The following is a 72,089-nucleotide window of genomic DNA, read 5'->3' on the forward strand; positions in this document are numbered from 1 at the left end:
CAAAATGCCAGCCTGTGGTCCACTTATACCCCTCTCCACACATACCTTGATCAAAACCTAGTCTCCCTCGCAGGAACTTTATTTATCATTTCTCCCCCCCCCCCTCCCCTCCCACTGCTATCAATTGATTCTCCCTCAAGACATCGATCTCACCTATCATCACCCTTGTAATTAACACCTATAACTATCTATTTAGAATCATAGTAACATAGTAACATAGTAACATAGTACATAAGGCCGAAAAAAGACATTTGTCCATCCAGTTCGGCCTGTCATCCTGCAAGTTGATCCAGAGGAAGGCAAAAACCCTGTGAGGTAGAAGCCAATTTTCTCCACTTTAGGGGAATAAAAAATTCCTTCCCGACTCCAATCAGGCAATCAGAATAACTCCCTGGATCAACGACCCCTCTCTAGTAGCTATAGCCTGTAATATTATTACACTCCAGAAATACATCCAGGCCCCTCTTGAATTCCTTTATTGTACTCACCATCACCACCTCCTCAGGCAGAGAGTTCCATAGTCTCACTGCTCTTACCGTAAAGAATCCTTTTCTATGTTTGTGTACAAACCTTCTTTCCTCCAAACGCAGAGGATGTCCCCTCGTCACAGTCACAGTCCTGGGGATAAATACATGATGGGATAGATCTCTGTACTGCCCCCTGATATATTTATACATAGTAATTAGATCTCCCCTCAGTCGTCTTTTTTCTAACGTGAATAACCCTAATTTTGATAATCTTTCAGGGTACTGTAGTTGCCCCATTCCAGTTATTACTTTAGTTGCCCTCCTCTGGACCCTCTCCAGCTCTGCTATGTCTGCCTTGTTCACAGGAGCCCAGAACTGTACACAGTACTCCATGTGTGGTCTGACTAGTGATTTGTAAAGTAGTAGGAATATGTTCTCATCACGGGCATCTATGCCCCTTTTGATGCAACCCATTATCTTATTGGCCTTGGCAGCAGCTGCCTGACACTGTTTTTTGCAGCTTAGTTTGCTGTTTATTAAAATTCCTAGATCCTTTTCCATGTCAGTGTTACCGAGTGTTTTACCATTTAGTATGTATGGGTGACTTGCATTATTCCTTCCCATGTGCATAACTTTACATTTGTCAGTGTTAAACCTCATCTGCCTGCAGTGTCCCAGGGGGTCAGTAGTGTAACTTCAGATACGCTGGGCTTTGTGGTGCAGGGCAACCCACTAACCTGGGACTCACTGTCGTCTTCAATCGGGTCAACACTGGAACAGGCAGGTGATGAATGTCGTGACGCCAGTGCCAATTGAACGGTGGCACACCGTGTAGTGATAGGTGGAATAATTGAGCAATCCTTATATTTGAATAACAGGATAACTTTACTGAACGAATTTGAAGATGGATGAACAGTCAGTAAGTACAGTTCCAGAATTATTCCACACGTTACAATACAGTCATAGCAGTGGTTCAGGCTATTACTCACAGTCGCAAAAGGCTATCTTCAAGACAGGCCTCCTAGGATCAGGGATTTCCTCTTACTCTAAATGCAGCAATACACTTCAGGCAACTATTCTCTCTGCAGGGGTACACTTACTTCCCCCCCTGCTTTGGTTCCTGGCTGTAAGCAATACTCTCAAGGTCCAGACACCCAAATCACGGTGATAACCCTTGAGCAAAGGTTTTGTAGAGGTTTCCTTCTCTCCTGGTGACAGGCTCTATATTTAGAGTACCTCAGGTATACTTGACCTGGAAAACTGAGTGGGAATGATCCTCCACACCAGTGGTGCAATTTCTGCACTAGTTACTGAGTCCTGAATCTCTCAGAACTAACTCTGAACTAGAAACTTCCAACTGACTCCCTAGGCTAGGCCCTGGCCTATTTATACTAAACTGGGGGCTCCCTCTGCTGGCTGGAATATGAATTGCCTGCTACAGGCCTAACTTTCTTAAAGGGAGATACACATTATAATATAGCAGTGTCGGGTAACCTACCCGTATGCTGCACACCCCCAGACTTTAACGTGAGTAAGGCCTCGTACTCACACACACACCTTTCTGAACCGGCATAAAATGTTACATAATTTAAGCATTACATTATAAATATGGTAAATAATTATTTCACACAGAAGATATAACATTTGTAACTTAATGAACAGACGACGCAAGGGAAAGGGGCGTCTTCTTGCTTCTTAGACACGGCCGCTGACCTGGCACAGCGGACTTAAGGTGAACCAGGTTAGTCCATAGTAACACATGTCAAGAATAAGATTTTTTTTCAAAGTCTTTGTACGTGCAACAAATATGTTAGAGAATGCAAAGATATATCACTTTTTCAAATATAAAAGTTCAACATCAGTCCATTTTTCTTGGCTGAAGTATAATAAAGGAACTACACAGGGGTTTCCTGCGGGTGTATAACAGGCAAGGACTCACGTGGAGGAGTCCATTCTTGCGCACAAACGTCAAGCAAGCTATTTCCAGTAGTAACTGTTCGGGAGGAGACACCACCAGCATAATCAAAGTCCCCTAAACGGACTGGCGGACGTCCCCTGTTCATCCGGGTAGACCTTCTCAACACAGGGGTCTCCTCCTCCCTTACATCGAGGTAGAAGAGAGAGAAGCAACAGGAGGGTCTCCATCAGTGAGACCCTGGTCAGGAACAACAGGAACAACAAGATCCCCTATAAGGGGAACTGGATCCGGGGCATTTTGAACCGGCTCTTCTGGAGGTGAAGGCACAGTAGGTGCCGGAGCGGGCACCAACAAATTCAACCATGGTGTCAGGAGCCAATGCATGGGTTCAGTGTCATACATTAGATTACTGACAGCCTGCATAGGATCCTCGGGCTGTATTGATGGCTCTGACACAGGTGATTCAGATTTAGAACTCTCAGCACTGGGTTCTCGCGTCAGGCAGAGCTTTAACCGGTTCCTGTGCACAATTTGGGATCCCCTGCCTTCTCGGGTAATCTCATAAGTGTGGGTCCCAGCATTTGGGATTGCAGTGACAACATAAGGAATCGGCTCCCATTTACGGTCCAGTTTACTTGTACGGCGGTTATTTTTCAACCACACCACAGCTCCTATTGTCAAGGGTTCTGCATGGGCTGCTTGATCATAGTCTCTCTGCTGTCGGTCTCTAGCATAACCCATACGTTCCTGAACAATGGCTTTGGCCGTATTCAATCGCCTTTGGTGCTCAGCAACCCAGTCGGTGTTAGGTAATGGGTTGATGCAATCAGGTACGTGTATGTCCAAGGAGTGATCAGCAGGCAACGTTCCTTGGCGCCCAAACATCAAATAAAAAGGGGTATATCCCGTGGAACAATGAATGGTATGGTTGTACGTGTACATGAGCTGTGGCAACAGACTGGGCCAATCTCCTCTGGTTTCAGGAGGCACGGCCCTCAGAATCTCTATAAAAGTCTGATTCATTTTTTCACACAGCCCGTTACCTTGAGGATGGTAGGCCGTTGTCCGGATCTTCTTGCAGTTGTGTAAGCGGCACAGTTCATGGAACAGATGGGACTCAAAAGCAGGTCCTTGATCGGTGAGGATCTTTTCTGGACATCCGTAGGGCAGGAGGAAGTGTTTCCAGAACAGTTCGGCTGTAGTCTTGGCCGTCTGGTCTCTCACAGGCACCGCTACAACAAACTTAGTGAAGTGGTCAATAATAGTCATGGCATAAGCATACCCTGAATGACTAGGCTCCAACTTCACATGGTCAATGGCGACAAGTTCAAGAGGACGGGTACTTACAATGGGTCGCAGTGGTGCCCTCTGGTCGTGGTGCTCACTTCGTTTTAAGGCACAGGCTATACACTCCCGACACCACCTCTCAATGTCTTCTCTCATGCCCACCCAATAAAACCGCTGGCGGATATTAGCCTCAGTCTTTTGGACCCCAAAATGACCGGATTGATTGTGGTACATCTCCAACACCATACCTGCATCTCGTCGGGGTATGAGAATCTGATGCACTCTTTCGTTGGATACTGGGTCTAGGCTTCTCCGTAGCAATGAGCCCTTTTGTATGAAGAGCTGATGGCGCTGTCTCCACAGTTTGATGAGCTCTGGATCTGCACTCTTACGTCTAATTCTCTCAGGGGCTCTGCCACTAGTAATAAAATCCGACAACTCACCCAGCACTCTACTTTCAGACTGTAATTTCACCCACCTTTCCTCTTTGGGCTCAGGCTTACTGGAGGGTGAAGGGGCTGCGGCTCTGTCATTGGTAGCTCGAGCCTGATCCTGTTGAGCAAACTTGTTATAGAAGGCCGGCATTTCTACATCTTCCCAAGCATCCCGCCCATCATCAGGAGCTGTCTCTGTGGAAAGCCTAGATAAAGCATCAGCATTGTCGTTAGTACGTCCAGCACGGTATTTTACAGAGAAATCATAGTTGGCGAGGCGAGAGGCCCATCTCTACTCCAAGGCCCCCAATTTAGCTGTATTTAGATGCGCCAGAGGGTTATTGTCGGTGAATGCAATGAACGGGGTGGCGGCTAGATAATCTTTGAATTTCTCCGTCACTGCCCACACTAATGCCAGGAACTCTAGTTTGAAGGAACTATAATTCTGATCATTTTTCTCAGCCCCTTTCAGGGAGCGGCTTGCATAAGCTATCACTCTCTCTTTTCCCTCTTGGATCTGAGCCAACACAGCTCCCAGGCCTCGTTTGCTAGCATCGGTATAAAGATGGAAGGGTTTGCTGTAGTCTGGATAACCTAACACAGGAGGCTCGGTCAGTTTCTTTTTTAACATTTGGAACGCTATCTCCCTTTCCTCATTCCACTCGATGGGCACAGGAGTTCTAGGACTTTTCTTGGGTTGCCCCCTCAGGAGTTCCTGGATAGGATCAGCTATTTGAGCAAAATGGGGGATAAAACGCCTATAGTAGCCTGCAAAGCTAAGGAAACTCCTCACCTCTTTGACGGTAGTGGGGACCGGCCAATTACGGACAGCCGCTAGCTTATCCGGGTCAGGCTGCACGCCCTCTGCGCTCACCACATGCCCCAGGTATTTTACTGCAGGTTTGAGCAAGTGACACTTGGATGGCTTTACTTTCAAGCCATATTTGATAAGTATTTCAAATACTTCTGCTAAATGTTTCAGATGGTCCTCATATGTTTTTGAGTATACAATGACATCATCTAGATACAGCAGCACTGTTTCAAAGTTTTTGTGGCCCAAACACCGCTCCATTAGTCTCTGGAAAGTCCCTGGGGCATTACATAGCCCGAACGGCATACAATTGAATTCAAACAGGCCCATGGGAGTGGTGAAAGCAGTCTTTTCCCTATCCTCGGGGGCCATGGGTACCTGCCAGTAGCCACTGGTCAAGTCCAATGTGGAGAAATAAGCAAAGGAGCCCAGAGCAGTTAGTGACTCCTCAATGCGGGGCAGTGGGTATGCATCTTTGTGGGTTATTTGGTTAATTTTTCTATAATCCACACAGAAACGGATACCACCATCCTTTTTCTTTACAAGGACCAGGGGTGCAGCCCACGGGCTACGGCTGTCCCGGATTACATTAGAGTCTATCATCTCTTGAATCATTTCTTTTACAGTCTGATATGAAGTCGGCGGTAAGGGTCTGTATCTCTCCTTGATAGGAGGATGAGAGCCAGTAGGTATGGTGTGTTGTATGGCACTAACCTCTCCATAATCAGTAGCATGTTTACTGAAGGTCTGGTGGTGCTCTTTGACAAGCTGTAGGATCCCCTCTTGTTGATGTTGGGGGGTAGTCTCGTCCCCGACATGGAGCTCTTCTCACCAGGGCACTTGTGGCTGGGTCACCGGCGGACGTCCGCTGACTGCAGCTGGCGGCTTTTCTGTCACTGGAAGACGAATGATGTCTTGGAAGGACACCTGGGAAAGCTGGGCAACAGGGCAATGCTTAGTAAGCGCAACAGGATGATCACTCAGGTTAATCAGACGGACAGGTACTTTACCTTGGGAGACGTTCACCAGGCACTTGGCAGCTCTCACATAAGGGTAGTTCTCCATCTGGATTGGTTCCACCAGGGCTGGATAATCTTGGCCTTGGACTCCCAGGATAGCACGACACCATAAAAGAGTTTGAGAATTAGGAGGCAAAGTCACAGGCTTATTATCACGGATCCTGGCAGTACAAATTTCTCCTTTCCCATTAGCAAACCTCTGCTGAGCACTTAACACGGTAATGGTCTTCTGAATCACCCTCTTGGATGCAGAGGAAGCAGTGGGCAAAGTCTGGTGTAATGCGGCAAGTATTTCAGAATAACAGTTTTTGAAGACATTGGTGCCTAGAATGACAGGATGTCCTCCTCTGTCGCCGGCCTGTACTACTATCACCCCCTGTTGAGGCAAGGTTACCTCTCCCACCTGCAGGGTGGGTTCCCAGTATCCATGAATCTTTACCGGTTTGCCATTGCTGGCGATAATCTCCACCCAGGATTCAGGCGGCTGGGTTAACTGGTTGGTGTCCCAGAATTTTTCAAATGTGGGCAGCTGAATGGTAGTGACCTGGGACCCAGTATCTAATAGGGCTTCAAAGGGGACCCCGTTGATCTCTATATTGATTTTAGGATGGGATCCTACATACCGGGGCATCCAACTTGGATCCTTTGGACCTAATGTTCTAACTCCCGAGGAGCGGTCCTCAGCCTCGAGGGTAGCCCGTTTAACTGCCAGCACGTGGATTCTGTGTGTCCCACCTTTTTACAGTATTTACACACGGGCCGTTTGCGATCTTTGGAACGATCTCTATTACGCCTCCCAGGATCCCTGGGGTGAGTCTCTTGGTATGGAGGTGAGAATGGCTTAGGAGGTGACAGGAACTCTTCCTCTGACATTAGGGGTTTTTCCCATTCTTCTATCTTTCTGCACACTCTCTCTAGACTTTTAGTGAGATGGTTTACCTGTTCCGTCAGCATAGCAATAGTATCGGTAGCTGAAGCTTGAACAGCTTGACCGGCCTCAGCCTGGTTAGTGATAAGCAGTTTTGGCCTGCAGGCTGGTGACTCAGGTGGGGTGCTCAACTCCGTAGATACTGTTGACCCCAGAATTCTTATAGCCAGCTCTTTAAAATCCAGAAAGGTACTGCTAGGGTGCTGGGCTGACAGCATTTTTAATTGAGTCCTTATTTGCTCACTAGACACCCCTGTGATAAATTGTTCCCTCAGGGTCTGGTCCTGATTATCAGCCTCCTTGGGATCTATCTGGATTACAGCCCCTAAAGCCTCCTAAAGTGATAGAGCATAGTCACGGAGGGACTCACCGGACTTCTGTTTCTTGCCAAAGAAGTGCATCTTTATCTCTGAGGCAGTCCTTGTTTCAAAAGTGGCCCTGAGGCGGGTGAATATTTGCTCTAGAATACTCCGCTCAGCAGCAGGCCAGGATAATACCTCTCTGCGGGCAGCTCCCTCCAGTTGCGCTAGCAGGATTTCCATCTGCTGTTCGGCATTTATGGTGTACAGTTTGAATAATGCCAGCAACTTCTCTTTAAAGTCTCTTAAGGTATGGGCCTCCCCTTTATAGCGGGGAAACCATGGGGCCCCAAAATAGTACGGCATAGTAAAGGGCATCATGCTGGGGACTATAGGATGGTTGGAAGCCGCAAGCTCCCCTGGAGCCGGCTGCTCGGGAACTCCCGGCTCGGACATGTTAGTTTATTAAGATGTGGCCGCTGGCGACTAAAGGGGCCGGTACAATCCCCTTCCCTCCGGTTACAAGTCCTTACCGGTATCGCCGGGGTTGCGCAGGCCAAGTCCCGCGAGACTCCGGACGTCCTGTGTACGCGGTGACGTTGCTGACGTAGACAAAGCAGAGCCGCGGCGGTGCGATGATGAAGAGGGGCGGGGTTCTCTGCGTCTTTGAAGGGATCCGCCCACGAAGGTCCTCAGCAGCGCGGGAAACTTTACTCCATGCGGCCGGCGGCCATCTTGGTCACCATTCCCTGACAGCAAGCAGGGGCGTTGAAAAGTTAATAAATTGTAATCCACAAACACGATTTTCTCTCCCTGGGGGTAGCGCAACACAGCACAGCGCCTCCAATTCCTCCCAGGCACAATTGTAATCCACAGACTTGGAAATAAAAGGTACAGTCCTTGCAATACGGTGGTGGAATAGTTAAAGCACACAGTTCACACTTCTCTGCACTCCAGAAGCATGCGATCCTGTTCGTGACGCCAAAAAGAGCGATGCAGTGTCCCAGGGGGTCAGTAGTGTAACTTCAGATACGCTGGGCTTTGTGGTGCAGGGCAACCCACTAACCTGGGACTCACTGTCGTCTTCAATCGGGTCAACACTGGAACAGGCAGGTGATGAATGTCGTGACGCCAGTGCCAATTGAACGGTGGCACATCGTGTAGTGATAGGTGGAATAATTGAGCAATCCTTATATTTGAATAACAGGATAACTTTACTGAACGAATTTGAAGATGGATGAACAGTCAGTAAGTACAGTTCCAGAATTATTCCACACGTTACAATACAGTCACAGCAGTGGTTCAGGCTATTACTCAGTCACAAAAGACTATCTTCAAGACAGGCCTCCTAGGATCAGGGATTTCCTCTTACTCTAAATGCAGCAATACACTTCAGGCAACTATTCTCTCTGCAGGGGTACTGTCACTACCAGAGCTTTGGGACGTTCTCACAGCTCTGTTTCTCCACCCGTGTGATGATGTCACTACTAGAGCTGGGAGGAGTTCTCACTACTCTGTTTACTTTTGGTTTCTTTCACCACAGCTGTCCTTCATGTGTTTGATTTTCCTCTCTTTATATCACCCCTCCTCCTATGATAGGATGTGGATTATAGTTCTCACTTCAGTTGTAGCTCTTGCTTTAGTTTCTTCACTTGTAGCTATCAGTTCACTGGACCTGTGTTCTGCTGCAGCTAGCACTCCGGATATTGCCAGCCTGTCCTTGGATCCGTCTTCTCTGCGGCTGCAACACCGTCAGCTAAGTGTGCAGACATTGTTGTGTTCCTGTTTATTTTCTGACTGGATCTGAGGTGGCCACGGTTCCCTCCATATACTGAGTAGGGCACTGGTGGCCGTGCCCCTTCCACTATTGTAGGGGTTACAGTGGTCATTAGTCTTAGGCACGTGGGCATGCCTCTTTCCGCCATTTGGATCCGGGCATGTGCTTTAGCAGAATAGGGAGAGCGTTGAGGGTCGGACAGGGGTCACCCGTTATCCTCCCTAGTTCTGGGTCCAGTCAGTAGCTCTGTACTGTGTATTACTATTGTTGCCCACATACAGCCGTGACATTATAATCCACCAAAACCGTCCTTTTTTGACATGGATCCGCTTTCTGGCCTGGTTGACCGCATGCAGGGTCTTTCTTTGGAAGTAGCGGATCTCCGTCAATCTATGACTCAGCTTCAAGCATTGGGCCCTGCTCCGGCTCATGGAGTCTGTTGCGAGCCAAAGGTCTCACTTCCGGAGACGTTCTCCGGGGGCAGTGAGAATTTTGTTCGTTTCAGAGAGGCATGCAAACTCCATTTTTGCTTGTGTCCTCACTCTTCTGGTAATCAAGAGCAGAGGGTGAGGATTGTCATCTCCCTGCTCAGTGGTAATGCTCAGACTTGGGCTTTTTCGCTGCCATCAGGGGATCCCTCCCTTCGATCCGTGGAGGGATTTTTTGTGGCCCTGGGGCAGATTTATGATGACCCGGATCGTGTTGCTCTGGCCGAATCTAACCTACGTGTTTTATGCCAGAACAAACGGTCTGCGGAGCTTTATTGTTCTGAATTTCGGAGATGGGCAGCTGATTCGGGTTGGAATGATGCTGCACTCCGGAGTCAGTTCTGTCATGGTCTCTCGGAGAGATTAAAAGATGCGTTTGCTTTCCATGAGAGACCAACGTCCTTAGAGTCTGCCATGTCATTGGCGGTACGCCTTGACAGGCGTCTAAGAGAAAGAAATGAGACCTCTCTGTCCAGCCATTGTCAGTCTAGGGGCAGTGGTGCGGACTCATTCAGTGTGCAGGGGCCTCATCCTGTCTCGCTCCCCTCTGAGGAGGAGCCCATGCAGCTAGCTCGACTTGCCCCTGATAAAAGAGGATTTAGTCCTCAGAGTATGGTCTGTTTTTGTTGTGGGGGCATAGGTCATTTGGCAAATGTTTGTCCATCTAGGAGATTCTTGAACCGTACTAAGAGCGATAATAAGAGAAAAATCTCAAAAGGTAAATCATCAAGTTCTGCTTCAACTGCTACTTTGGGCAAAGTTGATGTAGGATTTGATGCTTTTCCTCTGACCTGCAGTTCCCGTTTTCTCCTGTCTGCCAGGGTGGCGCTAGAGAGCAAAGTCATTTCTTGTGAGATTTTTGTCGATAGTGGAGCGGCCGTCAATCTTATTGACACTCAATTTGTAGCCATGCATGGTTTTCAGGTTTGCACATTAGATAAAGATCTACCTGTTTTTGCTATTGACTCTGCTCCACTCTCACAGAGATCTCTGAAAGGCATTGTTCACAATATCCGGCTAGCTGTAGGTGACACTCATGTGGAGGATATATCTTGTTTTGTCCTTAACGGATTGCCGTCTCCTCTAGTTTTGGGGTTACCCTGGCTCACTAGACATAACCCCACTATTGATTGGCAAGGAAGGCAAATAAATGAGTGGAGTGACTTTTGTAGAGAGAATTGTCTCACAGCGACTTTTGCAGAGGTGTCTACTAAAACGGTGCCATCATTTCTCTCTGATTTCTCGGACGTGTTTTCCGAGAGCGGTGTTCAGGAGCTACCTCCTCACCGGGAGTTTGACTGTCCCATTAACCTCATTCCCGGCGCCAAGCTGCCAAAAGCACGCCTCTACAATCTCTCACAACCGGAAAGAATCGCTATGCGAACTTACATCTCCGAGAGTCTCGAAAAGGGGCATATTCGTCCCTCAAAGTCACCTGTGGCCGCGGGTTTTTTTTTTGTTAAAAAGAAAGATGGCTCTCTGAGACCTTGCCTAGATTTTAGGGAGCTGAACCGTATCACGATTCGCGATCCCTATCCCCTTCCTCTGATCCCGGACCTCTTCAATCAAATTGTTGGGGCCAAGGTGTTTTCCAAATTGGATTTGAGAGGCGCGTACAACCTGGTCAGGGTCAGAGAGGGGGATGAATGGAAAACGGCCTTTAATACCCCTGACGGGCATTTCGAGAATCTCGTTATGCCTTTCGGCCTGATGAATGCTCCGGCCGTCTTTCAGCATTTTGTTAATAGTATTTTCTATCATTTAATGGGGAAATTTGTATTGGTGTATCTTGATGATATTTTGATTTTTTCCCCTGATGTTCAGACCCATCAGGATCATCTTTTTCAGGTTCTGCAGATTCTGCGGGAAAATAAATTGTACGCCAAGCTGGAGAAATGTCTTTTTATGGTATCGGAGATTCAATTTCTGGGTTTTCTCCTCTCTGCTTCTGGTTTTCGCATGGATCCCGAGAAGGTCCGTGCTGTACTTGAGTGGGAGCTTCCTGAGAATCAGAAGGCATTGATGCGCTTTCTGGGTTTTGCGAACTATTACAGAAAGTTCATTTTGAATTATTCCTCTGTTGTCAAACCCCTCACTGACATGACAAAAAAGGGGGCGGATTTTTCCTCTTGGTCGGAGGAGGCGCTTGCAGCCTTTTCTAAGATTAAAGAGAATTTTGCGTCTGCTCCCGTCTTGGTGCATCCCGATGTTTCCTTACCTTTTATTGTTGAGGTGGATGCTTCCGAGGTGGGTGTGGGTGCGATTTTGTCCCAGGGCCCTTCCCCTGCCAAGTGGCGACCCTGTGCCTTTTTCTCTAAAAAACTCTCCCCGGCAGAGAGAAACTATGATGTGGGTGATAGGGAGTTGTTGGCCATCAAGTTGGCTTTCGAGGAATGGCGCCATTGGTTGGAGGGGGCCAGGCACCCTATCACCGTTTTTACCGACCATAAGAATCTGGCATACTTGGAGTCGGCCAGGCGTATGAATCCGAGACAGGCCAGATGGTCTCTGTTCTTCTCCAGATTCAATTTTGTTGTTACATTCCGACCTGGGATAAAAAATGTGAAGGCTGATGCTCTCTCTCGCTGTTTTCCGGGAGGAGGAAACTCCGAGGACCCGGGTCCCATTTTGGCGGAGGGGGTAGTTGTTTCTGCTCTATATTCCGATTTGGAGGCCGAGGTCCAGGCTGCCCAGACTGAGACACCTGCCCGTTGTCCTTCTGGGAAGTTGTTCGTGCCTCCTGAGCTACGTCACAAACTCTTTAAGGAGCATCATGATACGGTTCTTGCTGGTCACCCCGGGAGTAGAGCCACGGTGGATCTCATTGCTCGGAGATTTTGGTGGCCGGCTCTTCGTAAGTCGGTGGAGGGTTTTGTGGCTGCTTGTGAGACGTGCGCTCGCGCTAAGGTCCCTCGTTCACGGCCTTCAGGTTCCCTTCTCCCGTTACCCATTCCTTCCCGTCCTTGGACACACCTGTCCATGGACTTTATCACGGATCTTCCTCGTTCCTCGGGGAAGTCGGTGATCCTGGTGGTGGTGGACCGTTTTAGCAAGATGGCTCATTTCGTACCTTTCCCTGGTTTACCTAATGCTAAAACGTTGGCGCAAGCTTTTGTCGACCATATTGTTAAATTGCACGGCATTCCCTCTGATATTGTTTCCGATAGAGGCACGCAGTTTGTGTCCAGGTTCTGGAAGGCTTTCTGTTCTCGCCTGGGGGTTCGGCTGTCCTTCTCTTCTGCTTTTCATCCGCAGTCGAATGGTCAGACTGAGCGCCTCAATCAGAATCTAGAGACATATTTGCGCTGTTTTGTTTCAGAGAACCAGGAGGATTGGTGTTCATTTCTCCCTCTTGCTGAGTTTGCTCTGAACAACCGTCGTCAGGAATCTTCTGATAAGTCACCATTCTTTGGTGCATATGGGTTCCATCCACAGTTTGGGACATTCTCGGGAGGGGCTCTTTCTGGTTTACCTGAGGAGGAGAGATTTTCCTCGTCTTTGTCTACCATTTGGCAAAAGATTCAGAGTAATCTTAAAAAGATGAGTGAGAGGTATAAGCGCGTGGCTGATAAGAGACGTGTGCCTGGTCCGGACCTGAATGTGGGTGATCTGGTGTGGTTGTCTACTAGAAACATTAAGTTGAAGGTTCCCTCCTAGAAATTGGGTCCCAAGTTTATTGGGCCTTATAAAATCTTGTCAGTCATCAATCCTGTTGCCTTCCGTCTTGATCTTCCACGGGTTTGGAAGATACATAATGTATTTCACAGATCTCTCTTAAAACCATATGTCCAGCCCACGGTACCCTCCTCTTTGCCTCCTCCTCCGATTTTGGTTGATGGCAATCTGGAGTTTGAGGTTTCCAGAATTGTGGACTCTCGCATGGTCCGCGGTTCTCTTCAGTACCTCGTTCATTGGAAGGGTTATGGTCCTGAGGAGAGGATGTGGGTTCCGGTGTCGGACATTAAAGCCACTCGCCTCATCAGGGCATTTCATAGGGCTCATCCTGAGAAGGTGGGTCCTGGGTGTCCGGAGTCCACCCGTAGAGGGGGGGGTACTGTCACTACCAGAGCTTTGGGACGTTCTCACAGCTCTGTTTCTCCACCCGTGTGATGATGTCACTACTAGAGCTGGGAGGAGTTCTCACTACTCTGTTTACTTTTGGTTTCTTTCACCACAGCTGTCCTTCATGTGTTTGATTTTCCTCTCTTTATATCACCCCTCCTCCTATGATAGGATGTGGATTATAGTTCTCACTTCAGTTGTAGCTCTTGCTTTAGTTTCTTCACTTGTAGCTATCAGTTCACTGGACCTGTGTTCTGCTGCAGCTAGCACTCCGGATATTGCCAGCCTGTCCTTGGATCCGTCTTCTCTGCGGCTGCAACACCGTCAGCTAAGTGTGCAGACATTGTTGTGTTCCTGTTTATTTTCTGACTGGATCTGAGGTGGCCACGGTTCCCTCCATATACTGAGTAGGGCACTGGTGGCCGTGCCCCTTCCACTATTGTAGGGGTTACAGTGGTCATTAGTCTTAGGCACGTGGGCATGCCTCTTTCCGCCATTTGGATCCGGGCATGTGCTTTAGCAGAATAGGGAGAGCGTTGAGGGTCGGACAGGGGTCACCCGTTATCCTCCCTAGTTCTGGGTCCAGTCAGTAGCTCTGTACTGTGTATTACTATTGTTGCCCACATACAGCCGTGACAGGTACACTTACTTCCCCCCCTGCTTTGGTTCCTGGCTGTAGGCAATACTCTCAAGGTCCAGACACCCAAATCACGGTGATAACCCTTGAGCAAAGGTTTTGTAGAGGTTTCCTTCTCTCCTGGTGACAGGCTCTATATTTAGAGTACCTCAGGTATACTTGACCTGGAAAACTGAGTGGGAATGATCCTCCACACCAGTGGTGCAATTTCTGCACTAGTTACTGAGTCCTGAATCTCTCAGAACTAACTCTGAACTAGAAACTTCCAACTGACTCCCTAAGCTAGGCCCTGGCCTGTTTATACTAAACTGGGGGCTCCCTCTGCTGGCTGGAATATGAATTGCCTGCTACAGGCCTAACTTTCTTAAAGGGAGATACACATTATAATATAGCAGTGTCGGGTAACCTACCCGTATGCTGCATGCCCCTTATCTGCCCAAGCCTCCAATCTATCCAGATCCCTCTGTAGTAGTATACAGTCCTCTTCAGTGTTAATTACTTTACACAGTTTAGTGTCATCTGTGAAAATTGATATTTTACTATGCAAGCCTTCTACAAGATCATTAATAAATATATTGAAGAGAATAGGGCCCAATACTGACCCCTGAGGTACTCCACTAGTGACAGTGACCCAATCTGAGTATCTACCGTTGATAACCACCCTCTGTTTTCTATCATTGAGCCAGTTACTTACCCACTTACAGACGTTTTCTCCGAGTCCGAGCATTCTCATTTTATATACTAACCTTTTATGCGATACAGTGTCAAATGCTTTGGAGAAGTCCAGATACACGACATCCATTGATTCGCCGCTGTCAAGTCTAGAACTTACCTCCTCATAGAAACTGATTAAATTAGTTTGACATGACCGATGGAAAATATAATTGGCAATTGCCATCTTTGGATCCAGTCCCGTACACGCTGATCTCAGCTCCGCTCTGTTATCAGCGCTACTTGTTTCCGATCCCCGTTCCTGTCCAGCCCTCTCCCTTCCACCACTTCGTGCACCGTTCGTAACCCCGCCCCTCCACGGACGCTCCTCCAATGAGCATAGTTAGGCCCTCCCACATACTCCTTTTAACCTGTAGCAGTGCGCGCGCTGCACAGGTCAGCGTCTTCCTCGTGTCACTTGGATTCAGCCGCAGCGTCCGCTCTGCTGATCCGACCCAGGTAAGACATACCCCGGCATCGGAGTCCCTCCTCATCAACCAGCAGCAACATCCCCAAGCCCCATTATGGATTTACTCACTCACCATATTCTATTTAAAAGCATATGATATACCACCAGCCACTGATTGCTGGCTCATATGCTCACCTCTAAGGATATTTTGTATATGTCCATTTATTTACATCCCTCTAGTCCCTTGCCCAGTTGGTAACAACACCTATATATATGTTTATTTTCTCTTTTTCTCTTTTCCTAATGAAGAAATACAATTTTTGGTGTCTTTCTCAGCTGAGATAACAGTATATTATATAGTATGGCCTCTTCTAGGGTTTGTGTCCATTTCTGGTACAACATAGTGGTTTTTACCCCAGCAGATGATAATTTTATAGCATTGACCTTTTAGGTCACAATCCTCTATGTATATGCGGTATTGGTTATTCTATTAATTTTATATATATGTATTTTCTTTGGCTTTTTTATGTCACAATTCTCCATGTATATGCGATATTCGTTATCCTATGAATTTTATATGTATTTTTATATATATATATATATATATATATAGTTTTTTATTAATTTTTTCTCATATATATGCATTTTTTTTTTCATTATTATCTATTAATTTTTATTTTTATCTTTATATCTATTTATATATATATATGTATTTATATTCATATATATTTTCATATAATTTTCTATATTTATTATTATACAATTGTATTACACATCTCTTTATATGGATAGGAACACATGTATTGTGTTTTTCCACATGTGTGTCCATTTTTCTTTTTATTAATCCTCCTTTCAGATTTGATAAAGGGGTTTCAAGTACCCCGAAACGCGTTGTCTATGAATAAAATGGAAAATTGCTGAAACCTAAATATTGCTTATGACCGGTTGTGTTAGTGCGCCCTCTAAGGTCCACACGCTCGACGTAAAGTTCAGCGTTTCTTCTCTTCTACACACACCCCAACACAGTTCACCAGGATCGCTCAGACAGTAACGTAGTTATCTCCACCACTGGATCAACTCCATACATAACAGTGCTAATTGGTCTTTTAACACTCCCATGGCTTCTCTAAAATTGATCTCGTTTAACGCCAGGGGCCTCAACTCCACTATTAAATGCTCACAAATACTACACGACCTTAGGAAAGCGAGAGCAGACATCATCTTCCTTCAGGAAACCCACTTCCTGAAAGAGAAATCTCCTACTTTCCATAAACACTACTACGACAAATGGTTTTATTCCCATACCCCTAACAAAAACTCTAGAGGAGTCTCAATAACATTTGCATAACACATCTTCTTTGATCTTACAGACTCATATATAGACTCAGAGGGTAGAATAGTAGTCCTCATTGGGAAACTAGAAGGATCCTTAGTCACTTTAGCAAATCTTTACGCGCCAAACACCCAACAGGCTTCCTGGCTTCGCACCTCACTGGCACTCTTAGATAGTCTCAAACAAGGTGATCTAATTGTAGGAGGACACCTTAACGTAGACCTAGAACCCCTCATTGACACTACCTCAGGGAAATCGCCACTCTCATACAAAACCCTTAGAGATATTAAAAAGTCATTACAATTTCTCTCACTAACAGACACACACCGTTTCTTCAACCCTCAGGAAGTCAGGAAGAGACTATACACTATACTCAGCCCCTCACAATTCCTACCATAGAATAAACTATTTTTTCACTTAATATGGTACAATCCTCAACAATTAACTCAAGTATTCACTCAGATCACTCTCCAATAAAACTGATTTCCAAACTGCAGACTCCCATAACCACCAAACCACCTTGGCGTCTCAATGAAACATTACTCTCCATTCCTCATGCTCACACTAAAATAAATGACCGTCTAGACCTCTTCTTCAAACAAAATCGAAGTGACAAGATCTCTGTTCCCATGACATGGGAGGCCCATAAGGCCACGATACGGGGATAATTTATATCCCTAGGCTCATACTATAAAAAGCATAGAGATCCAAAGATCTCAAAATAACAAAAGGAGATTGAGGAACTCGAACAAACCCATAAACAATCTCTTATATCCTCTCATCTCCAACAACTAACACTTGCTCGCTTGCAACTTAGAGACATACTCAACAAAAATTCAGCAAAAATTTACATGTCTGTCAAGCATTCCTTTTATTCTCATGGCGACAAATCATCTTAACTTATGATGTCTCTCATCAAAAGAAGAAAACCCAGAACCCAAATCCTAGAAATTAAAACAAGATCTGGTGAGGTAACATCTGATAGCTCACAAATAGAAAAGGAATTCATAGCCTTTTATACCTCGCGAGTCGCTATACCAACTTAATTCACACACACCAAGAAATGAGACACAGGATAAGTCTAAACATATAGACCAGTTCCTTTCCCATATCACATTACCTACTCTCCCACCCTCAGTTCACACTGATCTGGTCAAGCCTTTTACTCAAGAGGAGGTCCAGTCCACCCTGAAAAGATGCCCTAAATACAAGGCCCCAGGCCCAGACGGCCCTCCATGCGCTTATTACACTTCCTTCTCCACTGTCCTACTCCCACAGCTGACAGACACTTGTAATGCATACCTACGGGGATCCCATATTTCAAAGCAAGCATTAGAAGCATATATCAAACTGATTCACAAAGAAGGGAAAGACCCAAAACAATGCGGTAGCTATAGACCAATCTCGCTACTGAACTTAGATCTTAAGCTATACGCTAGCCTGTTAGCCAACAGGATGAAACCCCAAATCCCACATCTGGTTTCTGCGGAACAAGTGGGCTTCGTAACCGGGAGGGAAGGGAAAGATAACTCAATGAGAGTTCTGTCCTTACTACAACTAGCCACTCACAAAAAGATGCCTCTAATCATGCTGGGGACTGATGCGGAGAAGGCGTTTGATAGGGTGGAGTGGACCTACATGAGACAAGTGCTTATATATTTCAGCTTCCCCCCATCTTTCACAAGTGCAATTTTTGCAATGTACTCATACCCTACGGCAAAACTGCGGATCAACAAATCACTATCAGAATCATTTGAAATTTAAAACGGAACTAGACAGGGATGTCCCTTGTCCCCATCTCTCTTCGTCCTATCCCTTGAACCACTCTTACAATCTATTAGAGAACACCCAGAGATAATTGACTTTCACACAAGTAAGCACACACACAGCACCGCCGCCTACGCAGATGACATCTTAATCTTCATCACAAACCCACTAACCGCATTTCCGGCATCGCAGACACTTCTCCACGAATACGTTTCCCTCTCTAATTTTAAGATAAACGCAACAAAGTCCGAGGCCCTGGGTCTCAACATCAGTAATGACCTAATTTCTGGCCTCAAACAACACTTCCCATATCAGTGGCCACATTCACACATCACATACCTAGGCCTCAAAATTAGTAAAAACTGGAAGGACCTCTACAAACGGAATTATGCTCATCTACCCCAGACATTTCAAATGACTTTTGACTCTTGGTCACTCCCATACCTGTCGTGGATGGGACGTAAAAATCTCATTAAAGCTATACTTCTTCCAAAACTATTGTATCTCTTTCAGGCACTGCCAGTCCCCTTACCAATCTCCTTCTTTACTGAGATCAAAAGAACTACTAACCGTTTTCTTTGGCTGGGTAAAAGACCTTGCCTAAACTATGCATTACTCATGCAACACAAAACAAGAGGGAGATCCCACACGACATTTTAAAAAGTATGGGAAGATTGGATATCCTTCCGAAACACTACACCAGCACTTTCCAACACATCTGAAACACCGAACTGATCCTTACGAACTCATGAGCTGTTCGTCCTGATCCTGGTCATAACACACCCTTCACACCTAATCCTGAACTCTCTCCACTCCCTCTCCCACACACCCCCATCCTCACCCCCCTTCCCGCCCACTCATTATTCTGTGTTCATTATTTTGTTCTAGAATGAGCATTGTTGCATAATAACTTGCCGTGATTGACCATGATCTCTTCTCCATTGCTACAATGTAAACAGTCTCTTATTTTGTTATATAAAAATAATAAAAAGAGAATTGAAAAGAAAAGTAAGTGGCAGCAGAATCATCAGGAGGCCACCGAGTGGCACAATGACAGTCTGAAGGTGGCAGCAGCAGAATCAGGAGGCCACAGAGTGGCAAGGTGACAGAGTGTGGAGGTGGCAGAGGCATCAGGAGACCACAGAGTGACCCGTTGACAGAGTAGGGAGGTGGGTGGCAATACCAGTACCCACTGAGGATGGTGGGTGAACGAAGGAGTACATCAGATGGGTGGCATCAGGCGGGTCGAGGCATCAGAATACTAGCTGAGGCATGTAGCCAGAAGAAACTGGTCTCTTTTGGCAAAGTGTTGGTGTGGCACCATAGATGATCTAGTCTGATGCATCAGGCATTGGTGGGTGGAAATCCTGGCTGATCCACACCTGATTTATCTTGACAAAGGTCAGTCTCTCCACATTTTGGGTGAACAGGCGATTTCTTCATGGGGTAACTTTGGCCCCCGCTGCACTAAACACCCGCTCTGATGTCACACTACTGGCCGGGTAGCCCAGGTTTTACAGGGCAAACTCTGTTAGTTGCGGCCACAAATCCAGTTTGGCTGCCCAGTAGTCCAGCGGATCTTCAATTTGGGGTGGCAGGGTGCTGTCTAACTATGCCACCACCTGCTGGTTCAGGTCCTGCTCTAGGTCTAGCTGCTGCTGGTGAGTAATTTCTTTACTAGACGGGTGAAGAAAGCTGCTTATCAGCGACTCAAGTTGCTACTGAATGAGCTGGAACTGCTTCTACCCCCCACCCTGCCACAGCAGCCATGGCAGAGTAACGTGAGCGAAGAGGGCCCCGCTGGTCAGACCTGCGAGAGGATAGATGATGGCGCAGATAGGCAGCGGCCAAGTGACTGCACAGGATGTCTCTATTGTAGTTCAGTTTGTCCTCCCACTCAGCTGGTGTAAAAAAGGCCCCCATTTTGGACCGGTAGCAAGGGTCCAACAAGGTGGAGAGCCAGAAGTCATCCCTCTTCCGAATGGTGACAATTCGGCTGTCACTACGCAAGCAAGTGAGCATGCATCAGGTCATTTGTGCAAATGACTTGGAGGGACTCCTTGCCTCCATCTCTACTGCATACTGTAATGGTGGGTCTGGGTCCTCTGCCTCGTCTTCCTCATCACCCTGTATCTCCTCTGCCTGCTCCTGCTCCTCCTCTCCTGTCACCTGTGTATAAAAATCACCCATTTTTCTACACACTGCTTGTGCTCCAATGTCATCCACCTCCCACTCCTTGAGTTTAGCCCTCACAGGGCTCATATGGCCATGAGATCTAGCTGCCACGTCTCCAGTCCCCTGACCAGTCAGATTTACCAGCATCTGTTCTATCACATGAAGCAATGAAATGACATTGTTCAATCCCTTAGTCCTGGCGACTGACACATAACGTAGCCTCCTCAAATGGCCTAAGCAAACGACAGGTGTCAGGCATGAGCTGCCACTGGCTGACATCAAAGTTACACAGGGGAGTACTCCTGTCTGCTTGGATCATCAAGAAATAGTTTATGGCCTTTCTCTGTTCGTATAGTTGGTCCAACATATGGAGGGTGGAATTCCAATGGGTGGAAACTTTGCATATCAGCCTATGTTGTAGGATGCCGTTCTGCCGCTGCAGCTCAAGGAGGGTGTGCTTTGTGGTGTACGAGTAGCTGAAGTGCATGCAAAGTTTCCTGGCCATTTTTAAGATGTCTTGCGGATGGGTGAAAGACTTCAGCAACCGCTTGACAACCAGATTTACCACGTGTGCTATGCAGGGCGCATGGCTCAGCCCTCCTTGACGCAGTGCCGACACCATGTTCTTCCCGTTATCGGTCACCATGATGCCGATTTTGAGTTGTCGCAGAGAAAGCCAGGATTTAATTTCTTGATGAAGGACACGGAGCAGTTCCTCCCCTGTGTGACTCTGTTTGCCAAGGCAAATGAGGTGCAGAAGAGCGTGACACCGCCGTGCCCTGCACATGTGGTATGCTGGAGGGGAGTTTTCCTTGCAGTGGAGGGTGAGGACACGGTGGAGGATGAGGAGGCAGAGGCGGACATTGTCGCAGGACCAACGGCGTGAGAATGTGGAGGCAGAAATGGCATCACTTGGCCAGGCAGCAGGAGCCACATTCACCCAGTGGGCCGTAAAGGACATATATTGTCCCTGACCGTAGTTACATCTCCACAAGTCGGTGCTGCCATGCACTTTGGCAGACACCGACAGGCTCAAGGACTGGACTTTTTAATAAAATATAAATAAATTACAAAATTATTTACAAAGAACTTTTCAAGTTACTAGAACTATTAAACTTACTAGAACCCCATCCCGACCAGTCTCCCACCCTAAACCCCGATCAACATTCACACATTAACTCGTTCATACTTACCACAATATTTACATATTTACATGCCTATAATAAAACCATATATACAAAATATTTACAAAAATTATACAACAATATAACACACAAATGAAATATACAGAAACTTAACTTAAATACTAACTACTAAACAGTTCACAAGCCCACACTGCAAACACACAAACTGATCTCCCGCCAAAGTTCAAAGGGTAACCCCGAGCTTTGTCAATCCAAAGTTCATCCCCAGTCGGACTGGGGTCGACCAGTTTGCACACACAAACTTTTATTTATTTATTTTTTCATCTGAAAGGAAAAGAAAAAATATATATACACATCCCTCTCCCACCCCCCCACACCCCTCCACCCAACCTAACTAAACCTCACTACACCCTTTCTACTAGCTCAAAATCAATAATATAATACAATAATACAATATAATACAATATAATACATATAATAAGCATAATATAGTACAACTTTATAATATCCAATATACAAGCCACTTCCCACAACTTCTACGGCCTCATGCACACGACCGTTGTTTTGGTCCTCATCCGAGCCGCAGTTTTTACGGCTCGGATGTGGACCCATTCACTTCAATGGGACCGCAAAAGATACGGACAGCACTCCGTGTGCTGTCCGCATCTGTTGCTCCGTTCTGTAGCCCCGCAAAAAAAAATATAACATGTCCTATTCTTGTCCGTTTTGCGGACAAAAATAGGCATTTCTACAATGGGCTACCCTTTCCGTTCTGCAGATCCGCGGTTTGCGGACCGCAAAAAACTGAACGGTCGCGTGAATGAGGCCTTACTGTGCCTTTTAAATCAGCCCATCACCAGGGGAAGAGTACTATTCAGTCAAGGTACCCCAAAACAGAAGCCCTCCAAATATGAGAGGCCTTGGGGTCCCCCCACCTTTTGTACTCAAGAGAACGCACCTTCACCAAGTCACCCATAATGTTCCTATATATCGTATTCATTGGGAAGATTTTACGACTCGTCGACACTAAGCTCCGTGCGCACCAGATGTGATGCCTGGTTACTTCGCTGACTAGAAATAAAGTGCCGTGGTCTCTTCAACCAAGGTCTTTGAATGCACCATAGGCTCCACTCTACATAAGACAGGGCGGCCAACCTAGGCCAACCGATGGAAGTCCCCACCCTTCTGTATACCTCTATATTAAAGAAACAGTGAAGCAGGAAGTGGTCCATGCTTTCCAGCACGCCCTCACACTCCTCCTGGACACAACCCCTTTCCTCAGAGCTCCTACACTTCACATTGTCACTTACATATAGCTTACCATGAAAGCAGCGCCAAGTCACATCCCAAACCTTCTTAGGGATCCTTTCTGAATTGAGCAAAAGTAAACCACCTTCTAGATCCTGACTTCGGCAATTCTTCAAGGGCAATGGAGCCTGGAAGAGAGAGGACAGGACCCTCCTGTCAAGGGAAATCCTCAACATAGTTTCCACCTCCGTCTTCCCCAGACTCCACTGTTTTATGATCCTCAGAACCGGGGCAGATAAGTCCAGAGATATCCATGTGACGCACGCAGGTCTTTCACACGCCCTCCTGTCTCCCATTCCTGTAAGAAAGTCCTAAACCACTCCCTGCAGGAAATTACCCACAAAGGATCCCTCTCTTTCCAGAGGTTTGCAATATTTATTTTCAAGAAGGTATTTATTAAGAATACCACTGGGTTGACCATATCCAACCTGCCTAGTCTCCTTGTGCAATAAGTCACCTCTCTCCTGACTAGGTTCAGCCTGTTTCCCCACAACATTTGGAAAAAGAGGCTTTAGATCATCGCCCAGAGAGATCCTGGCAGGACACAGACACTGCCCAAGTACAATAGTACAGGGATCAAGTAGGCCTTGCACAAGTAAATCCTTTCCCTAAGGGTCTGCTTTTTCAATTTTTCTGATGATAATCCTCACCCTGGCCGAAATTGATGCCGAGAACTTTTAAGCCCCTTTCACACGGGCAAGAATTCTGTGCAGGTGCAATGCGTGAGGTGAACGCATTGCACTCACACTGAATCCGGACCAATAGCGGTCCACTTCAGACATCACTAACCTCACCTCCTCTTCCGAAGAGGCAAATATAGTGACATCATCCGTGTACGCTAACACCTTCAGAGATGGTCCCTAAGCCGCCAGTTCCAACCCCACCCCCGCCAACGGTCCACGATCTACCCTTCTAATGAAGGGATCAATCGCAAACACGTACAGCAAGGGGCTTAAAGGAGATCCCTGACGGACACCGGAAGCCACCTCAAAAGGACGACACAACCGCCCATTAACCAACGGGAAACTTTCCGCCCTCTTGTACAAAGTCTTCAGACAATATGGGTCTCCAGTTCTCAATACGGGATGGGTCTTTACCCTTTGACAGAATAATCAGGGCTGACTTACCCATTGACTTCAGCAGAGTGCCCGAGGAAAGACACTCATTAAACACCTCGGTCAAGAGAGGAACCAACTGTTCCTTAAAAGTCTTATATCACTCGGATGTTAAGCCTTCCGGACCTTGCGATTTTTTAGGCCTAAGCCCATCAATGGCCAGTCTCACTTCCTCTTCCCTGATAGGTTCTGACAAAACGTCAAGAGAGGGGTCCTTTCCTGCCCTGGGAACAGCCTCAGCCAAGAAAACTGAGAAACTGTCTCTATCTAGTTCCTTCCTACCCAAGAGGCGAGAGTAGAAAGACCTGACGATCACCAGAATCCCTGACTTGGACCTATTCAGGGAGCCCGTACTGTCAACCAGGCCTACCACAAGCTTACTTCTTACTGCCATCTTACAGTTCCTGAAAGGGTCGGGCGAGAGGTACTTCCCGAAATCCCTCTCGGCAACCAAAGAGGCATACCTATCATACTGACACCTCTTAAGTAAGGATTTCACACGAGAGATATCCTCACGGCTACCTCTCGTCGAAACAAGTCTTTCAAGTTTCCTCCTCAGTTCCTGGTACAGATGGTATATGTCCCAACTCCTGAGGTTAGAGAGCTCTCAGAAAAACATTGCCATCCTTTTTTTAAACATCTCCCACCACTCTGACTTACTGTTACAAAGGTCCATCAATGGTTCCTGGCTCTGAAGGAATTCCTCAAAAGATTGTCTTATCTTCGCTTCTTCCAGGAGAGACGAATTCAATTTCCACATACCTCTTCCCATACAGGGAGTCTCTGCAACATTCAAAGAGAAACTAATGAAACAGTGATCAGAGAATTCCACTTCCTCAGATTGTAAAGCTGAAAAAACTGCCTCCCCCTTTAAATAAAACCTGTCAATTCTAGACCTATTATTACATAGAAACATAGAAACATAGAATGTGTCGGCAGATAAGAACCATTTGGCCCATCTAGTCTGCCCAATATACTGAATACTATGGATAGCCCCCGGCCCTATCTTATATGAAGGATGGCCTTATGCCTATCCCATGCATGCTTAAACCCCTTCACTGTATTTGCAGCTACCACTTCTGCAGGAAGGCTATTCCATGCATCCACTACTCTCTCAGTAAAGTAATACTTCCTGATATTACTTTTAAACCTTTGCCCCTCTAATTTAAAACTGTGTCCTCTTGTGGTAGTTTTTCTTCTTTTAAATATGCTCTCTTCCTTTACCGAGTTGATTCCCTTTATGTATTTAAAAGTTTCTATCATATCCCCTCTGTCTCTTCTTTCTTCCAAGCTATACATATTAAGGTCCTTTAACCTTTCCTGGTAAGTTTTATCCTGCAATCCATGTACTAGTTTAGTAGCTCTTCTCTGAACTCTCTCTAGAGTATCTATATCCTTCTGGAGATATGGCCTCCAGTACTGCGCACAATACTCCAAGTGAGGTCTCACCAGTGTTCTGTACAGCGGCATAAGCACTTCACTCTTTCTACTGCTTATACCTCTCCCTATACATCCAAGCATTCTGCTGGCATTTCGTGCTGCTCTATTACATTGTCTTCCCACCTTTAAGTCTTCTGAAATAATTACTCCTAAATCCCTTTCCTCAGATACTGAGGTCAGGACTGTGTCAAATATTCTATATTCTGCCCTTGGGTTTTTACGCCCTAGGTGCATTATCTTGCACTTGTTACCTTGATGAAAGGTGAAATCCACGTGATCTGGTTTATGCTGTAAATGGGCATCCACCAGACGAGCTTCCTCAACTATTCTACTCAAGGCGACGCCAACAGCATCCAGCCCACCTTTGGTGCCTCCCCTGTCACAGACTCTAGTCACATTATTAAAATCTCCTCCAAAGATTATTTGCCGGCTGGTAAAAAGAAAAGGTTTAATACCTAAGAAGACATTTGCAGTCCCACTTACTTTGTGGACCATAGATGTTAATTAATCTTAATTTCTGTCTCCCCATGAGGACATCTAGAATCAGGCACCTTCCTATTTCCAACTCAATAATCCTCCTACATTCCACTCTTTTGGCGGTTTTAAAAAGTACCGCCACCCCGCTATACAGCTCGGCCGCAAGAGACCAGAATGACTGACCAAGTCTCCATTCCCGCTTGACTTTCTCCATCAACACAACACTTGTTGACCAGGTCTCTTGCAAAAATAAAATATCAGCATTGATACAGCTGGAAAAATCAAAGGCCACAAAATGAGATGCATCTGACTTGATGCTAGCAACATTAATACTTGATAGCGTCAACGGTGTAAGTTCCGCCATCATGGATGATCGGGTTGGACAGCTTTCTTCTTTCCGCTCCCACCACCATCAACCTTGTTATCACCAGACCCCTCACTCTCTTTCTGCCTTTTCAAGCATACCGACACATCCATACTACACTGTTTGCCAGAGGAAACAGGCTTAGCCCTGCTTCCAGAGGGTAAAGGGTAGGGCCCGGCAACCTGCGGGGAGGCCTTCACACCTCCGGCACCACGCCCTGCTCCTCCCAAGTTGGAGCAACTGGAGGATCCTCGCTAAGGACCTGATACCGATTGGAGAGATCCACAAGAGGGGCCCCAGTTGATCCTTCCTTTGGCACCTGGTCAAGGGTGGGTGGGACAGATGAATCCCACTGCAGAGAGGGCTTATGACCCTCTCCTTTCTTTTTTCTCCTGCTCCGTTTGTTCCTCTTCCTCTCCAACCACTTCCTATAATCCTCATCCATGCTTTCGCCGTACGAGGATGTGGTCGCAGCGGAGAGGCCAGCCTTCTCAGGCTGGGCTTCAGATATTCCACCATCATCGCTGTACCCTGGGTCACTACAAACGGGATCCTCAGCCAAAAGACCAACCAGAGGATCAACTGAGGGACCAGCTGCCACCTGCTCCCTATCTCTGCGGCGTTGTTCCTGCAGTCAAATCTTGGATGGCCTTAGCTTTTTAACAAGATCCTGTCTGCTTCCACCAGTGCTAGTATCTCCAGCTCCAACACTCGTCCCCTCACCAACCGGCTCAGTTCCAGCAGCAGGCCCCTCCTCAACCACAGACCCAGCCACACGACTAGCGTCCGCCCTAGTTTGAGCCCAGCCCTTAGCCTTATTGACGAAGGCAAGCGGACAACGACTGAAGGGATGACCCAGGTCTCTGCACAGGTTACACCGGATCCGTCTACAAGACGCGGCAAGGTGACCGACGTCCCCACACTACTCGCACTTACGAATGTTGCATTGTGTGCTAAAGTGGGCGGAACTACCACACTTGTGACAAACCTTCGGCTGCCCCTGATAGAAGACCATAATCCTGTCCCTCCCTAAAAAGTCAGAAGAGGGAATATGAGCAACAGAGTTGCCTTGAGCCAACAGCTTTATGCTGAAGGTCCAGGTGCCTGACCAGATACCATTATTGTACAAAAGTTTGGCAGGGAACTGCCCAACCTCGCCATTACGACTGAGCCAGGTCATTATATCCACGCTAGAAAGAGATTTGTTACAAGTTAATACCGTCACTCTCTTAAACATTGTTTGGCGGGTTATAGCCTGGACTAGTGATGAGTGGCAGGGGCGATATTCGAATTTGCAATATTTTCCGTATATTTAGTAGAATATTCATCATATATTTGCGAATTCGAGATACATTTTTGATCGCGAAAAATCGGCAATGTAATATTTGCGTAATGCGCGCAAAATACAGGCGTGGGTCACTATTGCTAAATTTTTCAAGCTGCTAGAAGTTTTCTGAGACTGGAGAAAATGGTTGGCTTGGCAGAACATTACAATACCTTTATATGCAGATAGAGTGCTCCAATATATTCGCGATTGCAAAACTGGCACTTATGATGCAAATATTTTGCCGCAATACGTGCAACTTCACATTTTAACAGGTCTGACTACTTATTAGTGATTGGTGCACTAAGTATTGTTGTGAACTTTTGACATCACAGCACTATGTATGTATGTATGTATGTATGTATGTATGTGGCATACATACAGCACTATGCAAGTAGCATGTATGTATGGACAGCAGAACTTATCAGCAACACTATATCACTGTCTAACCTACACTGACTATCTCCCACTAACTATCTGTATTATATATATATAAGCTAACTAACTATCTAATATAATGACACAGGAAAGCAGAGAGCACAACAATAACACTGCTGTCTCTCTCAGATCTGCAAAACACTAAATACAAGGGCTGCTGAGCAGGTTCTTATAGTACTCCTCCTGAGGAAGCAAACTATACGCGAAACGCGCGTTGAGGAGCGCCATTGCCCTGGTACCTGTCCCTGCTCTGTTGGTATGTAGCCCTATACACCTGCCTTACCTTATATTTTCGGATCTTGTGTCTGCTATTTTGGTATTCATGCACACCGGTGTATTGAGGCAAGCGCACCCTTGCTATAGATTCTCCATGCTCCTGGTATTATATCCTTTGGGATAATAGATTATTTATATATTACATACATGGAGATCTATTTACGTCCGTCCAATGGATGGGGCAGGTAGCAGTGTGATGCAGGATTGTGGTTGTCCCTGCTCATTTATTGTCTTATAATATGTATCATGTATGTCTTTTATGGATATTGAATAAAATTGATTTGTATTTTCTCATACCGGTGTGTCTAGCACTCTTTTTCTTTATTGTGGTCTTATATAGTAAGGGGTAGGCAACTTTTCTATTGGTTGCTAGGGATGTTGCTAAGCTCAGACAAAGACATTGCAGCCTTCTCATTGGCCCACAAGCAAGAATGGAGGTTACTGATGAAAAAAAATCTAGAATGTTTGAAATTACGAATATATATAACTATATTCTAAATATTCACGAATTCTCGAAGTGCCGATATTCTCAATTAATATTTACTATTCGAATATTCGTGCCCAACACTATCCTGGACAGAAAACCCCCGCCAGGCCGGAGTGCTCTTTGGCAGTTCCTACTGAGACCAGAAGAGTTTAAGACCCTCCGGTCTAGCAAAACTGACATCAAACATCTTGGTACCGTAGGGATAAATCAGAGCAAAATGTAATTTGCCACAAAGCACATCCCCAGGAGAAGCTCCACTGCATCTTTGCTCCACTACATGCGGTATTTCTGGTGGATACTCAGACACTGTGTTTCAAAACAGGTAAGGAATTTGTTAGACAGGTTATCACTATTGTCTGATTGCAAATGAGCATAGATGATTATGGTATTAAATTTGTTGTTGAGGGAGGAGCTTTTGTGCGAGTGTGTGTATATATAGCCACATAGTATTAACTTGTCTAATTATAGCTTGCTGCATTTTCCAAGTGCTGCTTTTTATAAGTGCATTGGAGATACTCAGGAGGTAATCTGGAGGTGGATACAATCTAAAAAAGTAAGATTTGTTTGTTTAAAATCTTTCCCCTCTTTAAAATGGCAGACCTGGTTCTCTGCAGGAATTGTTGTGCTTTTATTTCAGGTTCCACTCTTCGGAGTTTTGGATGCTGTCTGATCTGTAGACATCTCTCCATAATGCAGCAGGAAATCGCATTTTTTAAATCTGAGATTTGTAAATTAACCGTTAAACAAACTAAGGCTGAGAACATTGCAATGCCACTGCCACAGAGGCCCCCTAGAAATGGAAGATGGGTTACTGCAGGTTCTGGTAGACTGAGAGTTGTTGATAGAAGACATGTCCCACAGTCTGTGGCTCTCCATAATTCATTTGCAGCACTTTCAGAGTGCAAGAGCAACATGGAGGGTGGCTCAAGCACAGTGGGTGAGAAACAATCATCTCCCATGCCTAAAGTATGCAAGGCTGCAACCAAAGACAAAAAAGGGAAGGTGAGGACTGATAGTAAGCAGCTGTTGGTGGGCGATTCCATCATAAGAGGTGTGAAGTTTGAGGAAAATGATGTTGTGAGATGTCTCCCTGGTGGTACTGCTAGTAGGGATAGATGACGTATCCTTAATATTGTTAAACTAGGTTAATGGACTAGGCTGGCACTCTGTATGTGTGGAGTAATACGGATAAATACAGTAAAATGAATAAAAGAATAAAATACAGTATAAAGTGATCACACAATTTAATTCAAATAGCAATAAAATCACCAAAATACATGGCTAAAAATGAACGCTGCGCGGCAAAATAAGACACTGCAATAACAATCATAAAAATAATCATAGAAAAATGATCCCAAAGAGTCCTTGGAATCAATGGTGTTCGATAATATTCCTATATGTGGGTCTAATAATAGAACAAAAAAATGAAAAAATGCAGATTATATGTCCTTCCTTTCAAATGCTATATGGAGAGGAATGCCGCATTGGATGTGCGGTAGTGGGTTATGTCCGTAATTTAAAAAGGACTTTTGAAAGAAGCAGGTTTCCCAAGATGACTTGTTAATTGATTCTAGTCCAATTCAATATGTGGATAAAGTGCTGTATGCTCTGAGGTAACAATGAGTCTTACCTTGGCCAAGATGGTATTTAAAGTAGATGTAGATACCGCATACCTGATTGTGCACGGTCTTGTGTTGTATGTATAGACGGACGCTGGAGTAGCGTGGTCTGTGGCGTGCTCCTGGCTTAGTCCGCAGCAGAGTATCCTGGAGGCTGGTAACCGGACTGTTCGTATCCCAGGACGCCGCGTCTCACGTGATCTATGACGTGTCTCTAGTCCGTGACTATGTCCAGGTATCGCGAGAACTATGCTCGGCGGTTTCTGTATGAAAAGATTTTCTTACTGGAGCGCTCCAATTTTTGAAGAAAAGATCACAGACTTTGTATCATCTGTATCATCTGTAGAAAGGCCTTTAGACGAAATGGGAGCTATCAGCTGGTTACGCCAAACGCGTTTCGGGGACCTCTTCCCCTTCTTCAGTGGCAGCTGATCTCCCAATCTTAGGTTAGCTTTATATAGGTCCATCAGAGAGATCCAAAAAACGGCCTGGATTCAAAATTCCAAATGAATGTCCAGTTGTTTGTGGGAAATTTTATATGCGATTTCAATGCGTTATTTCCACTACTTTTGCGTTTTTTTGATATATCATACATGGTGTTTGCTCTAATTCACCCAATAGGAAATAAATATTGCAGCTCATTTATTTTAATAGAAATACACAGATAATGACTAAAACAATGGATATGTACAATAAAACTTCATATTAAAATATATAAATAAATAAAACATGTTTATAGATACACTTATTTGATGCAATGCATAATGGTAAGATATTATATGATGGTAAAAGTGTTGCAGGATGATAAAATGTTGTATGATGATAAAAGGATGCATGTCCGATTCCAAGAGAGAGACTCAGTGCTGGTAAACAGCCTAACATGAGGCTCTCTGTCGGAAAGCGGACATGCAGCCCATGTCTTATAAAAAGCCAAAAATTTCTAAATCAGCATTTAAGCCCATCGGAATCAGGCTCCCAAAGTCAAATATCATTCGTGATTCGGCCCTGGACATCTTGTCTATATGTTTGCCTCCTCGCCAATGTGTATCAATTTTTTGTAATGCCATGAAGAGCATGCCCTTTGGGTCTTTGTTGTGAACTTCTTTGAAATGTTTTGATAATGAGTGTTTCATGTATCCATTCCTAATATTGCGTAGATGTTCGCTTATTCTTATTTTCAGGCATCGTTTTGTTCTACCAATGTACTGTTTTCCACACGGACATTGGATTAGATAAACTACACTGGAGGTATCACAACTCAGAAAACTCTTGATGGTCATAGAGAAATTATTTTGGAATGATTTAATTTCAGTGGTTCTTTTAGGAAATTTTGTTATTTTACATCCTTGACATTTACCGCATCTGTAAAATCCCTTAAGGCTCATCCAATTTCCAATAAACAAAGGTTTGTTAGGGTTATATTTTATTGAAGGTGCAATTTTCAAACCTAGGTTTTGTGCTCGTGTATAAGTGATCTGTGCTTTTGTCGGTAATAGTGGACCGATTATCTTGTCTTGTGTTAATAAGTGCCAGTATTTATTAATAATTCGTTCAATATTCTAATGTTGAGTGGAAAAAGGTAGTATAATCCTAAAGAAGGTTTCTCTAGATATTTTGTTTACCTTCTGGGATGCTGTTTCCAAAATATGTGTGGGATATTTTTTCTCTATAAATTTGTTTTTTAATAATTCGGCTTCCTTCTGGTATTGTAATTCTTCAGTACAATTTCTTTTTAACGGCGAAATTGTCTAAAGGGAACATTTATCAACCATTGGGGCAAATGGCAACTTGAATATAATATGTAACCATTTTTCGCAGTTGTTTTCTGAAAGGTACGACATATGTATTTGCTTTCCTTTTTAGTTATATTCAAATCTAGGAATTCAGTTTCTAATTGGTTTATATTTGCTGTAAAGTTCAAATTATAGATATTATTATTTAATTCTGAAATAAAGGAGTGTAAACTAGTTTCGTTACCCCTCCAGATCAAGATGACGTCGTCAATATATCTACGCCAGAGCACCAGGCTGCCCCCTATGTTGGGATCAACAAATAGATCTTCCCAATATGCCAAAAATAAATTTGCATAGCTGGGGGCAAACCTGGTGCCCATGGCGGTCCCCATGATCTGGAGGTAATAATTATTTTCAAAAAAGAAATAATTATGTTCTAATATGTGTCTTACTCCTTCCGTAATAAAATCTAATTGTTCCTGTTTAAAATTTTCTTTTTCTAATTGAAATTAAAGAGCATGGATGCCTTGATCGTGATTGATCACTGTATACAGTGATTTTATATCTAGAGTGGCTAAAATCCAATCATCTTCAACTTTTAGTTTCTCCAATATTTCAATAACTTCTGTCGTGTCCTTCAGATATGATTTTGTTTTTTTAACTAGAGGTTGTAACACGAATCTATATATTTGAGAGGTTTGCAGTTAGGGATCCAATGCCAGATATTATGGACGACCTGGTGGACAAATGGCGTTCTTATGAACTTTTGGTAGGCAATATAATACCGGAAGTCTACCAGGTGTTCCCATAATGAAGTTGAATTCTGTCTTATTCAGGATTTCTGAATGTAATCCTTTCGTACTGTATTCTAACAATTTTTCTTTAAACGAAGCAGTTGGGTCTCCCTTAAGTATCTTATAAGTGTCTGCATCGGATAGATGTCTTAGACATTCTCTATTGTAGTCCTGGGTATTCAGAATCACTATAACGCCCCCCTTGTCTGCAGGGCGTATGGTGATTTATTTTTTGTCTTGAAGTTCCCTTATTGCTAAAGCTTCTTTCCTTGATAGGTTGTTGTTATATATTTGTTTTTCTTTTAGCTTCCTTAAATCCATCTCAACACATTTTTGAAATCCTGCCATTTCTGGACCTATTTCGCTTCTAGGAAATTTTTTTGACTTGTTTTTAAGATTGGTGTGCGGGAATTTTTCGATTGTGTGTATTTGTGGAACCAAAGGATTTTTAAAAAAATATTTTTTTAGACAAATGTTTTTTATAAATTTTTGTATACCAATGTAGGTATCGAATTTGTTCAATTTCGCAGATGGGGCAAATTTAAGCCCTTTATTTAGAAGTGAAATTTGTGTTTGTGTGAGATCTACATCACTTAAATTAATGATGTTATCATTGTTATCTAGTAGTCTCTTCTGTAATCTTTGTGTCTTCTTCCGTCCTCTACGTGTTTTCTTTGGTCTCTTTGATCCAAGTGATGTTGTTGATGTGTCGGTGTTGTGAACTGTTGTTCTGCGTATCTCGGTGCTCGGGGGTATCTTTGTTGGTGATAATTCTCTAAGTGTGGGTTGTGATGTCTCAGGTTGTAAGGGTGTTTTGGGGGGGGGAGGGGGAGTTTTCTTGTGTGTCGGAGATACCGATCTTTTGTGTCTTATTCGTGTTGAATGGTGGGGTGGAGTCCGGTCTAAAAAAGCTTGTTCTGTGAAATTTTCAAATCGGTTTCTCACTGGTATATTGTATCTTTGTCTTTTCAATGGGGATTACTTCTGCAGTGCTTTCAATATCTGTTATTATATCTCAACCTTAATATTGTTAGGCTAGAAAAGCAGGAAAGGGAGGTGGATGTTATTGTCCATCTTGGAACAAATGATCTGGCTTGCAATGAGGTTTCAAAGGTGAAGGAAGCTTTTCACACACTGGGAAATGATATACAAATGATATACGGGAGGTTGCATCAACTGTTTCATTCTCTGCAGTTTTTCCTGTGCATAACCTTCAGCATGACAGGAAGATGTGCATTAAGGATTTCAATGTATGGCTTGGTGAATGGTGTCTGAACCAGGGGTTTGGCTTTCTGTCTCATGTTAGCTCTCGTTGGAATGGAAAAGAACTGTACAAGAAAGATGGTTTGCATCTTTCTCTCAAGAGAATGAAGTATTTGCTAAGGAGCATTTAAACTTGAAAGCGGGGCAAAAGAGTGATAATCCAGCAGTCCGACTGCCCCCCGGAACAATGCCAGAAGATGCCAGTAGCACATAGGTTAAGAAATGACAAGCTGAGAGTATTGTCTACAAATGCTCACAGTTTAGGGAATAAGATCAATGAACTTGAGGCTATAATGGCATCTGAGAATATAGATTTAGTGGCTGTTACTGAGACATGGTTCAATGGGAGTAATGACTGGGATATAACAATACCAGGGTTCTCTCTATATAGGAAAGACAGAGAAGGCACGAAGGGGGAGGGGTGGCCCTGTATGTGAAAGATAGCTTAAAATCCAATTAAATACAAATACCAATTTAGAGTCAGTTTGGGTTGCCTTGCAGCTTGATAATCATAAGGTAACTAGTGTAGGTGTGATATATAGACCACCTAGCCAAGTCAAAGAATTAGATGATCTACTAGTTGAGGAAATAGCTAAAATGACATTGAAGGGGGAAGTTATCATTATGGGAGACTTTAATCTTCCTGATGTAAACTGGAAAACTAGCTAGTTCTGCCAGGAGTACAGATATTCTAATATCCCTACTGGGATTATCTCTACAGCAAGTAGTTGAGGAGCCAACCCGGAAGGAGGCCATTTTAGATTTAGTATTTCCAAATGGGACTTTGGTATCTGATATTACTGTAGGGGAAAGCTTGGGATCTAGTGATCACCAGTCAGTGTGGTTTACTATAAGTACAGTGACTGAGTCACGCCACACAAAAACAAAAGTTTTAGATTTTAGAAAAACAGACTTTTCTAAAATTAGATTAGTAGTATACAAGTCCCTATCAGATTGGAACAGTTTCAATGGAGTCAAGGAGAAATGGGACTACTTAAAAGTGGCACTATTGAAGGCAACAGAAAATTACATTAGGCTTGTCAGTAAAAGAAAAAAAAGGAAGAGACTACTGTGATACTCAGCAAAAGTGGTCAAAATCATTAAAAAAAACGAGGATGACAGGCAAATTTATAAGATTAGGCAGAAGGAGGCCAAACAAGTTATAAGAGCTTCTAAAGCACAGGCAGAAGAGAAATTAGCTCAGTCAGTGAAAAAAGGCGATAAGACATTCTTCAGATACATAAATGAAAAAAGGAAACTAAAACAAGGAATTACCAAATTAAAAACAAAAGAAGGAAGGTATATGAAAGAAGATAAAGAACTAGCTGACTGCCTCAATGAATACTTCTGTTCAGTTTTACAAAAGAAAAATTAAGGAAAAGGACCTCAGTTACGAAGGAAGACTAATGAATCTTTTGATGCATGTGTCTTTACAGAGGAAGAGGTTCAGCTGTCTAAAATTAATACAAATAAGTCACAGGGGCCTGATGGGATACACCCAAATCTATTAAAAGAGCTCAGCAGTGAACTAGCAAAACCATTAACAGATTTATTTAACCAATCACTGGTAACAGGAGTCGTCCCAGAAGATTGGAAATTAGCAAATGTTGTGCCCATTCACAAGAGTTTACTTCAGGGAGATCATGCCAAACTAATCTTATTGATTTTTTTGATTGGGTGACTAAAATAATAGATGGCGGAGGTGCAGTAGACATCGCTTATCTAGACTTTAGTAAGGCTTTTGATACTGTCCCACATAGAAGGCTTATCAATAAATTGCAGTCTTTGGGCTTGGACTCCGATATTGTTGAATGGATTAGGCAGTGGCTGAGGGACAGACAACAGAGGGTTGTAGTCAATGTAGTATATTCAGACCATGGTCTTGTTACCAGTGGGGTACGTCAGGGATCTGTTCTGGGACCCATATTGTTTAATATCTTTATCAGCGAAATTGCAGAAGGCCTCGATGGTAAGGTGTGTCTTTTTGCTGATGACACAAAGATTTGTAACAGGGTTGATGTTCCTAGAGTGATACACCAAATGGAAAAGGATTTAGGAAAACTAGAGGAATGGTCAAAAATCGGGCAACTAAAATTTTATGTTGATAAGTGCAAGATAATGCACCTTGGGCGTAAAAACCCAAGAGCAGAATATACAATCAGTGATACAGTCCTAACCTCAGTATCTGAGTAAAGGGATTTAGGGGTCATTATTTCAGAAGACTTAAAGGTAGGCAGACAATGTCATAGAGCAGCAGGAAATGCTAGCAGAATGCTTGGGTGTATAGGGAGAGGCATTACCAGTAGAAAGAGGGAGGTGCTCATGTCGCTCTACAGAGCAATAGTGAGACCTCATTTGGAGTATTGTGCGCAGTACTGGAGACCATATCTCCAGAAGGATATTGATACTTTGGAGAGAGTTCAGAGAAGAGCTACTAAACTGGTACATGGATTGCAGGATAAAACTTACCAGGAAAGATTAAAGGACCTTAACATGTATAGCTTGGAAGAAAGACGAGACAGAGGGGATATGATAGAAACTTTTAAATACATAAAGGGAATCAACAAGGTAAAAGAGGAGAGAATATTTAAAAGAAGAAAAACTGCTACAAGAGAACATAGTTTTAAATTAGAGGGGCAAAGGTTTAAAAGTAATATCAGGAAGTATTACTTTACTGAGAGAGTAGTGGATGCATGGAATAGCCTTCCTGCAGAAGTGGTAGCTGCAAATACAGTGAAGGAGTTTAAGCATGCATGGGATAGGCATAAGGCCATCCTTCATATAAGATAGGGCCAGCGGATATTCATATTATTCAGTATATTGGGCAGACAAGATGGGCCAAATGGTTCTTATCTGCCGACACATTCTATGTTTCTATGTTTCCTTCTTAGAAGGTGCTGCTTCCTCACTCCTCCAATAGAGATGGGCCACATGCCTACGGTCCCTCCCAGCTGTAGGGAGAGTCCAGACAGTCTCTCCCCTTTTCACCTCTCGGAAAGGCCCAAAGATCATGTCTTTCCGTCCAAAAAGACAAGTCAACCAGTTCTCCCTCTACTTGTATGGAAGTCTCCTTCCCTTTCCTCAAGGCCTCCAAAAGACGCCGTTGCAAATCACTCTTACTTGATTCCCCGGGCAAAGGGTCACTCGCAGCCACACTCGCATAAGACCTTACATATGATTTGGCATATTCCTCCACCTTCCCTACAACCTCTCTCTTCCTCTATCTCTTCATCCACATCCATATCTGCAGCATATGCCGCTATCAGATCCTCATCGATAATCTCATTCACCTCCTCGCCATTTGCCCTACCTATAATCTCATTCATCTCCTCATTTGCATCCTCAACACCATTTGCATCATCAGTTACGTTATCAATTACAACACCATTTGTATCTCCATCCACACCCTCATTTGTATTTGTATTCCTTCTCTTGTCTTCATTTGCATTGCCATTTACATTCCCTTTTCCATTAAAAAAAATCATTCTCTCCTCAATTTATAGTTGCATCCCTCACTCCCCCCAGACTGGCCGGGTTCCCAATAGAGTCCATTGTATCACTAGGGGTAAGGTTAGAAGAGCCACCAACAGAGACTGCAGGAGCCCCCGCATTCCCCACCCCCTCCTCCACCTCCATGTTCCGCTCAGTCTCTACTAAATTTGATGGTCTAATGTCAACTTTAGTGGTTTTAGTAGTCTTAACAGTTTTGACAGTTTTTAATGGTCTCACAACTGTTTTTGCCTTGTCCGCAACAGATTTAACCTTGTCCGCCTCACTGTTTGGTATTTCAACCATAACGCTTCTTGCATCTCCCTTTCCACTACATGAAAAGAGGACTCCATCCGTCACCTCCTTTAGGTCAATCTTCCGCACTGTTTGTCCTGATTCCACTACAGGAACTGGGCTAGGCTCGGCAGTGGGTTCAGACAGTACATATCTCAAAACCTCCTCCTTAATGGTTTTCTTCTTTTTCTTCCTTTTTACCACCTCACCCTCAGGGACCTCCCTCATCTCCAAAATACAACTTGCCCACTGGATATTCCAGCTGCCTGATTTCCGCCATCAACTTGCCCCCAGGCATGCCTTCACCCCAGAGGACAACATAAGTAGATCCGAGGGGTCCCCCTGCCCACCTGGCAATGAGTCCACCTCTGATTCATTTGCCGTCTGCATCACTTTCCCCTAGCTCCCAGTCTGCAGCCCTGGCAGACTAGAACCAGACATGTTCTCAAAACGCAAGTCATTTTTAAACTTTTCAACAAATGGACCTCTATTTTTTTTATGGAGGATTTTCTCTCCTCCAAGACTGCAATCTCTTCCTCCAGCTTCTCCAGCCTGGAGGACAGCATTGCATTTTTACCTCTTGGCAGCATACTGTCCCGTGCCTTCAAATTGCTATATTCCATTTTCAGCTTTTTAAGTCTTTTTTAACTTCCTCATACATATTTGAGAAATACACCCATTACCCCCCAATTAAATAATCTTCTGGCCCCTCTGGGAGATATATCAGAGAAAACACTGCTACTAGTACTAGAGACAATGTTACCACTACTGGGCCGAGGCATAGAAACATTATGAGTATAGTTGAGCGGACACCTGGATGTTCAGGTTCAATGGGTTCGGACGAACTTCACAAAAAAGTTTGAGTTCGGGAACTTGACCCCGAACCCCATTGAAGCCAATGGGGACCCGAACTTTTGAGCACTTAAATGGCTCTAAAAATGTAATGGAAAGGGGTAGAGCGCTACAAATGGCAGCAAAATGTGGTTTAGAGCTTGGCAAGTGCTCTGCAAACAAATGTGGATAGGGAAATGACTTTAAATAACATAAAATACATAAAAAAAAATAATTATAATCTTTATCTAGGAGGACGATGTCCATGGAGGAGGTTGAGGAGACAGTGGATGTGGTGGTGTAGGTGAAAGTGGCGGTGGAGAAGGAGGTAGACTACGCATTTTTTTTTTAAATTAAGGTACACCCCAAAACATTAGGAAATATAGCCTGTGATAACCCCCTCCAGTAGTGCTAAATACACATTCAGACAATACACTGGCTGCAGGGCAGGCCAGCACCTCCAAGGCGTAAAGGGAAAGCTCAGGCCATGTGCCCAGTTTGGAGACCCAGAAGTTGAAGGGGGCAGACCCGTCATTCAGTACGTGTAGGCGTGTGAACACCACTGAAGAAGGGACCGTAGTCCTGAAACGCGTTTGGTGTAATTCCCCCATGAAAGACTAGGAAGACTCTTACTACCAAATATTGCTGGTCTATTAATACAGCACAAAGGAATTTTCTGCAATTGAAAACATGGAGAGCCATCCTTACCTCTTAACACAAATTTACCTGCACGTAAGAAGGCATCGGTCATATTGTGAACCGGCACCGGAACACAGACGGAGGTCAGAGTGCGGTGCTAGCCAGCGTGGGAGAGAAAAGCGGTGAGGATGCCAAATCGTGAGTTTTAACAATCGCACCAAGGTGCAATACTTCTCATGAAATAATAGAGATCACATGATATTCTGGTAAAGACTGTACTCAAAACTATATGAGAATAAGACCAGCAATTAGAGCCTCATTTACCAAGTTTCTGTGAAGGGGGACGCCGCTCACTCATACGAATAATCTCCACTACACCAATAACTATACGAATTATAATTGTATATATGGCCATATACGAACATTGGTTCACTTTCAAACTTTGAAGACTGTTTTTATGTACCTTTGGAGGGATCCGAATATAGCACATACGATTTTATGCACCTAGTAACACATTGTATGGTTTGGAAGGACCGTTGTTCCTGACCACTACTGGTTGGTATTATCTCTTTGAACTGCAAATATCTTCGAATTATTTTTAAAATAATTTTTATATAGGACATTTGATTTTATGTATTTAACATAGGACATTTGATTTTTTTTATTTTAATTTCAGCTATACACTGCATGGTTTTCAAAGACCTTTTCTCCTGACCATTGGAGGTTTATCACATAGGATTGCTGCTATCTCTAGTTCCGATTATTTATCATTTCTATTGTTTTTTAACTGTACTATTATTATCATTTATTTTATCTTACTTGTAATAATAAATAGCTTTTAATTGACCCCATTGTCAGTAAATGCCAAGTTGTCATTTTTATATTTTATTTGTGTGCACACATACTGCCCCATCATGTCGCACGTCCCCGTGATGTTCACGATCCAATTGGATATCTGCTCTATCAACTTTTGATGTTCTTTTCTGCGCCTACCATGTTGATCACAGTTAGCGGCGAATCAGGGTTCCACGCCAGAAAGGGAGCCTGAGAAAGGGATACCACATCCAAGGGAGGTCAATAGATGAAATTAAATGTGATCGAGCGGAAATGTGGGAGAAGTTATTAAAAAGGAAGAATCGAAGGAAAGGAGGGGGCGCGCAGCAATTACCAACTCCCGACTCGGGGAGGTAGTGACGATAAATAACAATACAGGACTCTTAAGATGCCCTGTTATTGGAATGAATAATAAAACATTATAGGGAATGTCACTGGGTATTTTGGATTTGGAAACGTTAGACTGCTGCTTTGTTGACTCTAGATAACTTCTGCCTGATCGCACGTCCCCGTGACATCCACGATCCATTTGGATATTTTCTCTATCAACTTACGATGTTCTTTTCTGAGTCTACCATGTTGATTACGGTTATCGGCGAATCAGGGTTCCACGCCGGAGAGGGAGCGTGAGAAAGAAATACCAGATACAAGGGAGGTCAATTGATGAAATTAAATGTTGATAGAGCGGAAAAGTGGAACAAATTATCGAAGTCGAAGCTTACAAGTAAATGAGGGGGTGCGCGTCAATTAAAGAAGAATTTTTGAAATTGAATTCCCTGTCACCTATGCAGGGCAGGGGTTTGTATACGGCAACATTGGTAAAATGTCACCTGACAATGTAACAGACGATTATTTGAAATTTATGTCCCTGTCACCTATGCAGAGCAGATGTTTAATCACGGCAAAAATGGTCAAATGTCACCCAAGAATGTAATAGACAAATTAGTGAAATGTTTTTACTTGTCTACTAGGTATAGCAGGGGTATATCACAGCCAATAATTGGTGAATTTCACCCGAAAATGTGTGAAATGACATTAAATAAAATACGTACAAATTTAAAAAAATTATTTTGATTTATGAGGTGAAGGTCCATATGGAGTAGGAGTTTGACGAGGCATTGGACGTAGCAGTGTAGGTGGAAGCGGCGGTGGAGGAGGACGAGGTGGCTAACACTGGATTTTGGTTTTAAATTATAATATTTGTTTTTATTAGGGTACACTCCAAAAGAGGGGGAAATATCCAAGATACAACAATGAGCAATTGCGCTGTAGTATAACAATGGCTGGGTAAGGCCGGTATACATGTCTATTCTGCACAAGGTACGGACAGGTCCTGTGGGATCCTAGGCGTAAAGGGCAAGCTCAGGCCATGTGCCCAATTTGGAGACCCAGAAGTTGATGGGGGCAGACCCATCATTCAGTACGTGTAGGCGTGTGCACACAAACTGCTCCACCATGTTGCTGAAATGCTGCCTCCTGCTAAGACGTTCCATATCAGCTGGTGGTGCTGGTTGCTGTGGTGTGCTGACAAAGCTGTTCCACATTTCGGCCATGCTAACCCTACCTTCTGAGGTGCTGGTGGTGCCCCAGCTGCATTGGCGACCTCTTCCTTCTCCTTGTACTTCTACTGTGCACCCGCTGTCAGGTGGGAATGCCACCAGCAGCGCGTCTACCAGCGTGCGCTTGTACTCGCGCATCTTACGATCACACTCCAGTGACGGAATTAAGGATGGTACGTTGTACTTGTAACGGGGATCCAGCAGCATGGCCACCCAGTAATCAGCACAAGTTAGAATGTGGGCAACTCTTTGGTCATTGTGGAGACAATGCAGCATGTAATCGCTCATGTGTGCCAGGCTGCCCAGAGGCAACAACAAGATGTCCTCTGTGGGAGGTGTATCGTCTGTGTCCTCTGTATCCCCCCCAGCCACGCACCAGTGATGGCCATGATGGATGTTTGGGTGCCACCCTGCTGTGAACACGGTTCCTTATCATCATCATTCTCCTCCTTCTCATCCTCCACCTCCTCATCCTCCAGAACTGTGCCCTGGCTGGACAATTGTGTACCTGGCGTTTGTGGGTGCAGGAACCCACCCTCAGAGCCACTTGTGAATGACTGGCTGGAAACCCTATGAAATTATCCCTCTTCCTCCTCCTCCTCCTGTGCCACATCCTCTTCCATCATCGCCAGAAGCGTTTTTTCAAGGAGGCATAGAAGTGGGATAGTAGTGCTGAGAATGGCGTTATCAGCACTGGCCATGTTTGTGGAATACTCGAAACAGCGCAACAAGGAACACAGGTCTCGCATGGAGGCCCAGGCATTGGTGGTGAAGTGGTGCTGTTCCTCAGAGCGACTCACCCGTGCGTGCTGCAGCTGAAACTCCACTATCGCCTGCTGCTGCTCGCACAGTCTGGCCAACATGTGCAAGGTAGTGTTCCACCTTATGGGCACATCGCATATGAGGCGGTGAGCGGGAAGGCCGTAGTTACGATGCGGCACTGACAGGCGAGCAGAAGCAGGGTGAGAACGCCGAAAGCGCGCACAGACAGCCCGCACTTTATGCGGCAGCTCTGACATATCGGGGTAATTGGGATGTGCGTCAAACCGGCTAGTCCCAGAGCTGCTACGAGATTTCGCCCATTATCGCACACCACCAGGCCGGGCTTGAGGGTCACTGGCACCAACCACTCATCGGTCTGTTATTCCATGCCTGTCCACAGCTCCTGCGCGGTGTGGGGTTTGTCCCCCAAACAGATACTTTTTATAGCTGCCTGCTGTCGTTTAACCCTGGCTGTGCTGAAGTTGGTGGTGAAGGTGTTACGCTGACTGGATGAGGAGGCGGTAGAGGAAGAGGAAGCGGAGTAGGAGGAGGAAGCAACAGGAGGTAAACTGAAGCACCCTGCAATCCTCGGTTGTGGAAGGACATGTGTCAAACTGCTATCCGCCTCAGGCCCAGCCGCAACTGCATTTACCCAGTGTGCTGTTATGGAAATATAACGTCCCTGACTGTGCTTACTGGTCCACGTATCTGTAGTTAGGTAGACCTTGCCACAGATGGTGTTGCGCAGTGCACACCTGATTTTTGTCCCCCACTTGGTTGTGCAGGGAAGGGATGGCTCGCCTAGAAATGAAGTGGCGGCTGGGCACGATGTACTGTGAGACACCGCCATAAGGCTTTTAAAGCTCTTTGTCTCCACCAGACGGAATGACAGCATTTCAAAGGCCAGTAATTTTAAAATGCTGGCATTCAGGGCCAGGGATCGCTGGTGGGTAGGGGGGTACTTCCTCTTCCACTCCAGTGTTTGGGAGATGGAGAGCTGAACGCTTCAGTGGGACATTGTGGTGATGCTTGGTGACCCAGGTGGTGGCAGATCCGCTGTTTGCGGGGTGGCAGGTGCCACTGTCACTCCAGAGGTGGATGAAGAGGCTGAGACTGCAGCAGAAGAGGAAGCAGGAGGAGCCACAGTCTTTTCTTGGTTTTTGAGGTGTCTACTCCACTGCAGCTCGTGCTTTGCACTTAGATGCCTGGTCATGTGAGTTGTCCTCAGGTTTAGAACATTTATGCCTCACTTCAAGCTCTGATTGCACAGTGTGCAAACCACTCGTGTCTTGTCGTCAGCACATTGTCTGAAGAACTGCCATGCCAGGGAACTCCTTGGAGCTGGCTTTGGTGTGCTCTGTCTCTTGCACACTTTCGAAAGCCACAGCAGTTGGCTGGGGCAGAGCTAGATGGATGGCCCTGGGAAATCCTGCTTGCAGAGTCATCAAAAATCAGAAGAGACTGCTGCATGACTTGGGGCTGAGACTGCTTGGCTAATTTGCAAGGGGGAGATGTGAAAGACTGATGGACATTGGCTGCTGGTGCCAACTCTGATCTTTCAGCAGGAGACTGGGTGGGAGACAATGTAAAGGAACTAGAAGCACTGTCAGCCACCCAATCTACTATCGCCTGTACTTGTTCTGGCCTCACCATTCGTAGAGCCGCATTAGGCCCGACCAAATACAGCTGAAGGTTCTGTCGCCTACTCGCACATGAGGAAGGTGTTTCACTTGTGCGTGTAGCTGGCACAGATCGACCACGTCCTCTCCCTGCAACAGGAGCTCCACCAGCAGCACCACGACCGGGGCTACGTCCTTTATTTGATGCACTCCTCATATTTCTCAAATTTTGTATCTTGCCCAAAATGGGTGTTTTTTTAATAACAGAATAGAACAGCAGTATCTAACGCGTGTATCTCACACTGACATTTGCAGCAAAGGCTGCAAATGTAGTTTTTTGCCCGAAATGGGTGTTTTTTTTTAAACCTAGAATATTATTGCAGTATTTCTAGCTTGTATCTCACACTGACAGATGCAGCAAAGGCTGCAAATTTAGTATTTTGCCCATAATGGGTGTTTTTGTAATAACAGAATAGAACAGCAGTATCTAACGCGTGTAACTCACACTGACAGATGCAGCAAAGGCTGCCCAAAATGGGTGTTTTTTAAACCCAGATTATTATTGCAGTATTTCTAGCTTGTATCTCACACTGACAGATGCAGCAAAGGCTGCAAAATAAATTATTTTGCCCAAAATTGGTGTTTTTTTAAATAACAGAATAGAACAGCAGTATCTAACGTGTGTATCTCACACTGACAGATGCAGCAAAGGCTGCAAATTTAGTTTTTTGCCTAAAATTGCGTTTTTTTTTAACCCAGAATATTATTGCAGTATTTCTAGCTTGTATCTCACACTGACAGATGCAGCCAAGGCTGCAAATTTAGTATTTGGCCCATAATGGGTGTTTTTGTAATAACAGAATAGAACAGCAGTATTTAACGCATGTATCTCGTAGACACCAGTGTCTAACGTGTGTATTTCACACTGACAGATAAAGCATAAGCCCCTGATGTTGGGTACTGCATGTATTGGTGTTTTATTAAACCCAGAATTTTATTGCAGTAATTCTAGCTTGTATGTCACACTAAGAAATGCAGCATATGGCCCAGATGTAGGGTATTGACAAAAATGGGTGTTTTTTTTTAAACGCAGAATATTATTGCAGTATTTCAAGCTTGTATATCACACTGACAGATGCAGCCAAGGCCGCAAATTTAATATTTGGGCCAAAATAGTTGTTTCTTTAATAGAATCGAACACCAGTATTTAACGCGTGTATCTCACTCTAATAGATGCAGCAAAGGCTGCAAATTTTTTTTTTTGCCCAAAATTGGTGTTTTTTTTTAAACCCAGAATATTATTGCAGTGTCTCTAGCTTGTATGTCACACTAAAAAATGCAGCATAGGCCCCAGATGTAGGATGTTGCCAAAAATGTGTGCTTTTTTCAACCCAGAAAATTATTGAAGTAATTTGCAAGCTTGTATTTAACACTGACAAATGCTGCAAAGGCACCAGATTTAGGATATTGCTAAAAATTGGTGTATTTTTAAACCCAAATTATTATTGCAGTATTTCAAGCTTGGAGTTGAATGTCAAAAATTCACATATGCTGTGCTGTTGCACTGAGCTTGCATAAAATGACCGCCGCCGCCCACCTAACTAAAAGACGGATAAAAGTTATTTTTCTGTGTCACTGGTCTCAGGGCAGGGTAAAAAGATTGAGCACTGCACACACAAAATTAAATCCTTGTAGATCGCTGAGTTAACAAGCACTTCAGATTAAAGATTCTTTCCTATTCTCTCCCTCACAGCAGCAGCATCCTATCCCTACACTAATCAGACCAGAGTGACGTGCAGCGCTACGTGACTCCAGCTTATATAGAGGCTGGGTCACATGCTGCACTGGCCAATCACAGCCATGCCATTAGTAGGCATGGCTGTGATGGCTTCAAAGGGCACAAGAGTAAAACGCTTGTTGATTGGCTGCTCTGCAGCCTTTCAAAAAGCGACAATAAATCGTCAAACACCGAACTCGAACCCGAACTTTTACTGAAACATTCTTGTTCGGGTCCAGGTTTCAAAAATCCTAAAGTTCGGTACGAGCCCAAACTTTAGAGTTCGGGTTCGCTCAACCCTAATTATGAGTAATATCACATACTTCGACCCTTGGAACCATTATCTTTGTCTCTGCAGTCTTCCTTTGTCCTGAAGCTTGTCCTGCAGCTTGCACAGCAGGCTGGTTGTCCTCCCAGGACCTCTCTGGACCCCACCTGATACTCCGCTGGGTTCATTCTGGGGATCGTGGCTGCTCCTTGTCGCAGAGCTTGCAGGGCTGTCACCAACTCCTTGCAGCCGCACGCTGCGGGATTCTCTGTATCTTCTCTTGGCCTGTAGGCATTCTATCTCTAGTGTCTAACAGAGTCGAGACTTGAGTCTCCAAGCTCAGGTGCCATTTGCTGGGCTCCACCATGGCTGCCGTGACGTGTTAAGAAACGCCGACCGCGTGGGGTTCCATACAAGGAGAACACGCCACCCCTTGGGGAAAGGGCGGCGCTTCCCCCAGCTCACATTGGTAGCCATCCGGTCCTCTCTCAGAGCTTCAACACACAAGTAGAAACACAGCTCCACCCACTGGCTCACCTTCTGTTCTACATCTGTGTGCAGCGCTGGTACTTTTTTTACAAAGAAATGACGGCTTGTGACTCTCCACAAGCCATCAGTTCTCTGAAAGGTGCAGAGTCCACCACTTGGAAAGGGAGGGACTGCAGCACCAGCAACTTGGCCAGGAGCACATTTAGCTTCTGCGCCATTGGATGAGTGCATACATACTCTTGTCTCTTGGCAATCCCTTCGGTAATCTATTGCTGATGGAATGACTGACAAGTAGTGTCTGGCGAGCATGCTCGGCCGAACACCGCCTGTGCTGGAGCCTGATGCTCGAGTCTCCTCCCCACAAGTTTGTTGGCTGCTACGTGGCCAATAAACATGCAGGTAAGTACTGCCATTCACTGTAATGCCATAGCAAAGGTTGGCTACTGGCATTACAGTGATTGGCTTGCCAGAGCGCGTCATCAGGTGCTATATAGCACCCGATGACACGTGTTCGGGTCAGTATTTTTATGCTCTTGTTCACCCAGATGGAGGCTATCAGGGGATGTAACTTTTATGGGGATATGTGATGTTTTGGAGTGTTTTCTGTGGTTGGAAAAAATAGAAACATAGAATGTGTCGACCCATCTAGTCTGCCCAATATACTGAATACTATGAATAGTCCCTGGCCCTATCTTATATGAAGGATGGCCTTATGCCTATCCCATGCATACTTAAACTCCTTCACTGTATTTGCAACTACCACTTCTGCAAGAAGGCTATTCCATGCATCCACTACTCTCTCAGTAAAGTAATACTTCCTGATATTACTTTTAAACCTTTGCCCCACTAATTTAAAATGATGTCCTCTTGTAGCAGTTTTTCTTCTTTTAAATATTCTCTCCTCTTTTACCTTGTTTATTCCCTTTATGTATTTAAAAGTTTCTATCATATCCCCTCTGTCTCGTCTTTCTTCCAAGCTATACATGTTAAGGTCCTTTAATCTTTCCTGGTAAGTTTTATCCTGCAATCCATGTACCAGTTTAGTAGCTCTTCTCTGAACTCTCTCCAAAGTATCAATATCCTTCTGGAGATATGGTCTCCAGTACTGAGCACAATACTCCAAATGAGGTCTCACTAGTGCAGCATGTAGAGCAGCATGAGCACCTCCCTCTTTCTACTGGTAATTCCTCTCCCTATGCACCCAAGCATTCTGCTAGCATTTCCTGCTGCTCTATGACATTGTCTGCCTACCTTTAAGTCTTCTGAAATAATGACCCCTAAATCCCTTACCTCAGATACTGAGGTTAGGACTGTATCACTGATTTTATATTCTGCTCTTGGGTTTTTACGCCACAGGTGCATTATCTTGCACTTATCAACATAAAATTTTAGTTGCCAGATTTTTGACCATTCCTCTAGTTTTCCTAAATCAATCCTTTTCCATTTAGTGTATCACTCCAGGAACATCATCCCTGTTACAAATCTTTGTGTCATCAGCAAAAAGACACACCTTACCATCGAGGCCTTCTGCAATTTCGGTGATACAGATATTAACCACCTCCGGACCGCTGTACGCACAGACGCGTCCTGGAGGTGGTTGATTCATTCCGAGTGGACGCACCGGCGCGTCCTCTCGCGAGACGCGAGATTTCCTGTGAACGCGCGCACACAGGCGCGCGCGCTCACAGGAACGGAAGGTAAGAGAGTTGATCTCCAGCCTGCCCGCGGCGATCGTTCGCTGGCAGGCTGGAGATGTGGTTTTTTTAACCCCTAACAGGTATATTAGACGCTGTTTTGATAACAGCGTCTAATATACCTGCTACCTGGTCCTCTGGTGGTCCCCTTTGTTTGGATCGACCACCAGAGGACACAGGTAGCTCAGTAAAGTAGCACCAAGCACCACTACACTACACTAAACCCCCCCCGTCACTTATTAACCCCTTATTAGCCCCTGATCACCCCTGATCACCCCATATAGACTCCCTGATCACCCCCCTGTCATTGATTACCCCCCTGTCATTGATCAACCCCCTGTAAAGCTCCATTCAGACGTCCGCATGATTTTTACGGATCCACTGATAGATGGGTCGGATCCGCAAAACGCATCCGGACGTCTGAATGAAGCCTTACAGGGGCGTGATCAATGACTGGGGTGATCACCCCATATAGACTCCCTGATCACCCCCCTGTCATTGATTACCCCCCTGTCATTGATTACCCCCCTGTAAAGCTCCATTCAGACGTCCGCATGATTTTTACGGATCCACTGATAGATGGATCGGATCCGCAAAACGCATCCGGACGTCTGAATGAAGCCTTACAGGGGCATGATCAATGACTGTGGTGATCACCCCATATAGACTCCCTGATCACCCCCCTGTAAAGCTCCATTCAGATGTCCGCATGATTTTTACGGATGCACTGATAGATGGATCGGATCCGCAAAACGCATCCGGACGTCTGAATGAAGCCTTACAGGGGCATGATCAATGACTGTGGTGATCACCCCATATAGACTCCCTGATCACCCCCCTGTCATTGATTACGCCCCTGTCATTGATCACCCCCCTGTAAAGCTCCATTCAGATGTCCGCATGATTTTTACGGATGCACTGATAGATGGATCGGATCCGCAAAACGCATACGGACGTCTGAATGAAGCCTTACAGGGGCGTGATCAATGACTGTGGTTATCACCCCATATAGACTCCCTGATCACCCCCCTGTCATTGATTACACCCCTGTCATTGATCAACCCCCTGTAAAGCTCCATTCAGATGCCCGCATGATTTTTACTGATCCACTGATAGATGGATCGGATCCGCAAAACGCATCCGGACGTCTGAATGAAGCCTTACAGGGGCGTGATCAATGACTGTGGTGATCACCCCATATAGACTCCCTGATCACACCCCTGTCATTGATTACCCCCCTGTCATTGATTACCCCCCTGTAAAGCTCCATTCAGACGTCCGCATGATTTTTACGGATCCACTGATAGATGGATCGGATCCGCAAAACGCATCCGGACGTCTGAATGAAGCCTTACAGGGGCGTGATCAATGACTGTGGTGATCACCCCATATAGACTCCCTGATCACCCCCCTGTCATTGATTACCCCCCTGTCATTGATTACCCCCCTGTAAAGCTCCATTCAGACGTCCGCATGATTTTTACGGATCCACTGATAGATGGATCGGATCCGCAAAACGCATCCGGACGTCTGAATGAAGCCTTACAGGGGCATGATCAATGACTGTGGTGATCACCCCATATAGACTCCCTGATCACCTCCCTGTCATTGATTACCCCCCTGTAAAGCTCCATTCAGATGTCCGCATGATTTTTACGGATGCACTGATAGATGGATCGGATCCGCAAAACGCATCCGGACGTCCGAATGAAGCCTTACAGGGGCATGATCAATGACTGTGGTTATCACCCCATATAGACTCCACTATCACCCACCTGTCATTGATTACCCCCCTGTAAAGCTCCATTCAGATGTCCGCATGATTTTTACGGATGCACTGATAGATGGATCGGATCCGCAAAACGCATACGGACGTCTGAATGAAGCCTTACACGGGCGTGATCAATGACTGTGGTTATCACCCTATATAGACTCCCTGATCACCCCCCTGTCATTGATCACCCCCCTGTCATTGATCACCCCCCTGTCATTGATCACACCCCTGTCATTGATCACCCCCCTGTCATTGATCACCCCTCTGTAAGGCTCCATTCAGACATTTTTTTGGCCCAAGTTAGCGGAATTATTATTTTTTTTTCTTACAAAGTCTCATATTCCACTAACTTGTGTCAAAAAATAAAATCTCACATGAACTCACCATACCCCTCACGGAATCCAAATGCGTAAAATTTTTTAGACCTTTATATTCCAGACTTCTTCTCACGCTTTAGGGCCCCTAGAATGCCAGGGCAGTATAAATACCCCACATGTGACCCCATTTCGGAAAGAAGACACCCCCAGGTATTCCGTGAGGGGCATATTGAGTCCATGAAAGATTGAAATTTTTGTCCCAAGTTAGCGGAACGGGAGACTTTGTGAGAAAAAAATTTAAAATATCAATTTCCGCTAACTTGTGCCAAAAAAAAAAAATTTCTATGAACTCGCCATGCCCCTCATTGAATACCTTGGGGTGTTTTTTTTCCAAAATGGGGTCACATGTGGGGTATTTATACTGCCCTGGCATTCTAGGGGCCCCAAAGCGTGAGAAGAAGTCTGGTATCCAAATGTCTAAAAATGCCCTCCTAAAAGGAATTTGGGCACCTTTGCGCATCTAGGCTGCAAAAAAGTGTCACACATCTGGTATTGCCGTACTCAGGAGAAGTTGGGGAATGTGTTTTGGGGTGTCATTTTACATATACCCATGCTGGGTGAGAGAAATATCTTGGTCAAATGTCAACTTTGTATAAAAAAATGGGAAAAGTTGTCTTTTGTCAAGATATTTCTCTCACCCAGCAAGGGTATATGTAAAATGACACCCCAAAACACATTCCCCAACTTCTCCTGAATATGGCGATACCACATGTGTGACACTATTTTGCAGCCTAGGTGGGCAAAGGGGCCCATATTCCAAAGAGCACCTTTCGGATTTCACAGGTCATTTACCTACTTACCACACATTAGGGCCCCTGGAAAATGCCAGGGCAGTATAACTACCCCACAAGTGACCCCATTTTGGAAAGAAGACACCCCAAGGTATTCCGTGAGGGGCATGGCGAGTTCCTAGAATTTTTATTTTTTGTCACAAGTTAGTGGATAATGCAGATTTTTTTTTTTTTCATACAAAGTCTCATATTCCACTAACTTGTGACAAAAAATAAAAACTTCCATGAACTCACTATGCCCATCAGCGAATACCTTGGGGTCTCTTCTTTCCAAAATGGGGTCACTTGTGGGGTAGTTATACTGCCCTGGCATTCTAGGGGCCCAAATGTGTGGTAAGGAGTTTGAAATCAAATTCTGTAAAAAATGACCTGTGAAATCCGAAAGGTGCTCTTTGGAATATGGGCCCCTTTGCCCACCTAGGCTGCAAAAACGTGTCACACATCTGGTATCTCCGTACTCAGGAGAAGTTGGGGAATGTGTTTTGGGGTGTCATTTTACATATACCCATGCTGGGTGAGAGAAATATCTTGGCAAAAGACAACGTTTCCCATTTTTTTATACAAAGTTGGCATTTGACCAAGATATTTATCTCACCCAGCATGGGTATATGTAAAAAGACACCCCAAAACACATTCCTCAACTTCTCCTGAATACAGAGATACCAGATGTGTGACACTTTTTTGCAGCCTAGGTGGGCAAAGGGGCCCATATTCCAAAGAGCACCTTTCGGATTTCACAGGTCATTTTTTACAGAATTTGATTTCAAACTCCTTACCACACATTTGGGCCCCTAGAATGCCAGGGCAGTATAACCACCCCACAAGTGACCCCATTTTGGAAAGAAGAGACCCCAAGGTATTTTGTTATGGGCATAGTGAGTTCATAGAAGTTTTTATTTTTTGTCACAAGTTAGTGGAATATGAGACTTTGTAAGAAAAAGAAAAAAGAAAAAAAAAATCATCATTTTCCGCTAACTTGTGACAAAAAATAAAAAGTTCTATGAACTCACTATGCCCATTAGCGAATACCTTAGGGTGTGTACTTTACGAAATGGGGTCATTTGTGGGGTGTTTGTACTGTCTGGGCATTGTAGAACCTCAGGAAACATGACAGGTGCTCAGAAAGTCAGAGCTGCTTCAAAAAGCAGAAATTCACATTTTTGTACCATAGTTTGTAAACGCTATAACTTTTACTCAAACCATTTTTTTTTTACCCAAACATTTTTTTTTTATCAAAGACATGTAGAACAATAAATTTAGTGCAAAATTTATATATGGATGTCGTTTTTTTTTGCAAAATTTTACAACTGAAAGTGAAAAATGTCATTTTTTTGCAAAAAAATTGTTAAATTTTGATTAATAACAAAAAAAGTAAAAATTTCAGCAGCAATGAAATACCACCAAATGAAAGCTCTATTAGTGAGAAGAAAAGGAGGTAAAATTCATTTGGGTAGTAAGTTGCATGACCGAGCAATAAACGGTGAAAGTAGTGTAGGTCAGAAGTGTAAAAAGTGGCCTGGTCTTTCAGGGTGTTTAAGCACTGGGGGCTGAGGTGGTTAAACAATATGGGTCCCAGAACAGATCCCTGACGTACTCCACTGGTAACAAGACCATGGTCTGAATATACTCCTTTGACTACAACCCTCTGTTGTCTGTCCCTCAGCCACTGCCTAATCCATTCAACAATTTGGGAGTCCAAGCCCAAAGATTGCAATTTATTGATAAGCCTTCTATGTGGGACAGTATCAAAAGCCTTACTAAAGTCTAGATAAGTGATGTCTACTGCACCTCCGCCATCTATTATTTTAGTCACCCAATCAAAAAATCAATAAGATTAGTTTGACATGATCTCCCTGAAGTAAACCCATGCTGTTTTTCATCTTTCAATCCATGGGATTTTAGATGTTCCACAATCCTCTCCTTAAGTATGGTTTCCAATAATTTCCCCACTATTGATGTCAGGCTTACTGACCTATAGTTGCCCGATTCCTCCCTACTACCTTTCTTGTAAATGGGCACAACATTTGCTAATTTCCAATCTTCTGGGACGACTCCTGTTGCCAGTGATTGGTTAAATAAATCTGTTAATGGTTTTGCTAGTTCACCGCTGAGCTCTTTTAATAGCTTTGGGTGTATCCCATCAGGCCCCTGTGACTTATTTGTATTAATTTTAGACAGCTGACTTAGAACCTCTTCCTCTGTAAAGACACATGCATCAAAAGATTCATTAGTCTTCTTTCCTAACTGAGGTCCTTTTCCTTCATTTTCCTTTGTAAAAACTTAACAGAAGTATTCATTGAGGCAGTCAGCTAGTTCTTTATCTTCTTCCATATACCTTCCTTCTTTTGTTTTTAATTTTGTAATTCCTTGTTTTAGTTTCCTTTTTTCATTAATGTATCTGAAGAATGCCTTATCGCCTTTTTTCCCTGACTGAGCTAATTTCTCTTCTGCCTGTGCTTTAGAAGCTCTTATAACTTGTTTGGCCACTCTCTGCCTAATCTTATTAATTTGCCTGTCATCCTCGTTTTTTTTTTTTATAATTCCTAAATGCTATCTTTTTGTTTTTAATGATTTTGGCCACTTCTGCTGAGTATCACAGTGGTCTCTTCCTTTTTTTGCTTTTACTGACAAGCCTAATGCAATTTTCTGTTGCCTTCAATAGTGCCACTTTTAAGTAGTCCCATTTCTCCTGGACTCCAATGAAACTGTTCCAATCTGATAGGGACTCGTATACCACTAATCTAATGTGTATTTTATGCCTGTGAGTAATTAAGTCCATTGTGTTTGTTAAATATATCACAGGCAGAGTCCATTGTGTTTGTTAAATATGTCACAGGCAATGTTATTGTGTTGTTAATTGCGTCACAGACAATGCCTATTCTGTTATTGATTGCGTCACAGGCAATGCCATTGTTGAATGTATAGTTTTTGTGTTTAAACTGTAAAACTGTAAAGGATTGGCTGCTATGTTATGTCCTTAGTTCCCAACCAGGTCCACGGGGGTGGTACCCTTGTTGGAAAATTTGTATAAAAGGCAATGCTTGTGTGGTCAATAAAGAAATAAAGATTCCTGTTTAACCATCAATATGGAGCCTCGTCTCGTACTTGGGGAGGGATATTGCTACTTTGGAATATTCTTTTGTCTGTTCCCGGAAAGGTGGATTTTGCATGGTTCCAATTCGGTGGATTCGAGTGTTTGTGGGTTGCTGCTCTCTTCGCCAGGTGAATCGCCCGAACGGTATTAACCCTCACTATACCGGATTATACCGTAATACCGTTCATAACGGATCCGTTTGCATTATTCATAAAAAAAAAGTCTAAGTCAAAACGGATCCGTGTTGACTTACATTGAAAGTCAATGGGGGACGGATCCATTTTTTATTGCACCATATTGTGTCAGTGAAAAACTGATCCATCCCCATTGACTTACAATGGCTCTGCATACTCAGACGGTCACCAAAACGCTGAAAGCTGCGTTTTAGTGACCGTCTAAAAAACTTAACAGGGACCAAACGCAGCCAAATTTATGCATTCTGAACGGATCCTTATCCATTCAGAATGCAATGGGGGCTTAACTGATCCGTTTTGGGCTGTTTGTGAGAGCCCTGAAACGGATCTCACAAGCGGACCCATAAACGCCAGTGTGAAAGTAGCCTAAGGGAACAGAAAAAGAAAAAATGTAGGTTGAGGACAGGTGAGGGTACAAGGCCTTCTCCCGGGCCATGCCAACAAGGGTTGTGTCTGACAAACCTACCGACTCTTTGCTGGGGGTGTCTGGTATCACTTGGGATTAAGTGGATGACCGAATCAACCATTCAAGAACCGTTGGGTTGCTGGTCAAGATACAGATGACAAGCCTCTCGCTGCGACTACTTCTGCCACACCCCCTTACTCTGCTGCGACCTGTGTCTGCACCAGAAACATTTAGGATTCTGCCACTCCCGTGTGCTGGGCCTGGCACTTCTCTATCTGACATAATGTTAGATCAAATAAATAAATAAAAAGACAATTAAAACTCCACAAAAAATCTGTAATTTTCTCACTTTATCACACAACAGCTAATAAGCCCTTTTTTTCCCACTAATACACGCCAAAGAAGGCTTTAGGACATATAACTGCACCGCTGAACAGCAAATTATATTTTTTTTTTTGCCACTTATACAAGCCATAAAGGACTTTAGAACATATAACTGCACCACTGAATGGCAAATAATATATATTTTTTTGACACTAATACACGCCAAAAAGGGCTGTAATTTTCTCACTTCACCACACAACGGCAAATACTTTTTTTGTGCCTCTAATGCACGCAAAAAAAGTGCTTTAGAACATATAACTGCTCCTCTGAATGGCATATAATATATATTTTTTTGCCACTAATACACGCCAAAAAGGGCTTTAGTACATATAACTGCACCGCTGAATGGCAAATAGGCCCATACTTTTTTCCAGTTATACACTCCACAAAAGGCTTTAGAACATATAACTGCACCGCTGAACGGCAAATAATATATACACTGCCTGTCCTAAAAAAAAGTTGCCACCAAAAAAAAAAAAAAAAAGGTCATACACACTAATATTTTGTTGGGCCGCCTTTAGCTTTGATTACGGCACGCATTCGCTGTGGCATTGTTTCGATAAGCTTCTGCAATGTCACAAGATTTATTTCCATCCAGTGTTGCCTTTTTTTCTGGTTTGCCTCACTGATTAGTGGTTTTCTTACGGCTACACAGCTGTTCAGTCGCAATCCCTTGAGTTCCCTTCGCATTGTGCAAGTGGAAATCTTTTCCACAACCACAAGATGTGTCTTTCGACATGGTTGTTTAAGAAATGAGAAGCAACTCATTGCACCAGTTGGGGTTAAATAACTTATTGCCAGCTAAAAGATAATCGCCCATGCAGTAATTATCCAATAGGAGGCTCATAACTATTTGCTTAGTTAAATCCAGGTGGCAACTTTTTTTTTTGCCACTATTACACACCAAAAAGGGTTTTAGAACATATAACTGCACCGCTGAACGGCAAAAAGGCCCTTACATTTTTTTTACTTATATACTCCACAAAAGCTTTTAGAACAGATAACTGCACCCCTGAATGGCAAATAATATATATTTTTTGCCATTAATATACGCCAAAAAGGGCTGTAATTTGTCTCACTTCACCATGCAACGGCAAAAGCTTTTTTTTGTGCCACAAATACACACTTAAAAGGGCTTTAGAACATATAACTGCACCGCTGAACGGCAAATATATATTTTATACAAAGGGCTGTAACTTTCTGACTTCACCACATAACATCAAATAATTTATTTTTGCGCCACTAATAAACACCAAAAAGTGCTTTAAAATATATAACTGCATAGCTGAAGGCAAATAATTTATATTTTTTGGCCACTAATAAACGCCAAAAAGGGCTTTAGAACATTTAACTGCACCACTGAACGGCAAATAATATCTATTTTTTTTTGCCACTAATACACGCCAAAAAGGGCTTTAGAGCATATAACTGCACCGCTGAATGGCAAATAATATATATTTTTTTGCCACTAATACACACCAAATAGGGCTGTAATTTTCTCACCGCTAATAAGCCCTTTTTTCTCCACTAATTCAAGCCAAAAAATGCTTTAAAACATATAACTGTACCTCACAAGGGCAAATAAGACGTAGAAATATTTTCTTGTAATAAATCCAGTTAATGGCTGTATCAAACATCACTTGCACCCCAATAACAAGAACGGTTTTCTGGAATTAAAGAGTTGTGGCAATTTGGATCCCCAGTCAGTGCAGCAATTTTTAAAAGGATTGTTTCTATTACCCAGGCTGTAAAATCCCCTACTGAACCCTGTTCTGCTTCAATACTGTGGAATGATTCCTCCCTATTCTTTCCCTGAACTTCTATAGAGCAAAATAAAAGTTTTAAAGTATTTTCCACTACAGTCCCTAGCGCCTGCTGACATCTCTCCCTGCACTAAGTACAATGGAAAATGTCTTGAATCCAAGATGGATGATGCTATTTATGACATCACAGGGCTGGCTGGCTGCTGATTGGTTGCGTGCATGACATTGTGGGTTATCCCTCATTCCCAGAGTTACTTGCTGCATGTCCTAACATGTGGAGCAGCCATTTTTGGAAAAAATGTGATTCATTACCACGAAATGTGAGGAAACTTGAATTCGGTGCAAATTAAATTTTTCCTGAAATTCGGATCGAATTCCACTTTGTCAACTTTGATTCGCTCATCTCTAACCACAGCCAGAAATCAGTAGGTTCCTCTGACATCACACTTAGTTGACATGGCCCAGGAACTGACTCTATGCACTCAATCTGTCCTGCACTTGTCTCTTGCTTTTGCTGCTCCATCTGTAAGCCAAGTAATGTTTGCCACTGGCTCTGCTCCCCTTTTCAGCGACGATGACCTTTGTTGGGACAGTCAGCAGTTATAGGCCAGCACAGACTTGGAGGAGAAGTCCGCTGAGGATTCCTTTAGGTGTACTCCAATGATGGGAGAATATGTAGGAGCACATGTTGCGAGAGGTCAGGGACGTGCACAAGAGACAAGTGAGGGTAACACAAGTGACTCGCAAACATATGAAGATAATGATGTAGCTGATCGCATGTGGGAGCTGGGTGAAGAGGGGTTATTGCCATCATTAGGGGGTGTGGGTGGTAGCGTTCCCAAAAGACAGCAAGATGGAAAGGTGCCCAAGAGACAGCAGGGTGGAAGCGTGCCCATGAGACAGTCAGGTGGAAGCGTGCCCGAGGTACAGCAGGGTGACAGCATGCCTTAGACAGAGGGTGGAAGTGTGCCCGTGAGACTGCAGGGTGGAAGCAGTGGGAAATCTGGAGTCAAATATGAAAGGGGTAAACTGCCTGTTATTCTGGAGACTGCCTCTGATGGACACTAGCAATTCACCGATTCAAAATAGCAGTGCCAGTCATCACGCAGTGATGAAGGGAAAATGCTATACTCTGAAGTGTTCTTCACACAGTCACTGGGGGACATTAGCGTGGCAGTATGCAGGATATGTGCTGGTAGAAGTGGCGCGCCACTCATTTAGTGTCATTTAGTCTGATTCAGCTGCATCTCCCACCGGCCTAAACCCCCTCTCCAGCAGTCAGGGCTTGTCAATGTTAGCAGAAGATAGTTATTGTTCCTTCCCATCAACTTCAATGTCGTCTATTACATCTGATGCTCCTCCTCCTCCTTTTCCTAGTCAGTGGTTTAGACAGCAATCGATCACCGAGGTGATTGCAAAAAGACAACAGTATGCGTGCACTTACTTAACGGCGCAGAATTTGATTGTGCATCTGGCCAAGTTGCTGGTACAACAGTCCCTCTCTTTCCATGTAGTTGACTATGGAAGTAGTATGTAGTAGAATAGGGAAATCATTCATTTTTTTATGCACCCCTTAGGGGGACCAGGTCTGAATGATGACCATCCTCATCTTTTGCTGGCTTTACTTCTTCCAAATCATCCTTCAAAGTCTCCATGTCCAGGGAAAGTCAGCAAGATGCAAAGAGAGAAGGAACTGGATTTTCATAATGACCTATTATCGGTTTTAGATCATGTGGAAAAGGAGGAAAGGCAAAAGGCAGAGCAATGGTCTTCCATCTGTAGGGCATGAGAGCGGTTGGTGTTTAAGAAATGGGTTCACAAGGAGGGGGGGGGGTGCGGTTGGAGCTTTCTTCATATTTCATTCCGGGAATGCCCCATGACCATTTTTCTCTCCTCTTTTATCATTTAGTTGGATCCAACTGCCAGTCACCTGCAGCGCCATGAAGTACTCTTCATATCTAGTTTCAGTATACAAGGGTTAAAGGTAAGTATATAGTGGGCAACCATTGGCCCTATGTGGCCTCTTTATGTAATTCTCATACAAATGGGGCATTTTCTGGACATTGCAGGCCACAACAGCAATAATTTGCTTGCTGTGCCATGCAGCTAACCAGCCAAACCCCATACCAGCAACAGAACCTGTTTGTCTAACATATTGTATAGCAACTACTGGTTTTTAGGCTCCTGTCCCTTATGACAATAATTCAGTGGCCATTTTTGATCTATCCACTATGTTTGGCCCTTCTGGTTTTAACCCTAATACATTTTTAAAGTCAAATAACATCTTGTTCATAGTATATATTTGTATACTTTTTGATTTTACACTTGGAATATGAAAATCATTTTTTAAAGGGTTTCATATCTACAGTGTTAAAAATCATTTCTGTTCTTATAGTAGGTTTCCATTTGACAGAACAGAGCCATTTACAATACACACATTAAAGGGGTTGTCCGAGTTATTTTTTTGTTCTTTCTATGTTCCTAACTGGGCAAATATAACAGCTTTCCAATTCACTCACTTTATCTCCAGTGGCTGGTTTCTCAGATTTCACTGAGGGTCACATGACCTGTGATGTCAGCTTCTCTCCCTGTCTGATAAAGGTCGTTTACAAGCCTGTAAATGAGACATCACTGTGCTGGCCATGCCCCTCTTCACTGCCTCTCTCCTAGGATTCTTAACCCCTTCAGCTGCACACACTGGGTAGCCACTGGCTGCAGCAGTAACAATTCTGGGCAAAGGAGCTGAAGGACTAGAGAGAGCATTGCACAAGAAGGAAGGGGGGAGATCCTGCGTGTATTAGCAGTGTCATTATACAGCTGGGACTTGTAGTTCTACACTTACAACATGCTGCTGAGTCTCCCAGCAGGCAGACATGTCACTCAGGGCAGCTCTTGTATTCACTCCCTTAGCAGAGCAGGGGGAGGGGCAGAGATTGTTTTTATTACATGTAAACAAAGGGTCAGAAAAGAACCAGGGAAATGAGGAAATATATATATTTTTTTTGCATAAAACTTGCTTAGCTTAGTTATATATTGCTGCCCATCAGATTTTCAGTGCTATAATTTTTTTTTTCATAACTCGGACAACCCCTTTAAGTGTATATTTTTATATTTATTCTCAGTCTGTTTTTCAAAGTTCTCCATTGTTTGCATTATTTTCAGAGCATTTAGTATGGGGCCCATTTTTGGATTTGCTTTTTCTCCCAACGTTCCAATAGCCACAACTTTTTTAATGTTCCATTCATATAGCCATATGAGGGCTTATTTTTTTTTTGGGATAAGTTGTACTATTTAAGAGCAGAAGGAGCAGCATCCCTTTGCCTTACCTAACAGATGCCACGATCAGTGTTGATCGTGGCATCTGAGGGGTTAAATGAGTTCAGCGGGATCTCCCTTCCCTGTATGATACAGCAAGCACCCGCCTTGTACGGAGTGGGCTCATTGCAGCAGCCCACTCCATGCATTCCTGCAGTCACCATAACGTACAGGTATACATGATTTATAACGATTTGTGACAAATTAATTTGTAACTAATGAAATTTCTTGACAAAGTTCAGCAAGTTGGTCAAATCAAATTTTTCTAAACTTTGCTCATCTCTAGCCTACTTCTGTGTATGATTTTGTGTTGTGTGATTCTCTATACTGTATGCCACTATTCTAAAATATTTTCTGCACGATGCTGCTCAATCTGGGCCTGCATGTTAAATATGCACCTCCTTTGGAGGAAATCATATTATCACTTGACTGCTAGAAACTGGTCCTTTGCAAGTGATAATGAGATGTGTCCTGACCCTTTCTCCTTTGCCTTGCGGGGCTCCTTCCGCAGAGCAGGCTTATCCCTGCTCGTTTCTTTTACGTGCCTCCGATTCACTTCTTTCTTCTTTCCAGCAGTGGTTTCCCTTGCTTTGGCATCAGATTCAGAGACCTCTGCTTCTTTAGTCATTTTTTCCACTTCGGCAACCGCTACTTCAGTCACTGCAGCACCTGAGGACTTCACGTCCTCCAAAACCTCGACCTTAACTTCTTCAGCCTTGGTTTTCTTGGACCCAGCATCATATACTTGCCCTCTTAAGTCCTTTTCCTCTTTCTCAGCAAGGTAGGAAGTACCAGGGACACCGGGGTCTTCACCAGACTCGTCGACTTCTGGAATTTTCTCCAGAATTCAGGAGAGCCACCCCACAGTAGTATACATGATCTTCATACTGGTCGTCCATCTCCCCGTATTCCTACCCCAGCAGGCTGATGGATACTTGGACGGCTTTGCAGGCGGAGGGGACGTCTTTCGGGACCAGGTCCTGGCTACCCACTGCCATGAGTCTCTTGGCCTCTGCATCCACATTAGCCCCATCAACGGGTTCAGCAGAAAGATCTTCCATCTTCTCTGCCTCGGTCGGAACCGCAGTGCCACCATCTCAAGATCCCTTCTTAACAGGCTCTGGTTTAAACTTCTCCAACTCATAGACATTCTTCCCGACGTCATCCTTTGAGCTCATAAGATCCTCCATCTCTGCTCTGAGTTGCTTGTTCAGCCTCTCAAACTCATCTCGCTCCTCTTGCGCTTCTTCAAGTGCTCTAGCCAAGGGGGCCTTGGTCTCTTTTTCCCGAGCATCCGCCTTTGCTTGGTCATGTTCTTCGGCATATTGGGCAAAGATGTATTTCTCTTCAGCCCAGGGCTGGTCAAACTTTTTCTGTTTTTTTCTTAGTTTTTCGCACCAGTTTGTTGGAAGCCTCCTGGTTCAACTGCTCCTCACTGGGTTTTGCGGCAGCAGATATAGGAGTATCAATATTCTTTTTAGGAGACTCTGTGGGGTTTCCACCCAGAGCCGCTAAAGCACTTTATCGGTGTCTACCGCAGTTTTCTGTATTTCTTTGGCGCCTTTGCTCTTCACCTGGATATCAGGCCGTAGACCCTTCAGCTCACTCATTTCTTTCGGGGCCTCCTCCCTTGACCCCTCTGCAGACTTCTTCGGTGACTCTGTGAAGACAGCTAGTCTTTTCTTTATCAGATCTAGTGACTGTATAGAGAGGGAGGAATTATCTTCCTGCTTGCAGCTGTACTGACATGGCAGGTCATTTACCACGGCCTGGGTATGGGTCTCAGACACTAGGCTTTAGTCTCCCAACTTAACTCTTGTCATGTCAGATACAACTGTCATCTGGTTGCTACTAGTAACCACCCCAATTTTGCAAAACTTCGATCTGGTAGCTTCCTTTTCGGAGTTGCCAATGGTCACAGCGCATACGTCACCTATGCCGCTCGTGTCATTATTAACGCTGACCTCTAGGGGCACTGAGAAGTTAATCCCTACACGAGACATTACCTTATTGACTATAGAACACTGTGGAGACTGCCTATCCACCTCTGGCACGTGTGGCACACCCTCTAGGACTGCCTCCCTTTTTTGCTCTTTCACCAGAGTAGGATTGCTCCACTATAATTTTTCCTCCAGGGGGCGCTTTTCCCCTGACCACATCCTGCAATGGAAAAGCCATGTCATTGTCATCACCTATTTCACAAGACGTCACATTTACATTTTGCACTTTATCAGCACCATTGTTTCTAATGATCACTTAATTTAAAGGGCTAGAAAAAACTTCTGCAGGAGTTTCACCGCTAGCTGCAAAAGGAAACCACGGTCCCACTTCACCTCATGTACGAGCACCTTAACCACCTCAGCCCCCAGTGCTTAAACACCCTGAAAGACCAGGCCGCTTTTTACACTTCTGACCTACACTAATTTCACCGTTTATTGCTCGGTCATGCAACTTACCACCCAAATGAATTTTACCTCCTTTTCTTCTCACTAATAGAGCTTTCATTTGGTGGTATTTCATTGCTGCTGACATTTTTACTTTTTTTGTTATTAATCGAAATTTAACGATTTTTTTGCAAAAAAATGACATTTTTCACTTTCAGTTGTAAAATTTTGCAAAAAAAACGAGATCCATATATAAATTTTGCTCTAAATTTATTGTTCTACATGTCTTTGATAAAAAAAAAAATGTTTGGGTAAAAAAAAAAATGGTTTGGGTAAAAGTTATAGCGTTTACAAACTATGGTACAAAAATGTGAATTTCCGCTTTTTGAAGCAGCTCTGACTTTCTGAGCACCTGTCATGTTTCCTGAGGTTCTACAATGCCCAGACAGTACAAACACCCCACAAATGACCACATTTCTGAAAGTAGACACCCTAAGGTATTCGCTGATGGGCATAGTGAGTTCATAGAACTTTTTATTTTTTGTCACAAGTTAGCGGAAAATGATGATTTATTTATTTATTTATTTTTTTCTTACAAAGTCTCATATTCCACTAACTTGTGACAAAAAATAAAAAGTTCTATGAACTCACTATGCCCATCACGAAATACCTTGGGGTCTCTTCTTTCCAAAATGGGGTCACTTGTGGGGTAGTTATACTGCCCTGGCATTCTAGGGGCCCAAATGTGTGGTAAGGAGTTTGAAATCAAATTCTGTAAAAAATGACGAGTGAAATCCGAAAGGTGCTCTTTGGAATATGGGCCCCTTTGCCCACCTAGGCTACAAAAAAGTGTCACACATCTGGTATCTCCGTATTCAGTAGAAGTTGGGGAATGTGTTTTGGGGTGTCTTTTTACATATACCCATGCTGGGTGAGATAAATATCTTGGTCAAATGCCAACTTTGTATAAAAAAATGGGAAAAGTTGTCTTTTGCCAAGATATTTCTCTCACCCAGCATGGGTATATGTAAAATGACACCCCAAAACACATTACCCAACTTCTACTGAATACGGAGATACCAGATGTGTGACACTTTTTTGCAGCCTAGGTGGGCAAAGGGGCCCATATTCCAAAGAGCACCTTTCGGATTTCACTCGTCATTTTTTACAGAATTTGATTTCCAACTCCTTACCACACATTTGGGCCCCTAGAATGCCAGGGCAGTATAACTACCCCACAAGTGACCCCATTTTGGAAAGAAGAGACCCCAAGGTATTCGCTGATGGGCATAGTGAGTTCATGGAAGTTTTTATTTTTTGTCACAAGTTAGTGAAATATGAGACTTTGTATGAAAAAAAAAAAAAAAAAAAAAAAAAAATCATCATTTTCCACTTATTTAGTGACAAAAAAATAAAAAATTCTAGGAACTCGCCATGCCCCTCACGGAATACCTTGGGGTGTCTTCTTTCCAAAATGGGGTCACTTGTGGGGTAGTTATACTGCCCTGGCATTTTCCAGGGGCCCTAATGTGTGGTAAGTAGGTAAATGACCTGTGAAATCCGAAAGGTGCTCTTTGGAATGTGGGCCCCTTTGCCCACCTAGGCTGCAAAAAAGTGTCACACATGTGGTATCTCCGTATTCAGGAGACGTTTGGGAATGTGTTTTGGGGTGTCATTTTACATATACTCATGCTGGGTGAGAGAAATATCTTGGCAAAAGACAACTTTTCCCATTTTTTTATACAAAGTTGGCATTTTACCAAGATATTTCTCTCACCCAGCATGGGTATATGTAAAATGACACCCCAAAACATCAACTTCTCCTGAATACGGAGATACCACATGTGTGACACTTTTTTGCAGCCTAGGTGGGCAAAGGTGCCCAAATTCCTTTTAGGAGGGCATTTTTAGACATTTGGATACCAGACTTCTTCTCACGCTTTGGGGCCCCTAAAATGCCAGGGCAGTATAAATACCCCACATGTGACCCCATTTTGGAAAGAAGACACCCCAAGGTATTCAATGAGGGGCATGGCGAGTTCATAGAAAAAAAAATAATTTGGCACAAGTTAGCGGAAATTGATTTTTTTTTTTTTCTCACAAAGTCTCCCTTTCCACTAACTTGGGACAAAAATTTCAATCTTTCATGGACTCTATAAGCCCCTCAGCAAATACCTTGGGGTGTCTTCTTTCCAAATTGGGGTCATTTGTGGGCTGTTTGTACTGCCCTGGCATTTGAGGGTCTCCGCAATCATTACATGTATGCCCAGCATTAGGAGTTTCTGCTATTCTCCTTATATTGAGCATACGGGTAATGAGATTTTTTTTTTCCGTTCAGCCTCTGGGCTGAAAGAAAAAAATGAACGGCACAGATTTTTTCATTCGCATCGATCAATGTGGATGAAAAAATCTCTGCCAAAAAAAGAAAAAGGAGGGGAAAGGCGTCTGCCAGGACATAGGAGCTCCGCCCAACATCCATACCCACTTAGCTCGTATGCCCTGGCAAACCCGATTTCTCCATTCACATCAATCGATGTGGATGAATAAATCATTGCCGGGATTTTTTTTTTTTATATATATATGCAAAGTGTTTGCCAAAGTATATGAACACCGCCACCTCCTCAGCTCATATGCCTCGGCAAACGTATCTTTTACTGCAGAGGAGAAATCTCGTCTTGCAGCGCCGCATACACCGACTTGCGTGTAATCTGACAGCAGCGCAATGCTTCTGTCCGAATGCACATCAGTGCTGCAGCTAGTCGATCGGTTGGTCCACCTGGAAGGTAAAAAAAAAGAAAAAACCAGGCCGCAAAGCAATAACTTTATTAACTTTAGAACAGAACATATTAACTTTTTTTTTAACTTTTTTAACTTTTTTACTTACCGGTAATTTTTTTTTTGTTTAGTTTTTTTTACCTTTATAGAACAAACCTCTCCTTCCCCATGGGACAATGTGCAAAGCGCAAATCGCCCAAAGATGTGGCAAAGTACGTTATGCACTTTATCCCAGGTGAAAGGAGAGGTTTGCAGCAGCTGTGAGTAAAAGGGCCCTAATAGCCCTGTGTGCCTGTCCTGTGAGATGCAATCCCTATGCTAAGTGTACCTGTGTGTGGTACTTCCGGAAACACTCTCCATAGCATAGGGCAGGGTGGTCAGCACAGTCAGGACAGAAATAGCGGGTGTCACGCCTTATTCCACTCCTGCTACAGACACGACATCTTTTTCGGGGTGACGGTTGGGTTGAGGTACCAGGAACGACACTGGGGAAATGTCGCTTGTGTAGACGGCTAACTACACTGGTGGATGGGGCCACGGAACCTCCTGTGTAAAGGAGGTTCTCAATGATCTCTTCCTGGAATTTGAGGAAAGATCGTGTTCTCCCAGCCTTACTGTAGAGAACAAAACTATTGTACAGCGCCAATTGAATTAAATATACAGACACCTTCTTATACCAGCGTCTGGTTCTGCGGGAAACTAAATACGGAGACAACATCTGGTCATTGAAGTCCACCCCTCCCATGAGCGCATTATAGTCGTGGACACAGAGGGGCTTTTCAATGACACGGGTTGCTCGCTCAATTTGGATTGTCGTGTCTGCGTGAATGGAGGAGAGCATGTAAACGTCACGCTTGTCTCTCCATTTCACCGCGAGCAGTTCTTCGTTACACAAGGCAGCCCTCTCCCCCCTTGCAAGACGGGTGGTTACAAGCCGTTGGGGGAAGCCCACGCGACTAGTTCGCGCGGTGCCACAGGCGCAAATCCGTTCTAGAAACAAATGCCTAAAGAGGGCCACACTTGTGTAAAAATTGTCCACATAAAGATGGTACCCCTTGCCGAATAAGGGTGACACCAAGTCCCAGACTGTCTTCCCACTGCTCCCCAGGTAGTCAGGGCAACCGACCGGCTCCAGGGTCTGATCTTTTCCCTCATAGATCCGAAATTTGTGGGTATAGCCTGTGGCCCTTTCACAGAGCTTATACAATTTGACCCCATACCGGGCACGCTTGCTTGGGATGTATTGTTTGAAGCCAAGGCGCCCGGTAAAATGTATTAGGGACTCGTCTACGCAGATGTTTTGCTCAGGGGTATACAAATCTGCAAATTTCTGGTTGAAATGGTCTATGAGGGGCCGAATTTTGTGGAGCCGGTCAAAAGCAGGGTGGCCTCTGGGACGGGAGGTGGTGTTGTCGCTAAAATGCAGAAAACGCAGGATGGTCTCAAATCGTGTCCTGGACATAGCAGCAGAGAACATGGGCATGTGATGAATCGGGTGCGTGGACCAATATGACCGCAATTCATGCTTTTTTGTCAGGCCCATGTTGAGGAGAAGGCCCAGAAAAATTTTAAGTTCGGAAACTTGGACTGGTTTCCACCGGAAAGGCTGGGCATAATAGCTTCCCGGGTTTGCGGTTATAAATTGTGTGGCATACCGGTTTGTCTCTGCCACGACTAAGTCCAAGAGCTCCGCAGTCAAGAACAGCTCAAAAAATCCCAGGGCCGAACCGATTTGAGCCGTCTCAACCCGAACTCCAGACTGGGCGGTGAAAGGGGGAACTACTGGTGCGGCTGAAGTTGGTGACTGCCAATCAGGGTTTGCCAGCACCTCAGGGATTCTAGGGGCTCTACGGGCCTGTCTGTGCGGTGGCTGCGACGGGGTAACTACTGCACGTGCCACCGTACCAGCTTCAACTGCCCTTCTGGTGCTCGCTACTTCACCATGTTGTACGGCAGTGCTGGTACTAGGTCCAGGAAGGGCTGCGCTGCTGGTGTATGCCTCACCACGTGATCCGGCAGCGACAGCCCCACTCTGCTGCTCTTGAAGCGGATCCTGCGCAACCTGTGGTCTAGCGACATGGGGCCGGGTACGCCTGGTGCTGCCAGGGACCTCCACCTCCTCGTCCGAACTTTGGGTCAGAGAGCCACTGCTTTCCACAGGTTCATATTCTGACCCGCTAGATTCGTCAGATGAGGGTTCCCACTCCTCATCCGACTGGGTCAGAATCCTGTAGGCCTCTTCAGAAGAATACCCCCTGTTTGACATTTTGGACTACTAAATTTAGGGGTATTCCCTGAGACTACCCAAGAAAAAAAGCAAACCTGTCTTACAAAGGGGAGGCTAGCGAAGTACCGGAGGCCGCTGCGGTTGATAAAAAATATCAAAACTGATTTTTTTATCGCCGCAGTGCGTGTAAAGTGAATGTGCAGTGATCAAAAAAAAAAATATTTTTGTCACTGCGGTGGGGCGGGCGTGGGTGAACGCACGTGTGGGCGACCGATCAGGCCTGATCGGGCAAACACTGCGTTTTGAGTGGAGGGCGAGCTAAGGTGACACTAATACTATTATAGATCTGACCGTGATCAGTTTTGATCACTTACAGATACTATAAAAGTACAAATGCTGATTAGCGATACGCTAATCAGCGAATAAAAGTGACTGGGGTGCGGTGGGGTGGGCGCTAACTGACGCTAACTACCTAACCAAGGGGCCTAAACTATCCCTAAAACCTAACAGCCAATACTAGTGAAAAAAAAAAGTGACAGTTTACACTGATCACTTTTTGTCTTTCACTAAGTGATTGACAGGGGGCGATCAAAGGGGTGATCAAAGGGTTAATTGGGGTGCAGGGGGGTGATCAGGGGCTACAGTGAAGTGTTTGGTGCTACTCACAGTTCAGTCTGCTTCTCTGTGGATCCAACCGACGAAAAGGACCAGCAGAGAAGCAGAGAAGCCATATAACAGATCATATTTACTAATATGATCTGTTATATGGCCAGTGATTGGATTTTTTAAAAATCGCCAGCCTGCCAGCCAATGATCGTTGCTGGCAGGCTGATGACGAACTTCTTTAACTTTTGCCGGCCCGCGATGCGCATGCGCGGGCCGGCTTTGAGCGAAATCTCGCGTCTCGCGAGATGACGCGTATATGCGTGACTCTGCGCAGCGCTGCCACCTCCGGAACGCGATCCTGCGTTAGGCGGTCCGGAGGTGGTTAACATCAAGTTCACATCTTTTGCAAAAATCCACATTGTCATTATGCCGTTCAAGTAACATAGCAACATAGTAAGATAGTATATAAGGCCGAAAAAAAAATATTTGTCCATCCAGTTCGGCCTGTTATCCTGCAAGTTGATCCAGAGGAAGGCAAAAAAAAAAACTGCTAGGTACAAGCCAATTTTCCTCACTTAAGGGGGAAAAAATTCCTTCCTGACTCCAATCAGGCAATCAGAATAACTCACTGGATCAACGACCCCTCTCTAGTAGCTATAGCCTGTAATATTATTATACTCCAGAAATTCATCCAAGCCCCTCTTGAATTCTTTTATTGTACTCACCATCATCACCTCCTCAGGCAGAGAGTTCCATAGTCTCACTGCTCTTACCGTAAAGAATCCTTTTCTATGTTTGTGTACAAACCTTCTTTCCTCCAGACGCAGAGGATGTCTCCTTGTCACAGTCACAGTCCTGGGGATAAATAGATGATGGGAGAGATCTCTGTACTGTCGCCTGATATATTTATACATAGTAATTAGATCTCTCCTCAGTCGTCTTTTTTCTAAAGTGAATAACCCTAATGCTGATAATCTTTCAGGGCACTGTAGTTGCCCCATTCCAGTTATTACTTTTGTTGCCCTCCTCTGAACCCTCTCCAGCTCTGCTATGTCTGCCTTGTTCACAGGAGCCCAGAACTGTACACAGTACTCCATGTGTGGTCTGACTAGTGATTTGTAAAGTGGTAGGACTATGTTCTCAACATGGGCATCTATTTGATGCCACCCATTATCTTATTGGCCTTGGAAGCAGCTGCCTGACACTGGTATTTACTGCTTAGTTTGCTGTTTATTAAAATTCCTAGGTCCTTTTCCATGTCAGTGTTAACGAGTGTTTTACCATTTAGTATGTACGGGTGATTTTAATTATTCCTTCCCATGTGCATAACCTTACATTTGTCAGTGTTAAACCTCATCTGCCACTTCTTTGACCAAGCCTCTAATCTATCCAGATCCATCTGTAGCTGTATATTGTTCTCTTCAGTGTTTATTACTTTACACAGTTTAGTGTCATCTGCAAAAATGTATAGTTTACTGTGTAAGCCTTCTACAAAATCATTAATAGATATATTGAAGAGAATAGGGCCCAATACTGACCCCTGAGGTACTCCGCTAGTGACAGTGACCCAATCTGAGTGTGTACCATCAATAACCACCCTCTGTTTTCTATCATTGAGCCAGTTACTTACCCACATACAGACGTTTTCTCCCAATCTGAGCATTCTAATTTGGAGAAGTCCAGATATACAACATGCATTGATTCACCATTGTCAAGTCTAGGACTTACCTCCTCATAAAAACTGATTAACCTCTTGTGGACACAGGGCGTACAGGTATGCCCTGATGTCCCGGTACTTAAGGCACTCTGTTCCAATCACCGCTGTGCAGTAGGCGGTGATAGGAACAGAGTGCCTGCTGAAATCAAACAAGCACTCTGTGATAATGCCGACCCCCCCCCCCCCCCCGTATCGGCAATCTGCCAAAAATCTGCCAAAAAAGTGGAAAATCTGCCAAAAAAGTGAAATTTTTAAATTTTATCTCTATTTTCCATTAATTCTTGTGGAACACCTAAACGGTTAACAAATTTTGTAAAATCTGTTTTGTATACCTTGAGGAGTGTAGTTTTTAAAATGGGGTCACTTTTTAGAAGTTTAACTCTAGGGGTGCATCGGGGGGCTTCAAATGGGACATGGTGTCAAAAAAACTGTCCAGCAAAATTTGCCTTCCAAAAACCGTATGGCATTCCTTTCATTCTGCGCCCTGCCGTGTGCCCGTACAGCAGTTTACGACCACATATGGGGTGTTTCTGTAAACTACAGAATCAGGGCCGTAAATATTGTCTGTTTTTTTGGGCTGTTAACCCTTGCTTTGTAACTGTAAAAAAAATATTGCCAAAAAAGTGAAATTTTGAAATGTTATCTCTATTTTCCTTTAATTCTTGTGGAACACCTAAAGTGTTAACAAAGTTTGTAAAATCAGTTTTGTATACCTTGAGGGGTGTAGTTTCTAAAATGGGGTCAATTTTTAGGAGTTTCTACTCTAGGGGTGCATCAGGGGGCTTCAAATGGGACATGATTTGAAAAAAAACAGTCCAGCAAAAATCTGCCTTCCAAAAACCATATGGCATTCCTTTCCTTCTGCGCCCTGCCGTGTGCCCGTACAGCAGTTTATGACCACACATGGGGTGTTTCTGTAAACTACAGAATCAGGGCCAAAAATATTGAGTTTTGTTTGGCTGTTAACCCTTGCTTTGTAACTGGAAAAAAAGGATTAAAATGGAAAATCTGCCAAAAAAGTTAAATTTTGAAATTGTATCTCTATTTTCCATGAATTCTTGTGGAACACCTAAAGGGTTAACAAAGTTTGTAAAATCAGTTTTAAATACCTTGAGGTGTGTAGTTTGTAAAAGGGGGTCATTTTTGGGTGGTTTCTATTATGTAAGCCTCACAAAGTGACTTCAGACCCAAACTGGTCCTGAAAAAGTGGGTTTTAGAATTTTTTTAAAAAATTTTAAGATTTGCTTCTAAACTTCTAACGTCCCCAAAAAATAAAATGGCATTCACAAAATGATTCAAACATGAAGTAGACATATGGGGAATGTAAATTAATAACTATTTTTGGAGGTATTACTATGTATTATAGAAGTAGAGAAATTGAAATTTGGAAATTAGCAAATTTTTCCCAATTTTTTGTAAATTTTGAATTTTTTTATAAATAAAAATTAATTTTTTTGACTTCATTTTACCAGTGTCATGAAGTACAATATGTGACGAAAAAACTATCTCAGAATGGCCTGGATAAGTAAAAGCATTTTAAAGTTATTCACAGATAAAGTGACACTGGTCAGATTTGCAAATAATGGCCTGGTCCTTAAGGTGAAAATGAGCCCGGTCCTTAAGGGGTTAAATTAGTTTGACCGATCCCTCATGAAGCCATGCTAATATGATGTTATTTGCTTGTTTGCATTGAGATCCTCCAAGATAGCATCTGTTAGAAAA

Source organism: Bufo bufo, chromosome 1 (assembly GCF_905171765.1).
Source record: "Bufo bufo chromosome 1, aBufBuf1.1, whole genome shotgun sequence".
NCBI lineage: Eukaryota > Metazoa > Chordata > Amphibia > Anura > Bufonidae > Bufo > Bufo bufo.